General features: G+C 43.6%; 1 protein-coding gene across 4 annotated transcripts; it reads left to right on the top strand.

The window, feature by feature from the left end:
- The first annotated feature begins 19,209 nt into the window (after positions 1-19,209).
- On the top strand, positions 19,210-65,450 carry LOC147124812 (SWI/SNF-related matrix-associated actin-dependent regulator of chromatin subfamily E member 1-related-like). Of its 4 annotated transcripts, XR_015079067.1 has the most exons (11): positions 19,210-19,401; positions 29,601-29,680; positions 31,897-32,020; positions 34,280-34,486; positions 36,568-36,688; positions 36,934-36,971; positions 38,861-38,942; positions 42,025-42,240; positions 57,889-58,024; positions 61,355-61,483; positions 65,061-65,450. XR_015079067.1 is itself a non-coding variant. In XM_085993466.1 (10 exons), the coding sequence occupies exons 2-10, from the start codon at positions 29,658-29,660 to the stop codon at positions 61,365-61,367; spliced, it is 957 nt and encodes a 318-aa protein (XP_085849592.1). In that variant the 5' UTR covers positions 19,210-19,401; positions 29,601-29,657; the 3' UTR covers positions 61,368-65,450. The 4 variants fall into 4 exon arrangements, 2 of the variants coding, with proteins under 2 accessions (XP_085849592.1, XP_085849581.1); XR_015079071.1 differs by lacking the exons at positions 61,355-61,483; positions 65,061-65,450 and adding an exon at positions 51,057-51,213 and having other exon boundaries at positions 57,889-57,978; XM_085993466.1 differs by having other exon boundaries at positions 38,864-38,942; positions 61,355-65,450.
- The last annotated feature ends 6,639 nt before the right edge of the window (positions 65,451-72,089 follow it).

Raw genomic sequence — 72,089 nt, 5'->3', positions numbered from 1 at the left:
CAATGGCTATCGTGACTTCTCCGAATACATGGACAAAAACACCTCTTTTTATACACAAAGATCAAAACCTTTTATCACATGGTATGGTATTGAGACACAATTAATAACATTAAGAAAGAGATGAGTAAGGAATGTTTAAGGCCAACAAGAAGATGACTAAAGGGTCAGCAGAGCCTCGGTGTCTTAAGATAAGGCTAGTCAATAGATAATCGAAAGTCATGATGCAGGAATACCTTTAGATAAAGTTAATTAATTTTATACAATGGAGACGGTTTGTCTCTCACTTTGGTTCTGGACATTCATACGAATGTTTACAGTACATGTCCTTCGGTTATCATGCTTTTTGTTCTGCTAAGCTTATCTTGTTTATGGAACTGCCTAGCCTGCAAGCTACAAAGGAGTCACATCCTCTTCCTTAAACCGCTTCCTAATATGGTCTTGCTTGTTTCCCTTTGTGCTATACTGTGCGAAGTCATTTTGATCTGCTGAAAGTTCCAGACTCCATTTTTATTTAAGAGTGTATGTGTGCTTACTTTATACTAATATGTGTGGATATATATTTCTATGCTGATGCACTTCTACATTCCCCCATTTTGTCCTACCTAGGACAATATAGCCCACATTAATTCTTTCAGTCCCTTTTGTCGGTCCTTGTGCCAAATTTAAATTTTGTCCTAAGGGTACCGACTTCATTTCCGTTTTGACCATCCCCGGGATAATACCTGTATTGATGGCTGACCTTATCTAAGATCGTCTCTCCTCTCTTGTCTATCCTAATTGTTAAAATCGTATTTTGTCCAACCGTATCATCTCTTCACGAAAGGGATTGTCCTGATCTCCCTCCATAAGCGGAAAGCATCGCCAGCCCATAGCAACTTACTGGTTTGATTAAACACCTTGGTCCATTCTAGTAAAAACGTTCCCTGCTTGGTCAGACCAGGAATAGGTGGTTGCCACGTGACTGTTTGATTGCAAGAACTCTCTCCTATTCTCTGTCCAACCTTCCTCCCTACCTTGACCTCCTTTTTAAGGCATAACGACCCTTGTGGTCTGCCAACTCCTGAGGTGTTAATTAAGGAGAGGAAGGGGGTCGCTCGAGTATGGTTATAATTGGGTTGATACCATCCCTGGAAGGTGGTCAGATTATAACCTGCTGATCTCCACTGAATCATATCCATGGTTCTGTCTGTGTTGCCTGAACTATTTCGCCTTATGATCCATTCTGCTGTTTCGGAAATATTAAAGAGAATAGATCTTAGTGGGATTCCTCCTGTGGTGTGAATGGGTATATGGGCACAGACCCAGCAACTAGATCTACCACTATCCTTAGCATGCTCGTAAGCCATATACAGAAAAGTGTTAACATGTAATTCTCGTTTCTTTCGGGGTTCTTCAATATATCTCTGACAGCTTACGTATACCATCTCAATGAGCACATACAGCGTAAACAATAATTTCATCGTCTCAAGTCTTTTTTTTTAATAAATGTCCCCGTCTGCTGCTTTCTTGCAATGGGATGCGTGTATCCAGGTCGGTCTTTCCTTGATTTTAACAGCTGTGTTCGTTGTCAGGAGTACTTGGTATGGCCCTTCAAAGCGTGGCTGTAGTCCGTTCTTTCTTTTGAAGACCTTTACGTATACGTTATCTCCTGGTTCCAAGTTATGGCACCTTCCTTCCGCTGGTTCCGTTTGCGCCTCTTTTACCTGCTGGTGAAAGCTGGAAATACATCTAGTTAATGCAATACAATAGTTTAACATGTTCTCATCCATTTTATGGATGTCCATTTGCTTAACCGTAAGTGACGCTGAAAATGGCAGTCTTAGGGGTCATCCCATAACAATCTCATGTGGCGATAGTCCGGTTGTCCTGTTAGTTGCTGCTCGCATTATCATCAATGCTAGGGGTAATAGTTCGACCCATTTAAGTCCAGTTTCATTGCAAAGTTTAGAAAGTTTATTCTTCAGCATACCATTATATTTTTCTACCAGTCCCGCTGACTGTGGATGATAGCTGCAGTAGAAGTCCATTGTCACTTGAAAGTTGTGCAGGTATACCAAATCGTGGTACAATTTCTTTTAACAAACATTTTGCAACAGTAACTGCATCATTTTTTTTTTACATGGAAAGGCTTCAATCCATCGTGAAAACACATCTACAATAACTAATACATACTTAAATCCTAAACATACCGGTAATTCAATAAAATCCATCTGTAAATGTACAAAGGGTCCTGTTGGATTTGGGTGGGAGGCAGCCTGTACCTTTTCCGTTTTACCTGGGTTCATTGTTTGGCAGGTAATGCATTGTTCACTAATTTGTTTTGTAATTGTCACTGCCTGGTGAATACCAAGTTTGTGTGATATAGTCTGCCATCCCCCCTTTGCCTGCATGTGAACATGTGGACACATCAGGCAATCCATGGGAGTATTGACTTGGTAGCCACCATGCAGCCGTCATGGTAGACCCATACTCCTTCAGGTGTTTTAAAACAAGAATCATTCACCCAAGCTAACACTTCGTCCGGACTGGCCTGTAATTGATAGGCCAAAACGTCATCAATTGTGGGTGGGGGATTGTCTGGATCTTTATTTCTAAGAACATATGCAGACACTTGTGACCCTGTATCAGAAAGAGCAGCAGCCTTAGCTGCTCGATCCGCCTTATCATTGCCCAAAGAAGCCTGGTCTTGATTGCCTGTATCTGCTTTGCATTTAATAACAGCAATTTTTTTTTTAGGACACTGGAGAGCCTTTAAAAGGTTATCAATTTGTTCAGCATTTTTAACTGTAGATCCTGATGAAGTCAGGAATCCTCTAAGTTTCCAAATTTGACCATAATTATGAGTGACTCCAAATGCATACCGAGAGTCAATATAAGTATTCACTGATTTTCCTGTAGCTAAAATACATGCTCTTGTAACGGCAAACAGTTCTGCTTGTTGTGCTGAAAAGAAAGATGGTAGTCAGCATACTTGGATAATTGAATGATCATCGGAAATGGCATATGCACTTTTTTTGCGAGCCCTTTTCGTCTCTGAGGGCTGATCCATCCACATAAAATATAAAATCGCTATTGTCCAGAGGAGTTTCTACAATGTCTATACGAGGCTTAGTGATAAGCTGAGTCACTGATTCACAATGCCTCTTGGGTAGGTGATGCAATTAGCAGGTCGTCTACTTACTGTATGAGGGTTAACCCATCGGTTAAGACAATGTTCTGTAAATCATGTTTGAGGCACTGCGAAAAGAGAGTTGAGCTTTCTGTATAGCCTTGTGGCAGCCTGGTCCATGTGTATTGGATTCCTTTGAACGTGAAGGCAAACAGGAACTGGGAATCTTGGTGAATAGGAATGCTGAAGAAGGCTGAGCAGAGATCAATGACCGTATAATACCTTGAATTAGGAGGTATACTGGTCAGAATGGTAGCTGGGTTTGGGACCACCGGGTAGGCAGGGAGAACAGACTCGTTAACTGCTCTTAGGTCTTGAACCAACCCTGACTTATTCTCCACTCCTGTTGAACTGCAGCTTTTGATAGGCGTAGGACCATCTGTCCTAGATCAGAAGGTTTGAATTCATGTGCCACTGCTAGTGTACAGTGTGGCTTAGAGTCTTTTACCCTGAATAATTCCCATGCTGTTTGGGTCAACAAGATTGGTGACGCTATTCCTTCTTGCCCAATTAAAATTCTTCGGATTTTAAGTGAATATTTCTGATGCAGAAAGGGCTTGTAATTAATTGCCACTTCTAGATCTTCTCCCGTTTTGTCATAATAGGCTATACAGTGCAATTTATCATGCCAATTTCCCAAATTAAACTGCTTCTGGTATTCTGATACTTATCTTGTGACATACTGCAATGCTCCCACAGCCATCAGTAATTGTTTACTGAGGTTGTCATCATGATTAGTCCAACAATACAAAATAGGAGAATTGTGGACCTGCAATGGGTACATCCCGCATCTGTCAGTTGGAACATGTACCTTCAGTCCTTTTTCCATACATGATATCACTGCTTTCATTTTACACAACAAATCTCTTCCTAATAAGTTGATGGGAACGTCTTCAGATAATAAGAATGCATGCTGTTCATGAAAGTCTTTCATCTGTACATCCAATGGAGTGGGCCATACCATAGTCTGGGTTGTTCCTGAAAGTCCTACACACTTGACACTCTGATTGATACAAGGTGCTCCTACTGCATATTGTTTAGTCAAGACCGAATTAGTTGCTCCAGCGTCTACCAAAAAATGGAACTTGTGTTCCATTCATATTTAAATTTATAAATGGCTCTTCTTTAGAATTTAATGATACTGCAGGCAATTGTACCACAGCCTGTTGTTCCTGGGCAATGTCTGGGGTGGGCTCTAAGTAATGTCATGCTGAACAATTTGGATTTTGTCCAAACTCTTCATTTGGGCCACTTTGATTTCCCCAGGGATTGCTAGTTGTCCAATTAGTCTGTGGACGAGTGTAAACCTGGGCTTGGGTATTTCTATGTCCGGATAAATTTTGTGGACCCTGCCAACCCTGATTTGTTTAACTTTTTGTTGTTTATTCTGTTCCTGATTAATCTCATCCCTCTTTTTATTATGTTTACTAACTTCTATACTTCGTTCGCGTCGCCTCTCTGCTTCCTTTTTCCAATCTGAGAAGGCTGACCAATTCACTTCTTTTTTTTTCCTTTTCTCTGCGGGTCTCTAGTTACGAGGCAATTCTCTAGACATGTTATTCTGTCTAAATTAAAGGTTCCGTCTATAGGGAATGGGTATTTGTCACTCTTGGTCCAATTAGACCATTTAGGTAAATCATTTGTGGATGATCGGCCACAATTTTGAAAAATATGGAAAGCTGGGGTTCCCCTTTCGGGGACCTTGCTTTGTGCAGCTCCCATCCTAGTTAGTTCTCAATTTCCACTAGCTGCACTTGTTCTGGGTCACAAGTTTTACCCTCAACCCTCTTACGACCCCTACAGGATGACCAAAGTGCTGACAGCGATGAACAATAATATGCAATAACAACAATCAAGAAAATACTAAGGAATAACTTGAAGGTCCAAACAGATACACAAAAGAACTCAGACATGAAATAACGTAGGTACAGTTATGCAGGCTTTCTACAAAAGCTAAATTACAATCCGACAGTTTTCTCGATCTGCGTGGTACGCTCTACAGATCGAGGCCTTATTTTACAAGCTTTTGACAACTAATGACTGAGTATCACGATCCTAAGTGCCTTTATGCCTCTCCGCCCACTTCAGGGTCCTGACCTTCGCGTGGGGGATTTCCCCTCTTAACAACCGGTCTAAGGCTGCGCGTTTGAGACAGGCACTTCTTTGTCCTAGTCGATCAACTCAGTCACCAACAGTTTTCCTTTAAATCTTTACAAACTTTACATATGCATATAAGCGTTATTTTACAAAACAGTTGTGTTTTATTTCTGAATCCTTATTCCATACTTATCCTTACTCTAACTGCCTATCTATCCTTCGGGATTACTAGGTAGTCCCTTCACAGATTACGTCACTGTGCACTCTCTGCCTATCCTTCGAGCTAGTCTCTTCACAGGCCCTCTGGTACCCTTATTCCTTTCTTTCTGTGTCTATCCTTCAGGCTAATCCCTTCACAGTACACTCACATATATTCCGGAACTCAACCTGGTCGCGACCTTTCTGCTGTCTCCCTTTGTCCGACAGTTTTGAAACCTGAACCGGCAATCTCCTCCTCCTTTTAATGTCAAGATAAAAGAAGCAAAAGGTTACATAAGTTAACTCAAGTTCCAAACACACATGAGTCTTAACAGATCGCAGTGCTCCCGTCGGAAGTAACAGACTACACCAACTATGTATCTAAAGAGAAATCCTTTTCTGTGAGAAAACCTCACTTATGGCCATTCAGGATTTGTCGTTAGCAAAGTATGGTGTCCTCGTCCGTGACTTACCGAAAGGCAGCAAGCGATCTCGGTGGAACCTCCAAGAAACTGTCGAAGTTTTGACTGTTCAATAAGACTCTGTGAAACAAAGTGATCGTCAAAGGCAGACTTTATTTAACTACTTGCTAGCAAGGGGAGCTTCACGTAGGCAATGGCTATCGTGACTTCTCCGAATACATGGACAAAAACACCTCTTTTTATACACAAAGGTCAAAACCTTTTATCACATGGTATGGTATTGAGACACAATTAATAACATTAAGAAAGAGATGAGTAAGGAATGTTTAAGGTCAACAAGAAGATGACTAAAGGGTCAGCAGAGCCTCGGTGTCTTAAGATAAGGTTAGTCAATAGATAATCAAAAGTCATGATGCAGGAATACCTTTAGATAAAGTTAATTAATTTTATACAATGGAGACGGTTTGTCTCTCACTTTGGTTCTGGACATTCATACGAATGTTTACAGTACATGTCCTTCGGTTATCATGCTTTTTGTTCTGCTAAGCTTATCTTGTTTATGGAACTGTCTAGCCTGCAAGCTACAAAAGAGTCACATCCTCTTCCTTAAACCGCTTCCTAATATGGTCTTGCTTGTTTCCCTTTGTGCTATACTGCGCGAAGTCATTTTGATCTGCTGAAAGTTCCAGACTCCATTTTTATTTAAGAGTGTATGTGTGCTTACTTTATACTAATATGTGTGGATATATATTTCTATGCTGATGCACTTCTACACACCCCCTTTCTTAAGCACTGGTACGATGGGCGTTGCCCATCCTCTCATGCTGACTGGTTCTAGTACTCCGCTTTCAACTAGGGCTTCTAAGTCAGCCTCGACTTTTGGTCTGATGGCATAAGGTACGGGTCATGCCTTCATGAACTTGGGTTTGCTATCCTGCTTAATACGAAGCTTCACAGTAATATCTTTCATGCTACCCAGTTCTCCATTAAAGACTTCTGCATGTTTCTTTAAGATGGCGGTTAAGCCTGGATCATTGTGTGACATCATGTAGACTGATGACCAGTCTAATTTTATTCTCTCCATCCATGAACGTCCCAGCAGGGAGGGGTAGTCTCCTTTAACTACGTAGAGTGGTAACTTCCTAGTTTGTCCATTCAACTGAACTGTGACCTCAGTGATACCTCTCACGGTTACTCTTTCACTGGTATATGTCTTTAACGCTATGTTAGCTGGCTGAAGTGGAAGGTGCTTTAATGTCTTTTTGTAGACTGTCTCTGACATAAGAGATACTGCTGCCCCGGTATTGATCTGCATTCACACAGGCTGCCCCTCTAGCAAGGGTGAGACCCAGTAGCAATACGAATCTCCAGCTACAGTCAGCACGTTCAGTGATAGTTCCTCCTCTGAAGTGTCACTTGCCTCTGTTTTGTCCTGTTCTACAGAGCGGACATGCTTCTTTGTCTTTTGTCTGAATGTTTTTTTTCTTCCTTCCATCTTTGACGTTTTCTCTGTATCCTTTTTATTTCTGCATGCGCGCTGAATATGTCCCTTTTTACCACAGCTGTGGCAATCCATGTACACACACCAGCATGCAGACGCAAGATGCCTCGTTTTGCCACAACGGAAGCATGGCCCTTGGCTCTCTGTTCTTACTTTGTGCACTTTTTCTGTTGCACCCAACTGTTGAGCTTCCTAAGCTGCCAATTCCATGGAAATACTGATTTCAATAGCCTTTTGTAGAGTCAGATTACTCTCCGTTAATAGTCTCTTCTGTATGGCTTCAGTTCTCATACCATACACGAGCCTGTCTCTTATAGTATCATTTAGCACATCATTAAACTCACAGTGCTCTGATAGTCTTTTTAGTGCAGCTACAAACATGGTCACTGTTTCTCCTTCTTCCTGGTTACGTCTGTGGAACCTAAACCTCTCAGCTATGACTAGGGGTTTGGGTGAATAATGCCCTTTCAGTATCTCCACAATTCCGCTATATTGTTTAGTCCCTGGTTTATCTGGATGCACTAACATACGCAGAAGATTGAAAGTCTTTGGTCCCATCACACTTAACAATGTACGTACTACTTTGTTCCCTCCAATGTCATTTGCTTGTGTGAAGTATTCAAATTGTTCTGTGTATGAGCTCCATTGTTCGACATTCTCATCAAACGGTCCAATGTTACCGATAATTCCAGCCATTTTCCTTCTCTCAGGCTCCTAATTATCATTCACTAAGGATCCTTCCAATGTTGAACTCAACTAAAATCACTATCAGTTCTTTAGTGCTTCAATTCACAGATCGTTTCACAGTTGAATAAATGTCCTTCCCGATTTACTCACTGCTTTTCCTCCCTTCCTCAAGTCATTTGTACCTTATACGCCGTCTCATCTTCCCACCATTGTAAGCTCCTTTATCCTCGAACCAGCCTCACTTTAATTAACTGTCCACGACAAAAATAACAGTTTTAAACACGTAAAACCCGACTATCTTCCGCACAGCAGAGCCAAGTACGTTCAGACGTCCTCGTTGCCACTTTTGTTAAATCTCAAGAGTTTAATAACCTTGCTTGTATAACAATTTTAAAAAAGTACATAGGAGACAGAGTTCAGTTAACAGCCATCTTTCAAGAGAATCTTCTCAACCCAATGTACTCTATTTCCCATAGTGCATTGCACATCACAACTACGGTAAGCTATGTGGGATAATTCAAATACAACATTCAAAATACACAACAGTCTGGAGTCAATATTGAGGATTCCCAGGACCACTGCCTCCATACCACGGTGCCGCCACATCTGGTGGGTCTGTCCTACCGGTGGGACAGGACATACCCAGAGATGGTGATGGAGGAATCTGGGACATTCTGTGACTATAACTATGTTAGTTAACTTGTCTGTGTGCCAGCTCTCCCAATTTTGGCACAAATCCCCAGAGGAGGACTTTGCAGGATTGACTGGGCTGGGTGTGCTGTTGTTGTGTCCGAAGCCGGTGCCGTAGTGGCCCGTCTGGTTTTATTCTTATTATTGTTTTTCCCTTAGTGGTTGTGTATAACTGAGTGGCTTGTTAGGCCATTTCAGAGGGCAGTTAAGAGTCAACCACATTGCTGTGGGTCTCAGAATCACATATAGCCAGACCAGGTAAAGACAGCAGGTTTCCTTCCCTAAAGGACATTAGTGAGACTGTTTTCAGATTTATTTAATTAACCGAATTTAAATTCCCCAGCTGCCGTGTTGGTTTTGAACTCACATCTTTGGGTCATTAGTCCAAACCTCTGGATTACTCGTCCAGTAACATAACCACTATGCTACCGTTCCTGATGCATCAAAGGATAGCCATTCACTGCAGGTGAGTAACTGTGATTGACAGCTCAGTAGACCATGTAGGTATAGTGTATCTCATCAACCTAATGCAAACTCTGGATCGTAGGGGATATGAAGTCCGCTTACAGGTGACTTGTGTTGCTGAACCTAAGCGAATATCACGTGCAAAAATCCCAAAACTGTGGAAGTACATCACAGTGCACTTGAAGTTTGAGTACAAAACAGTTTAGCACATTCTAACATGTAAGTTGTAACTCACAGAAATGAATAGTGAACCCACAGTTTATTCATATTTAATGCAGAGTAATTTTTAGCCAGAGCAGCGGTGTTTACTTTGATCATTAAGAGACGTAAAAATCTCTTTTAATGGGAAGGTGTAGGAGTCTATACACTCCTAACAAAAACACTGTGAACTAAACTGGTAGTTAACAAACTTAGTTTAATGCACTGAAAGTATTACAAAACAAGAAACGCAGGAGAAACTCCAAACAGGTCTGTACACTAGCTCACTCCACGAGGACTAACTGGGAACGCCCTTCAACCTTGACGTCATGATGTCATCACATTTCCCGCCGTTGGGAACGTCACGTGACCCACGTGATGACGTCATCGTGTCAGATCGCGATTTTATCGATCCCGCACTGTTTAAACAGGGCAAACATTAAAAGGTAACAATAATGATTAAGGACAATTGTACAAGTTACTGTGAGAGTCTCTTTGGTGGCTTTGCCACATACGTGTTATGTTCATTAATAACTAGACATTCTTATTATGAACAGCTAGCTTCTAGCTAGTCATTTATTCAGTACACGTTCTCTAGGTACAGCATCTGTAGAGATTCAGCATGTGTACTTCTGTGTGCAGGCAGCCTTCTTGACTACTGCCTTCTGGGTAGCCTAGTGCATCGTGGGTAGTGTAGTCATAAACACATACAACTAAATATACAGCTCTATACAGCTCTACGGCTCCATCTAGTGTACCACTCTAGAATGACATGTTATTGATCATTACATCCCCATTTCTTTGAGGTTAAATAAAATCAACATCAATCAATATCAATCAACTTTCAAGAAAAACGATAAAGATGATATCAGTAACACTTTTGCTAGTGCTCTATAAACATAAACATTTTCACAACAGTCAACACATTTTCAAAGCTTTACATTATACTCAAAGATTAAGTCTTTCAGGCTTTTTTACTTCACATGTGGATCTTCTCAGCACGGGTAAGTCTGATGTGTTTGCATGAGATTGTTCTGGTGGTGAATGACAAGATTCAGTTGCGGCATTGTCATCGATTTGCTGTTGCATAGTTTCTTGTGTTTTTAGGAGGGAACGGCGGTTCCTCCTGAGAATCTGTCCTTCCTCAGTTCTAACAGTGTATGACCTTGGTCCTACTTCCTCAAGAACTGTAGCTTTCCTGTTCCATGCACCTGGATCCTCAATCCTGACAACATCATCCCTTGTCAATGGTTTCAGAGTTTTGGATGACTTGTCATAGTATGATTTCTGTTTCAGCTTTAACAGTTGAAGTCTCTGTCTTAGTTCCTTACTTTGCTTTTCTTTTGCACAGCAGGGTAGCATGGTGCTCAACTTGTGACCCATTAGTAGTACAGCAGGTGAAGAACCAGAGTCTAAAGGTGAGGCTCGGTAGCTCAGCAGGGCGAGATAAGGATCAGACTTGCTTTCTGTCACTTTCGTCAGTAGCTGCTTGAGAACTTGAACACCTTTCTCTGCCTTACCATTTGACTGAGCATACAAAGGACTGGATGTGATGTGCTGAAAGTCATAATGTGCTGCAAGCTGTTGCCACTCCTTACAGTTGAAGCACGGACCATTGTCGCTAACGGCAATCCTGGGAATTCCATGTCTGGCGAAGATGGATTTCACATGCATTATGACACTGCTTGCTGTGGTGCTTGAGAGCAGTGCCATCTCAGGATAGTTAGAATAGTAGTCAGTCACTATTAGATAGTCTTTACCATTCAAATGAAAGAGGTCCATACCAACCTTTTGCCATGGTGCTGTTGGTATGTCAGCTACTATCATTGGTTCCTTTGTTTGTTTGTTTTGGTGTTTCTGACATGTCTCACATTTGCCTATCATGTTCTCAATGTCCTTATTTATGCCAGGCCAATAAACAGTGTCTCTTGCTCTCCTTTTGTATTCTTCAATTCTGAGGTGTCCCTCATGAATCCTTTTGAGCATGTCTTGATGTAAAGCCTGTGGAATGACTATTCTGTTCTGTTTTAGTAATAGTCCACTTGCGACACTCAATTCTGACCTTATGTGAAAGTATTTTGGACAGGAACCTTTTGGCCAACCATGATGAATGTTCTCTATTAGTGTTTGTAACACTGTATCTTTTACTGTTTCTTCTGCTATTTGCTTTGATTTTGTGTCTGACACGGGCAGCGCAGCAGTGACCATACTCACATGAACATCCACGTCTTCTTCAGTAGAGCTCACATGACTCATTGTGGGTGCTCGGGATAGTGCATCTGCTAACACTATGTATTTGCCTGGTGTGTAGATCAGTTCAAAGTCATATCTTTGCAGCTTCATCATGAGTCGTTGAATCCTTGGAGACATCTCATTCAGATTTTTTTTTATGATGGCAACCAGTGGGCTGTGGTCTGTCTCAACTGTGAAGGTGGGAAGTCCATATATGTAGCCATGGAACTTTTCTAATCCAACTACCAAGCCTAGACATTCCTTTTCAATCTGGGCGTATCGACACTCAGTATCAGTCATAGACCTGGAGGCATAGGCAACAGGCTTCCAATCTTCACCCTCTGCTTTTAGCAAGACCGCGCCGAGGCCATCTTTTGATGCACCGTTGACACTTTGATTCTCTTTCTTGGGTCAAAGAAAGTGAGTACAGGTGTGGTTGTCAGCACTGTTTTGAGATTCATCCACTCTTGTTCATGTCTTTCTGTCCATGCGAACTCATTTGTTTTATGTAGCAAGTCTCGCAGACAGGTTGTCTTGGCTGACAAGTTAGGAATGAACTTTCCAATGAAGTTTATCATCCCCATGATGTGTAGAACTCCTTTTTTGTCAGTGGGTCGGGGCATATTGAGTATGGCGTTTACTTTTTCCATATCTGGCTCTATTCCTTTACCAGATAGATTATCTCCTAGGAAAGTGACTTCCTGGACGCCAAACTGACACTTGGCTTTGTTGAGCTTCAGTCCATTCCGGCGTATGCTCTGCAGCACTTTAGTCAGTCGCTCATTGTGTTCTTTCAGTGTGGAGCCCCAGATGATGATGTCATCAACATAGACCCGAACTCCTTCCAGACCTTCAATTATGTGTTCCATCGCTCTATGAAAGATTTCAGATGCAGATATTATCCAGAAAGGCATTCTGAGGAAACAATACCTGCCAAATGGTGTGTTGAAGGTACAGTATTTGGTGCTCTCTTCATCCAGTTTTAGTTGCCAAAATACTTGTGAGGCATCGAGCTTTGTAAAGTATCTGGCACCTGACATTTCACTGGTGATTTCTTCTCGCTTGGGAATCTGGTAGTGTTCACGTTTTATGTTTGCATTTAAGTCCTTTGGATCCATGCAGATTCTTAGATCATTGTTCTTTTTCTTTACACATACCATGGAGTTAACCCAGTCTGTTGGCTCTTTGACTTTCCTGATGACTCTTAGTGTGGTCATTCTGTCCAGTTCATTCTTGAGCCGGTCACACAGGGGTGCTGGAACTCTTCGTGGGGCATGTACCACTGGCTGAGCATCCTCCTTTAGCTGGATCTTGTATGTGAATGGTAGAACTCCAAATCCTTTGAACACATCCTGGAAATTATTTATTACAGAATCCATCGAGTCATCTGGTCTGTTTATGGCACAGTTTATACGGTAGACTCTCTTGACCAGTTCTAACTCCTCACAAGCTTTGTCACCTAGTAGTGAATCAAGTCCTTCAGCCACAACAGAAAACATGAGGTGATGCACTTTGTCTTTGACTGTCACTTTAAGTCTGCATACACCTAAGCTATCTATTTTCTGTCCATTATAGTCCTTCAGTAGTACTGACTTTTTCTGTATTTTGGGCTTTTCTTTCATATTTTTAATGTCACTCATGCTGATTAAGTTTGCTTTTGCCCCAGTGTCTAGTTTCAATGTAACTAATGCTCCATTTACCTGCAGTGGGATCATCCATTTGTCCTCTTTTACTGCATTAATTTTATGTTCAGCATTGTCCATATCTGAGGGCTGCACATTTTCTGTATCATTTTTGACATTGTCACATGACACCATTCCAACAAAAAATGTCTCACTTAAATCAGTGTCCTCAATCACATTAACTTGGACTTGTTGCCCTTTCTTTGTTTTTATTTTGAAAAGCATTGTTTGGCAAAGTGATTCTTTCCATTACATTTTGTGCACATTTTTCCAAACGCTGGGCATTGTCTTAACTAGTGTTTGTAACCACAGCGTTTACAATTAAAATTTCCTTCCTCCGATTGCTTTTCATTTCTCTTCTGCCCATGTTTCTTCCCCTTGTAGGACACAGCACCAACAGCAGCACTTACTACAATGGCATCATTATTGATTTCTCTTAAAGTCTTCGCGTGCTGTCGAGCTAGCTCACTGGCTTGGTATATTTTCACAGCATTTTCCAATGTTAGTTCGGTTTCTCTCAACAGACGTTCCCTGACCCTTTTGTCATGAATACCAAACACAGTTTGTCACGAATCATGGATGATTTCAGCTCAGAGAAATTACATGTCTGTGCTTTCAGTTTCAGATCAGTCAAAAAGCTATCAAAAGCCTCATTTTGCTGCTGTGTCCGAGAACAGAAAACATACCTCTCATAGGTTTCATTCGTTTTGTAAGAACAATGTGTATCAAATTTCTTTAGCACATCGTCTAATTTTTCTCTGTTCTCCTCTGGATTAAATACAAATGTATTAAATATCTCTTTCGCCTGTGGGCCTGCAACCATAAGCAGCAACGCTATTTTTCTTGCATCTGGCTTCATACCGAATCCGATGGCAGCAATGTAGAGTTCGAATTGTTGTTTGAAAGTCCGCCAATTGTAGTCGACCTTACCCGTGAGATTCGAAAACTCCGGTGGCCTCAAATTCTCCATGTCGCTTTTCACAATTTTCAGCAGATCTTCACCACTCCTGGTACCATGTTATGTTCATTAATAACTAGACATTCTTATTATGAACAGCTAGCTTCTAGCTAGTCATTTATTCAGTACACGTTCTCTAGGTACAGCATCTGTAGAGATTCAGCATGTGTACTTCTGTGTGCAGGCAGCCATCTTGACTACTGCCTTCTGGGTAGCCTAGTGCATCATGGGTAGTGTAGTCTTAAACACATACAACTAAATATACAGCTCTATACAGCTCTACGGCTCCATCTAGTGTACCACTCTAGAATGACATGTTATTGATCATTACAATACGCCCCCCCAGAATTGTCTTTAATGAGGAAAGTCAATCGCTGAGGAGGTCGGACAAGCCTGTTTGACCGACTCCTAAATTCCCGGAGAGGAAAACGCTGAGCAGGTGGCGAGCTGGCAGGTAGCACGGTGCGGTTAGGCGTAGCGGCAACCGGTCCCGGCGTGGAGGCTGCACCAGTTCGACCGGCTGTTCGAGGTCCAGGTGCGCAGGTTTGAGGCGATCAACGGAGATGTGATCAGGCTTGCCCCCGACGTCGATCACAAAACTCTTGTCCCCGGTCTGTAGAACCTGGAACGGACTTGCATAAGGAGGTGCGAGTGGGGTACGATGGCCGTCTTGTTGCACAAAGACGAACTTGGCCTTTGACAGCTCCCCAGGGATGTTGGAAGAATGCAAACCATGCTGCGAGGTCGGAACTGGGCGGAAACACTGAGCCACATCCCGATGGGCCTCTCGCTGACTGGCTGCAGACCACGGCCGCGTAGGGGACGGCAGGAACTCGCCTGGAAAACGAAGTGGCTGACCGTAAACCATTTCCGCGGCCGACGACTGTTGATCCTCTTTCGGCACTGTGCGCAGTCCTTGCATCACCCACGACAGTTTATCGACCCATGCTGCATCCAGAAGGCTGTCTCTGAGCGACGCCTTCAATGAATGGTGGAACCGCTCGTACAGGCCGTTCGCTTGTGGGTGATAAGCATTAGTGCGGTGTAGTTTAGTGCCCAATACTGAGGCTACCTCATTCCATAGTTCCGACGAAAATTGCGGCCCGCGATCCAACAAAATATCTGCAGGGGCACCAAACCGGGCTACCCATGATGAGATGAAGACTCGCGCGACATCCGCAGAGGTGGTGGACGTCAGGGGAACCGCCTGCGGCCACCTCGTGGTGTGATCCACCATTGTCAGAAGGTGCGTAAAACCACGGGACGGTGGAAGTGGGCCCACTAGGTCAACATGAATGTGGTCGAAACGCCGCTCCGGTACCTCGAAGGTGGCCAGAGGGGCCCTGACGGCCGTTGTGCCTTGGCCCATTGACAAACCACACAAGTGTTCGCCCAGTCACGGACGTCTTTGTGTATTCCTCTCCATATGAATTTGGAGACTAGCAGCTTCTGCGACGCCCGCACTCCAGGATGCGACAGCCCATGTATGGCGTCGAAAACGCCTCGGCGCCAGGTGGACGGCACGATCGGACGGGGTGCACCCAACGAAACGTTGCAGAGTAGAGTGGTACCTGCCGCATGGAACGGTACATCTCTCGGCTGGAGGCTGGCAGGGACAGAACGAAAGGCCTGAGTCTCCGGGTCGGCAGCCTGGTAGGCTGCCATTCTTGCAAAGTCAATGCCTAATTGAATGGCCTGGACAGCGGCGCGGGAGAGGCCATCAGCGATGACGTTGTCCTTGCCGGCCACGTGCCTGACGTCGGTGGTGAGCTCGGAGATGTAAGTGAGCTGCCGTTGTTGCCGAGCCGACCACGGTACAGCTGTCTTGGCCATCGCGAATGTCAAGGGTTTGTGGTCAACAAACGCAGTGAAGCAGCGCCCTTCGAGGAGGAATCGGAAGTGGCGGATGGCCAAAAACAAAGCTAACAGCTCCCTGTCGAAAGTACTGTACCGACGTTCGTGCCATTGCAGCTGGCGGCTAAAAAATGCCAGAGGCTGCCATGCACCGTCGACCCATTGCTCCTGGACGGCCCCCACAGCGTAATCCGACACGTCCGTCGTCAGGGCGATGATAGCTCCTGGCAGGGGATGTGCCAGCATCGTCGCGTTCGCGAGCGCGGTCTTCGTATCCTCGAAGGTGCGACCCATTTCTTGCGACCAAACCACGGGCTCCTTTCCCGTCTTGCCCCTGAGGGCCTCGTAGAGCGGCTGCATGAGCTGTGCAGCCCTGGGGATGAACCGGTGGTAAAAATTAACCATCCCCAGGAACTCCTGTAAGGCTTTCACAGATTGCGGCTTCGGGAACGCCGTGATGGCCTCCACCTTAGCTTGAAGCGGCGTTGCCCCTGCGGAAGTTATGCGGTGGCCCAGAAAATCGAGCTGCGCCAGGCCGAAACAACATTTGTCCGGGTTCACAATGAGGCTGTGCTGCTGAAGCCGTTGAAAAAGGACACAGAGATGCTTGAGGTGTTCATCCTTTGTGGTGCTAGCGATCAGAATGTCATCCAAGTAGACGAACAAAAAATCGAGGTCCCGCAGAACCGAGTCCATAAGGCGATGGAACGCCTGCGCCGCGTTTTTAAGCCCAAAGGGCATGCGGAGGAATTCAAAAAGTCCAAAAGGGGTGATGACCGCCATCTTTTTGACATCCTGGGGGTGCACTGGGACCTGATGGTACCCACGGACGAGATCGACCTTTGAGAATATTGACTTCCCCACCAAATGCGCAGAGAAATCTTGTATGTGGGGGATGGGGTAACGGTCGGGCGGCGTTATCTCATTGAGGCGACGATAGTCGCCACAGGGCCGCTATTCCCCGCCAGGCTTTGGGACGATGTGGAGCGGTGAAGACCAGGGACTACTGGACCGGTGAATAATCCCCAGCTTCTCCATCGCGGCGAATTCCGCCTTCGCCGCCGCGAGCTTGCTGGGCTCCAAACGCCGCGCCCTGGCGTAGACGGGAGAGCCAGTTGTCGAAATATGATGCTCCACCCGATGCTTGGCGGTCGAAGCTGAAACGGTGGGCTTTGTCAGCTCGGGGAAGTCCCCGAGAAGGCGGGAGAAGTCGTCGGGAGGTGGCCGCTCGCAGGAGACCGAGTGCGGTGCAGCCGTGCTGTGAGCACCTGAAATACCGTCGAGCGTGGCGGCGTGAACGAGCCGTCGATTTTTCACATCCACCAACAGGCCGTTGGCGCCTAAAAAGTCGGCGCCCAAGAGGGCCTGCGAAATTTGAGCGGTGACGAAATCCCAGGTAAAGCGCTGGCCACCGAAACAGAATTGCACCCGCAGTTTCCCGCAAGTGCGGATCGTACCCCCGTTGGCAGCTTGGAGGGGGGGACCCCGTCCGCCGGACCGAAGGTCGAGGACCGAGGCGGGAAGTATGCTGCACTGTGACCCCGTGTCACACAGAAAACGACGGCCTGAGATGGAGTCGGTTAAATACATGAGATTCCCGGAGTCGCCGATCGCCATTGTGGCCGTGGGGAATGCACCGGATCCGGTGTTCTTGACTCGCGGCGGTCTGTTCGACAGTCTGGGCACAAAACTACATGGTGGTCGGCAGCAGCGGGCCTTCGGGCCGAAACGAGTGTGGTAGTAACAGTAACCGTCTGTCGGAGGCGCCGGGGCCGGGGCCAGGCCCCTCGGGGCGGGGCGTTGCGCGATGGCGCAGTATTGTTGCCGGACCGTGTAAATTTTATCCGCCTCTTCGGCGAGTGCGATGCAGTCCCCGGTGTCCGATCTGGCGAGGGCTGCTTGGACGTGTTCGGGCAGCTACGTAAGGAACAGCTCGCGGAACAGGAAACATGGGGGTTCGGACCCCAGGAGCGTCAGCATGTGGCTCATTAGTTCCGAGGCTTTGGAGTCACCTAACCCTGGTAGTGTCAGTAAGCGGCGAGCGCACTCCGCCTTGGTAAGGCCAAATACCTGCAGCAGCCGAGTCTTGATGGCTACATACTTGTCAGCATTCGGGGGGTTCTCCAGACGGCTGATGATCCTCGACGCCGTCGAGCTATCGAGGGCGGAGACCACGTACAAATATCGGGTCTGGTCCTGCACAATGTTGCGGAGTTCAAACTGCGCCTCGGCCTGCACAAACCAGGAGGCCGCCTGTTGTTCCCAGAATTGGGGGAGCTTCAAGGCCACAGCGTTGGCATCCATCACTGGCCTGCGTTCCGTGTCCGCCGCGAAAAACGATTGCGAGGATTCTGGGTCACCAATGTAGGAGTCTATGCACTCCTAACAAAAACACTGTGAACTAAACTGGTAGTTAACAAACTTAGTTTAATGCACTGAAAGTATTACAAAACAAGAAACGCAGGAGAAACTCCAAACAGGTCTGTGCACCAGCTCACTCCACGAGGACTAACTGGGAACGCCCTTCAACCCTGACGTCATGACATCATCACGTTTCCCGCCATTGGGAACATCACGTGACCCACGTGATGACGTCATCGCGTCAGATCGCGATTTTATCGATCCCGCGCTGTTTAAACAGGGCAAACATTAAAAGGTAACAATAATGATTAAAGACAAATGTACAAGTTACTGTGAGAGTCTCTTTGGTGGCTTTGCCACAAAGGTTTATATAATTATTTGACTGGTGAAGGGGAAATTTCTTACTGCCCTTGGGCATTTAAATTGTGTTTTGTCCCTCACTAGAAAAATCAAGGAATGCATATGTAAACTTTGTCTGTGTGCTTGTGCAATCTGTTGCAGACATGCTGCTGCTGCTCACAGGGAAGGAATTGCGCCTATTGGCCTAAACCATTGCAGTACAGCCGAGGCAGGGGGAGCTGCTGCAGAGAGAGGTTCGGGTTGCTGGTACAGCCTCCTCCGGCCAGCAGGGGCGCTGCAGAGCGGCAGTGTCTGGCGCTGGAGTGACCTTAACTCCCACTTCCTGCCCGGGCACCCAGGACCCGGAAGTTAAACAGTGGATTTGGTGGCGACGCGTGTTGCCTCCGGATGGATCTAAACCGAGAATATTGTTAAAAAAAACAATCAACACGGCGGGCGGACCGAGCCTCAGCACCGGCCCCGCGAGAGGACAAGACCGGCCCCGCCGGAGGACAGCACCGGCCCCGCGAGAGGACAAGACCGGCCCCGTGAGTGACACCCCGACTGTGTCTACAACACTGGGATAGAGGGATAGGGTGTGAAACACAACATCTGGATATAGGGATAGTGTCTATCACAACATCTGGATATAGGGATAGTGTCTATCACAATACTGGGATATAGGGATAATGTCTGTATCACAGCACTGGGATATAGGGATAGTGTCTATCACAACATCTGGATATATGGATAATGTCTATCACAACACTGGGTTATAGGGATAGTGTCTGTATCACAGCACTGGGTTATAGGGATAGTGTCTGTATCATAACATAACATCTGGATATAGGGATAGTGTCTATCACAACATTGGGATATAGGGATAGTGTATCACAACATCTGGATATATGGATAGTGTATCACAACACTGGGATATAGGGATAGTGTCTATCACAGCACTGGGATATAGGGATAGTGTCTGTATCACAGCACTGGGATATAGGGATAGTGTCTGTATCACAGCACTGGGTTATAGGGATAGTGTCTGTATCACAACATGGATATAGGGACAGTGTCTATCACAACATCTGGATATATGGATAGTGTCTGTATCACAACACTGGGACATAGGGATAGTGTCTGTATCAACACTGGGATATAGGGATAGTGTCTGTATCACAGCACTGGGATATAGGGATAGTGTCTGTATCACAACACTGGGATATCGGGATAGTGTCTGTATCACAGCACTGGGATACAGGGATAGTGTCTATCACAACACGGATAGAAGGATAGTGTCTGTATCACAACATATGGATATAGGGATAGTGTTTGTATCACAACATATGGATATAGGGATAGTGTCTATCACAACATATGGATATAGGGATAATGTCTATCTCACCATCTGGATATAGGGATAGTGCCTTTCACAACACTGGGATATAGGGATTGTGTATCACACCATCTGGATATAGGGATACTGTCTGTAACACGATATAGGGATAGTGTCTGTATCTCAAACACTATCCCTATACCCATATGCTGTGATGCAGACACTATCCCAAAATCCATATGTTGATAACATATGGATATAGGGATAATGTTTATCAATATATGGATATCGGGATAGTGTCTATCACAACGCTGGGATATAGGGATAGTGTCTGTAACACAACATGGATACAGGGATAGTGTCTGTTGCACTCCATCTGCATATGGGGATCGTGTCTGCATCACAACATATGGATATAGGGATAGTGTCTGTCTCACAGCATATGGATATAGGGATAGTGTCTGTATCACAACATATGGATATAGGGATAGTATCTGTATCACAATATATGGATATAGGGATAGTGCCTGTATCACATCCTATGGATATTGGGATAGTGCCTATCACAACATATGATATAGGGATAGTGTTTGTCTCACAACATCTGGATATAGGGATAATGTCTGTATCACAACATCTGGATATAGGAATAGTGTCTGTCACAACACTGGGGTATAGGGATAGTGTCTGTATCACAGCACTGGGATAGAAGGATAGTGTCTATCAAAAGATGGACATAAGGATAGTGTCTGTATCACAACATATGGATATAGGGAGAGTGTCTGTAGCACTCCATCTGGATATGGGTTTCATGCCTGCATCACAACACTGGGATATAGGGATAATGTCTGTATCACAACATATGGATATAGGGATAGTATTTGTCTCACAACATGGATATAGGGATAGTGTCTGTATATCACAATATATGGATATAGGGATAGTGGGCTAAAAATTCGGTATCGCCGCGCCAGGTCTTTAGTGCCCGAAATTTTGCGCTCGCCCGGATTCCCGTAGCGCCCGCCTGAAATTCAGTTGCGCCGCCCCAAGACGGAGGCGGGCGCTATTGCAGGGTTTGGCCGCCTCGTTTGGGGCGATGAAAGTCAGTTTCAGGCGTCCAGCTGCCGCTGCGGCACCCGATGCGGTGCGGCAGGCTGGGGTACTGCAGGCCTCCTCCTTCTCTTAAGGAGGAGCTGCCTGCAGCCGTGAGATCGCCGCTGGATTCCCCCGGCAAATGAGCCCGGCACCACGGAGAAGTGCCGGGCTCGCGGGAGTCAGACACCAATGCCGAGGGGGGGTGGTGCAGGAGTCCGGGGAGGGAGGTGCGGCCAGGCGGCCGCCGGGAAAGCGGCCGGCCGCCCCTCCACCTTTATGCGCCGGCCTCTCGGAGCTGCAAGGCACCGTTTTTCAAACGTTGTTTGCGGCCGCTACGGGCGAGGCGGTCGCAACTGAATTTGGCCATCGGCACGGAATAGCATTGGAACCGGGGCGCTGCGCACACCGATGACGTCATCGGTGCCGGCGCAGCGCTACCGGCTAACGCCGATGTTAGGGACCAACTGAATTTCGGGCGCTAAAAAACTTCCGGCGCAAACCACTCTATAGCCAATAAGTGGGCGCAAACGCGACTGAATTTCTAGGCCCGTGTCTGTATCACAATATATGGATATAGGGATAGTGTCTATCTCACAACAATATGGATATAGGGATAGTGTCTGTATCACAACATCTGGATATAGGGATAGTTTCTGTCTCAACATATGGATATAGGTATAGTGTCTGTATATCACAATATATGGATATACGGATAGTGTCTGTATCACAACATATGGATATCGGGATATTGTATGTAACAACACTGGGCTATAGGGAATAGTGTCTGTTATACAACATCTGGATAAAGGGATAGTGTCTATCGCAACATATGGATATAGGGATAGTGTCTGTATCACAACATATGGATTGAGGGATAGTGTCTATCCCAAATGGATATAGGGAGAGCGTCTGTATCACAACATATGGATATAGGGATAACGTCTGTATCACTACAATATGGGTATAGGGATAGTGTCTGTATCACAGCATATGGATATAGGGATAAAATAGCAAAATACTGCGGATGCTGGAAATCTGAAATAACAACAGAAAATGCTGGAAATACTCAACAGGCCAGGCAGCATCCGTGGAGAAAGAAACAGAGTTAACGTTTCAGGTCTGGGACCCTTTCTGATGAAGAGTCACAGACCTGAAACGTTAACTCTGTTTCTCTCTCCACGGATGCTGCCTGGATATAGGGTTAGTGTCTATCACACCATCTGGATATAGGGATAGTGTCTGTATCACAGCACTGTGATATAGGGATAGTGTCTGTATCATAACACTGGGATACAGGGATAGTGTGTATCACAACACAACATCTGGATATAGGGATAGTGTCTGCAACACAACATCTGGATATAGGGATAATGTCTATCATAACACTGGGATATAGGGATAGTGTCTATCACAACACTGGGATAGAGGGATAGTGTCTGTAACACAACATATGAATATAGGGATAGTGTCTAACAACATCTGGATATAGGGATCGTGTCTGTATCACAACATATATAGATAGAGGGATAGTGTCTGTATCAGATCATATGGATATAGGGATAGTGTCTGCATCATCACAACATATATATAGATATAGGGATAGTGTCTATCAGAACTAGGGTTGCAAAATTCCGGGAATTTTGTGAAAGAGGAAACTTTCCATGGGAATTTTTGGGAATTTATGGGAATTTTGAGTTATTTTGCACACTGATTTTGTCTCTGACCCTTATTATCTTTGTCATCAAAATAGACATACTGTTCCATACAAATAAAAACAGGCTTTCAAACATTTATTTAGGTTATAATTTTGAACTTTATTGAACCCCCACAAAAAAGACCCATCTAAAATAAAATAAAAAGAGCGCCAGCTTATTTAGCCTGTAATTTGTCCTTATTTTGTCCCTTTGAGTCTTCTACTCATGAGTCTTCTGAGTCTTCTGCTCATCATTGCTCCTCCTGATTCTCTGACTCTGGCTCTGACGTGTCCATTTCCTCCTCTGTGTCACTGTCTAGCTTCTGTATCTGGCTCAATAAGTTGTAGGTTCGCCTGGATAGCCACCAGTCTCTCGATTCTCTTGTTAGTCAGCCTGTTGCGCACCTTTGTATGCATATTCCCAAAAAGTGACCAGTTTCGTTCAGAGGCCGCTGATGAAGGTGGGATTTGGAGTATCACCGATGCAATGGGTGACAGGGCCTCAGATGCACAAAGTCTCTTCCACCAGGTATGTGCACTGATATGCTTGCATGATTCCCATATCCTGTCCCCATTCCAAAGACCTTGCTTAGTAGAGAACTTTGCCAGACTTCCCAGAACTTTGCCCACGTCCAGACTGAGGTGGCGTGAGAGGGTAGAAATCACACTGTAAGCGCTGTTCATCTGTTCTCCAGAAAGTATTGGTCTCCCAACATGCTTTGGGTCCAGTATGTATGCTGCAGCATGAATCGGCTTGACACAAAATTCTTGACGCGTCTGTATGAATTGAAAAATTGCCTTCTCTACTTTGAGCAGAGGAGATGTGGGTAGGGCAATGCTGATTTGTTCTTTTAAATCGGCAAAAAGCCTGAGAACATCTGACAAGACAGCGTCATCTCCTTCAATCTGAGCAATTGCAGATGCTACTGGTGAGAGTAGTTTAAGGCTGCTAACCACTCTCTCCCAAAACACATCATCCAACGGTATTTTCTTGATGGTGGTTTCCATATCCCCAGACTGGGATATTGCCATTTCTTGCAGCGACTCCTTACCCTCCAGAAGGCTGTTGTACATTATGACAATGCCACCCCATCTAGTGTTGCTGGGCAGCTTCAGTGTGGTGTTCTTGTTCTTTATCGTTTGCTTGGAATTGTAGGTTGCTGCAACTACCTGTTTTCCCCTGACATACTTAACAACTTGCTTGGCTCTCTTGTACAGTGATTCCATGGTTCTCAAACCCATGACGTCCTTGAGGAGCAGGTTGAGCCCATGAGCTGCGCACCCAATAGACGTAATATGAGGGTAGGCCTCCTTCACTTGAGCCTAAGCAGCCTTCATATTCACAGCATTGTCAGTAACTACTGCAAAGACCTTTTGTGATCCAAGATCGTTGATGACCGCTTTCAGCTAATCAGCAATGTATGTGCCTGTGTGTATGTTGTCCTTCGTGCCTGTGCTCTTGAAGAACACTGGGAGAGGAGTGGAGACGATGTAGTTTATGATGCCCTCCCCTCGTACATTTGATCACCCATCTGAGATAACTGCAACACAGTCTGCCATCTCTATCGTTTCTTTGAGCTTTCCTTGGACTCTGTTATACTCAGCCTCCAGCAAATAAGTAGACAAAGCATGTCTGGTGGGAGGACAGTATGCAGGGCGAATGAGGGGTGAGCCTGTCGCATATACAGCTCGAGCTCGAGCAAGGCACTCATCTGCATTCTTTTGGCTATGGTTATGCATTGTATCAAAGAGCCTTCCAAGTGGGCCAGGAGTTGCTGATGATGAGGAGCCTGATGCTGAATGTGAACCATCATCTTGAATGGAAGCAGATTAACTCTGGGCTGACTGCTGTGAGCTTTGAGTGAAGTTGTTGCATTTGGATAAATGCTGCTGCGCCTTTGTGGCATTCTTTACATATGGCTTTGTATAGTGTTTGCACATGTACATAGTCTTTCCACCTTTAATGCCTGGGGTAAAATGCTTCTACACATCCGACGGTAAACGTGGCATTGTTCTCTGCAGAGAAATAAAGGGCATTCGTCTCTGTGTCGAACTGCGGTCGATCAGCACGATTGCAACAGGGTGAGTAAATTTTTCCTGAAGCTCCATGTGATGGAAGCATGACCTGTGCATGCACGACGCTACATCACCAATAGAGGGAGCTAATCGCTCATCCACTCATCCAACCAATCAGGACACATTTGTTCACAGTCACACACAAAACTTGTAATTATTAAAATAAGCCAAGTAAGAAGATAAACATATATTGATTAAGAAATTCCTTAATAATTAAGATTCCATCTCTGTTACTAATTTTAAGAGAGGACCTGTGGGGGGAAAAAAATGAAAAATACAAAAAAAAACAATATTCTGCTCGCATGTGCTTTTTTGGGCATAATTCCCAAGCTACACTTCCCGTGGAAAATTTCCGGAAATTTACCGGAAACTTTCCACCCCTTCACAACCCTAATCAGAACATATGGATATAGGGATAGTGCCTATCCCAAATGGATATAGGGATAGTGCCTGTAACCCACCATCTGGATATAGGGATAATGTCTATCACAACATTGGGATATAGGGATAGTGTCTGTATCCCACCATCTGGATATAAGGATAGTGTCTGTATCACAGCACTGTGATATAGGGATAGTGTCTGCAACACAACATCTGAATATAGGGATAGTGTTTGTATCACAACACTGGGATATAGGGATATGGTCTAACACAACATGGATATAGGGATAGTGTCTAACACAACATATGGATATAGGGATAGTGTCTGTATCACAACATATGGATATAGGGATAGTGTCTGTATCACAACATATGGATATAGGGATAGTGTCTGTAACACAACATATGGATATAGGGATGGTGTCTGTATCACAACATATGGATATAGGGATAGTGTCTGTAACACAACATATGGATATCGGGATAGTGTCTGTAACACAACATCTGGATAATGGGATAGTGCCTGTAACACAACATCTGGATAATGGGATAGTGCCTGTATCACAACATATGGATATAGGGATAGTGTCTGTATCACAACACTGGGATATCGGGATAGTGTCTGCATCACAACACTGGGATATAGGGATAGTGTCTGCAACACAACATCTGGATATAGGGATAGTGTCTGCATCACAACACTGGGCTATAGGGATAGTGTCTGTATCTCACCACCTGGATATAAGGATATAGCGTCTGTATCAGAACAGTGGGATAGAGGGATAGTGTCTGTATCACAACATCTGGATATAGGGATAGTGTCTGTATCACAACATATGGATATAGGGATAGTATCTGTCTCACAACACTGGGATATAGGGATAGTGTCTATCACAACATCTGCATATAGGGATAGTGTCTATCACAACATCTGGATATAGGGATAGTGTCTATCACAATACTGGGATATAGGGATAGTGCTTGTATTGCAGTATTCTGTATATTACTTAGCAACTTTTTACAAATATACTGTTGTATTAAACCTAGCTACATATGTACAGTGTATAATAGTATATACAACAAAGCAACAGCTACATTTTTATAATATAGTGACATAATTAGCCTAAAGCTAACTTAAATGTCAAAAATAAACTGGCAGCACAGTAACATTTTCATGGCTGAAAGGAGCTGACTATTATCATCGATTTTCAGTCGTTATAAATTGCACCATTAGTGAGCAATGGTCCTTGCATGCATTTTTGTGTGCACAAAAGGATCGCTCTCATCCCTCAAAATCACACTGATGTAAGCATGCAGTGAAAATGTGGATTCCACTTGTACTGATGTGAAATGCATCTTTCTTACTTACCCAAAGGCTCATCCCACTACATAGAATTACATAGGGCCAGAATTTGTTGTAGGTAATAACAACGTTCGCCGTTACTACCCTTTTGAAACTGACCGCGACTTCAGGATTTGGCGCATGCGTATCTCAACGTGGAAATCCTGAAGTTGCGGTCAGTCATTCACTGCTCAGACACTGGCTGCGCTCCAACCTACCCCCTTGCCCCATAGCCGGCAATCAGTGTAATCTGTGAAATTGATGAAAACTTGGGCTTTCCCGCGGTAATATCACTGTTTAATACCCCATTAAATGTTAGGCCTTGTTGGATTAGGTGTAACTGGGATTTAACAGTGTATTGACTGCTAAACAAACATTATGGTCCTGAAAAATGAATTTTAATTTGTGGAGTGTCAAGTTTCTCCATATTAATAAAAATAACTTTTTTAAAGTTTCTTAAAAATTGTAATACTTTTTTTTATAAAAGTAACACTTTTTTTAAAAAAAAGCTTGTTCATGATATTTCAGGTTCTACCTTATATCCCCATGTAAGAGTCCCAATCTTTGTTTGCTCTCTGTAACATTTAAAAAAAGTGGGGATAAAAGCAGCTTCTAATTTCCTGGTTCCCTGTCTCTGAGAATTCTGCAATGTGATTGGCTGCTTCGATCGCACTAGGGAATCCCCACTATACTGCGCTGCAGTCACCTGCGCGTTGATAAAGGCAAGCCTTTTGCCACAGAGATCGCGGTATCTCTGTGGGCATCTTTCTTCGGGACCAGCGGCGAACGCCCTTGCTTCGCCGCTGACTGCAAATTCTGGGCCATAGAATATCAGTCACGGGTTATACATGAGTTCAAGTCACTTAGGGATGAGGCTGGAGGGCGTGTGATGATTGTGAAACAGTGTGCGAGGCAGCAGTGAATGCCTTCAGACGAGAACGGAAAGAAAATAGTGAGGATCAAAAGTGAAAACGGTGCAGTGTAAAAATAGAAATATTTTTGTTTGCTCATCTTCCCTTCTCTGCAAAATAGTATCTAGATTCTTACCATCACCCGGTACAAGTATAGTGTACATAAGTAACTTAAGTACATTTTATTGGATACAATGGTACTAAACTTATTCAACACCAGTAAGAGTTTCGAAAGGTGAAAAGCAAATCAACAGTTACTACCTCCCTCCTTGCTGTGACTTCAACAGCTTTACTGTTTGCTAAAATACAGAAGTTACCAAAACCTTAACAAGCCAACGTACACATTTCTTTTTTGTTTCTTATTTGGACTCCTATCATTGCATATTTTAATATCCAATTTTATCGGAGTGCAGGATAAGAACTTTTTCATGCTGATGCTCGTGCACCGCCTCACTTTCATTAATGAAATTTGTAAATTTTTTTTTACGTTTTGTTGTGTTGCGATCAAAACAGGTATTTTTTGAGTTTGTCCTTCAGTTGCCATTTTACATTGCTTGTACTCACCTGCCATATCAACAGATGTGTTAATATTTTTGTAATAGTCAGCTGCTTTTATTCCGAAATAAACTGCAAACAACACTCTGGTTACTGTCTAGATTTTCACAATTTGAGCCAAGTATTCAAATTTAAGGATGATCCTTCCAAAGAGAAGCAATACAGTGCCACCTATGAGTAGTTATAAGGTTCACATGTAATCATACTTCAAATTAATATTGCTTGGTGCAATTAACATTCTTTACTCTTTTTAGTATTTTTGAACAGCAGAATTTCTTTATATCATTTGCTATCAACATATCTATCTATCTAAAGGTTTTTCCTGCCTCTCCCTGCTCCACTTTCTGCAGCCTGGAGACACAGCTGTGCAATGTTTGGGTGAGCTTGGATTCTTTCGCTCGAGTGGGGAGTTCCAGCTCTCTTTGATTAAACTGTGTGTGTGTGTGTGTGTGTGTGTGCGTTTTAGTTTGTGTGTGTGTGTGTGTGTGCGCGTGCGTTTTAGTGTGTGCGTTTTAGTTTGTGTGTGTGTGTTCTGGAGCTACATTGCCCATAATGCACTGTTACCTCCATCTTAGGCAGTCCCTCGGAACCTAGGATCACTTGCTTCCACATTGAAAATGAGTTCTCAGGTGCTTGGGTTGACGTGCGCTTCGCTTCCGCTTGCTCCTGGCGAAGAGACGCCAGGTGTTCCGCGCCTTCATAAATAACTGCCATGCAGAAAGGGATCCTGCTCCTGCTGTCGGAAATTCTTGCCCCGTTCACAAATTGTGCTTGTGTTTGTGGATCGGCATCCATTAGTTCTAATCTTGTTAACAACCCTGTGCAGTAATATTCCTTCTCTATTACTTTGGAGGAAGCTGACAAAGATAATCTGACATTATTAAAAGTCGAATCCTACAATATATTGTGAAATCAAATGTATTTTAGGTTGCTGCTAACAACACCTCTTTCAAAAAATTTCAATGAGGGCGGGTGGTTTTATTGGTTTAACACAACCCTAAGATCAGAGGGCTTAATCATCTCTAAATGCAAACTTTTCCCATAAAAACTGGTATAGACATCAAATGCTTTTTAATGGTTACTGTTGTACTCAAATTACCCATTTTTCTCAAATACTGCAGTATATTGCCATTCACCAATCAAAGGTTACCATGCTAAAATATTCAGTAATAATTTAAATAAGTACACTAAGATATATAAAGATCCACTTGTAGAAATTTTCCATACGCTTGAAAGGGACAACACAAACCTAATAGTTAGGACTTGTACACTTGATTTATTGAACGCTAACCTGGGAAAGACGAGGAAACTTTAACCTTCAGGTAATAATGCAACTTCTTTTAAAATTCTCCTTCCAGACATTTTACTGTAAACCCAGCTTTTCTGGAACTTGTTCACTCGGGTGTGTACCAGTGATGGACTGCGCACCAGACTCTGGGTATGTTCACTATTTAGCATGGAAATATCAGGGCAATTGCAAGTGTAATTACGTGTGAAATCTTAAAGCTTTGTTCATCAGTACTGTTTAATTGTTTTGATCCTGCATTTCACAGCTTTTACTGTACAATCACACAACTGCTTTGCCTTATTTAGTGACACTACATTAGACATATTTGCTAAATTAAGCATCTTCTCTTAAGTCCCTCCTTAAAATCTACCTCTGACCAAGCTTTTAGTCACCCCTCCTAATATCTATGCTTTTGTGTCAATCTTGTTTTCTGATTACGCTCATGTAAAGCGCCTTGAGCTGTTTAAATGAGCTATATAAATCCAAGTTGCTGTTGAAACATGCTGCCTGACCTGCTGAGTGTTTCCAACATTTTCTGCTATTTTGTAAATAGCCTGATTGAAAGTTACTTTATAATTTTTTTAAAATATAAAACCGCTGGCTATTGTCAGAATAGTCTGTCCATTAATCCATTGGTTATCGCTCGCTTGACCTCAAATTGTCCTCTAGAACCTCAAACTTGATAAATTAAGAAACTGCCATTTCTGAATTGCTGACCTCCCTTTGAAAATGAGTACTTTGGGAAGTGACTAATGGACCTTAGTCTTACAATCACAATACAAGAATGTGTTATTACACAAAAGCAAAATGCTGCGGATGCTGGAAATCTGGAATCAAAACAGGAAATGCTGGAAATACTCAGCAGGTCAGGCAGCATCTGTAGAAAGAGAAACAGAGTTAACGTTTTTGATGAAGGGTCATTGACCTGAAACGTTAACTCTGTTTCCCTCTCCACAGAATGCTGCCTGACCTGCTGATCAGTTCCAGCATTTTCTGTTTTTATTCCATTAATGCTTTATTATAGTCTTCATCAAACTTTAAGTGCTTCCCAAACATCAGACTTGGGATTTTTCTTAATGAGGAAACAATGAATCTCCAATTTGTGTCTTTGTAAGTATTAATTCACCCTGATCACGTTTCCAAAAAAAAGCGTCTGTGCATCAAATTTTCAATCCATTTAGAGAGATTCCCAGATTTTGGGAGCGATTATGGCAAGCGATATTAAACTGACTGCAAGTGTGATCTGTGGCTTCTCGCTGACACAGCCACCAGTGTCTGACATTTGGTGGGTATATTGGCTGAAAAGGGAAACGGTGCCATGATCGAGAATTGCAACTAGTCCATGTGCATGCTTCTGTTCGTGTGAAATTCCTCTGTCTGCTATTTTAATTTGGTTTATTTTAAATGGGTTAATGCCTCTGCTAATCTAGTAGGCAGAGGAATGTCATAGGAACGTATTAGGTGTTTGTTTGCTAATATCTCCAAGAGTGTTTACTAGGTCAATATTGCATACAACCAGGAGATTCTCTGTAAAGCTTGATAAATTTCCATTAAGCTGCTTTGGCTTACAAAATGAACATGCTGTAGTGTCTTTTGTACATCTTCCCATGAAAAATATGAAACATTTATCCTGAAGTGCTTAATCTGATGTTGCGAGGCTTGTATGTACAACTATTAAAGGAGTGGCATACTTTAATTTTAAACTAATGCCATCTTTTCTAAGCGAGTTTTCAACAAGAGCTGGAATTGCAGGTCGGATACTCCAGTGCCTAGTACAATAGTTTCTGTAGTGCACTTTGCTTGGGAAATGTGATCTGACTGTAAATGGGTGAAAATGTGTGGGTGTATATCCTTCAGCCCAGCAGCACTGCGAATGGTAACTCTAGCAGTCACAGAATGACTCCTTTTGCTTTTCCTGAAAGATTTTTCAAGAAACTTTGTTTCGCATATTGGTAGTAGGATTGCAGTGTTGGGGATTTTGCTACCAATAATGCTGTATTGAGGCATGGAACCTTAACAGCTTGCATTTACAGTGCCACCTCCTTAGCCATCTGTTCCCCTGGTGAGTCATTTTTGAGAGGACTGGTCACTTTTCTAGTTACTAACTTTCTCTTTGCTAAATTATGTGTTATGTGTATTTTATTTGTTTTCATTATTAACTTTGGTAAAGATAACGTGTTCCTGTATGCATTTAAAGACTGATTATACTTCAACTTGAGAGCCCCACAAGCAAAAACTGGCATTTATGAAGTGGAGCCTATTTAGGTTTGGCAATGCAGATTTCTTTTAATGTAACACTGAGTGTCTATTTTTAATATCCACTTGGAATATGAAAGCATAATAGTTCTGTTACATTGGTTTTATAGCTGCTCAACTGCTCCAGGATCCCCACATGGAGTGAAACAGGATGGAAGCGAGCCACCCAAAGGCCACGATACCTACAATGGATCGCAGAAAAATGAAAAGCGTGCTGAAAAGAAAAATGAAGAGGCAAGTAGTGCTGTCTGATGGACATGTTTACCTGGCAGTTATTCTGGTAGAACATCGTACAGCCTATGTTACTTCTCTTGTTTTTTGTTCCTCGTTCTGCTTCTATACATTTGCATTTCCAGCAGTGGTCCCTGGGTAGTGAACCTAGGTGTTTTCTTTAACCTCCTGAACATAGGGTCACACAGTGGCAGTGCTTCCACTCTCGCCCCAAACAAATGGGCTAACTCCGCTGATAGATTTAGCCTCATCAGGTGAGGATGGCATCCCACCAGGCTAGTGGGTAGGATTTGTTTAGCAAAGGGCCATACAACCCCAACAGTAGCTAAAACAGAGTTTTCCATAGTCAGTGTTACTCCTGACCTAAGACCAAGTGCACACTGTTGAGGTGTTTTTATCAATAATTGCTTTCCTGTTTCATTTGGGTCAAAAAATGGCCCCACCATTTTATCGCCAGCCTCACAGGCCAGAACTAGATTATGGTTTCTATTATGTAGATTCTTTAAGTACCCTGAGTTGTTATGTTCCTTGCTCAAATAAACTAGCCATTCTCAACACTTATTAGTTTCTAATGGTGAAGGGATTTAAGGTAAACGGGTGACTCAGCATCAAATAGGTGAATGAATTGTTCAGTACTACCATCTTGCAGAGAAGAAGCCAAGGGGCAGACGAGGGATCAATCCCCAATTCTATAGCTGTTTCCTGGCTATCTGTCAATTAAAGTCCTATTGATCCCATATGCAAGGCTGTCACATGGAACAATCCTCACACTTTTTTGCTAAGCAGAACGGTCTAGTTTTAAGAGCACCAACTGATGGCCTTTGGCAGATTGCTCCTGATAGTTGGTCTTCTGGTTGATGTGTCGGGCTTTGCACCCTCCTCAATTTGCATCACTTCAGTATGATTCCCAGGGGATAGAGAATTAATAAGAAAAATAGTTGACAACCTTAGTTTACTGCACATTGTGCCTGTGCTGGCAATCGAAAAATAATCTCTTTGCCCCATATTTTGCTATTTTCCCCATAGCCCTGTATCTTTCTCTGCCTCAAACTACTCTTCCCCTAAAAGTTGCAATAATCTCCGCCTTAACTACTCCCTGTCGCAAAGCATTCCATGCTCTGTGTAATGAGATTTTATCTTATAAATTCTCCCTTATCTGCCGATTATATTCATTCTTTGATTGATGTATACACTTTTACACACCATTCTACCCATCCATCCCTACAGAGGTAATAGCTTGCATTAAGTGGTTGGTTAGTTCCAGGCCCAAATGAGCTGGCGCAATGGCCCAGATCCTGGGGCTTTATAAGACACCCGAGTCATAACAGTGTTATATGTGTTCTCAACACATGGATCCCTGTAAACCATCAAGCTGGGCTTTCCTCTTACGGTGTGTGCAGTAAAGTGAAAACTTAAAATCTGGTATGAAATGTTGCGGGGAGAACCTAACAGTCCAAATACAGTTCATCAGACTATTACCTGGAGTTTTCATTCAAGTTAGGATGACCTTTTTAAAATAAAACTATTATACCGTCTGTTGAGGAGACTCAGCGGAACACTGAATTGGCACGCAGAACTGTCAACTCAGTTTAACTCTGACAGACTGATGGAATGAGCGTCTCCTCTGTCTGACTGTTGTAAGAGTCCTAATAAATGGAGTTCAGGTAGTCCGAATGCTGTGGGTCCACAACATTAATCTGTTCAAAGTTGAACATGAGGTTGTTAGATTCACTCAGAATAGCCATCAGGATGGGAAATGTCATTCTTGTTCCTTGGGGTGTTCTGAGAATGGAGTTTAAAAATTGTTATTGGGACAGAGTATATTGGGCAGTTGGCCATTCTTTACATGATTTTTGAACTCTTGATGCTGTCACTAAGTGGAAAAAATGGATAAGCACAAATGTTGATCATTGTCTCTCTTTTTAAAGTAGGTATGTTTTTTAGATTTTTTGAATGATTGGTTGAGATAGCATTAAACGTGTGCTTGTTCCCTTGGCATGGGTAGAAACCAAAGCACCTAATCAATTCAGTTGTACAGATACTTGTAATGAATGCCAGTTGATACTATACTTTTATCAAAATTCAACTTGCAAGTACACTCTTGACAAAATGATTAATGTCGACATCTGGCATCTTTTATTGAAACTTAAAACTGTTATTTGTAGGACTTCCTGTTTAAAATACAAAACCCCAATCAAGCAAGCATTTCACACCACATTTTATGCTGGCAATTCAAACATGTTTTTTCATTCTTGTCAGCAGCGTGTGACCAAGAAGAGAGGTTGGCCAAAAGGCAAAAAACGTAAAAAGAACATGCCCAATGGTCCCAAAGCCCCACTGACAGGCTATATGCGATTCCTGAATGAACGGCGTGAGCAGTTACGGGCACAGCAACCAGATTTACCTTTTCCAGAAATCACCAAGACATTGGGCAATGAATGGAGCAAACTCCCGCCTGAAGATAAACAGGTTTGTCGGATTTAGTGTCGTATCTGATTATGGCAAAGTTAATAAGGGACAGCCAGCGTGGAATTTTTAAAGGCAAATCGTGTCTGACTAACCTGAGTGAGTTCTTTGATGAAGTAACAGAGAGGGTTGATGAAGGTAGTACGGTAGATGTTGTATATATGGACTTTCAAAAGACATTTGATAAAGTACCTCATAACAGACTTATTTGGAAAATGGAAGCACATGGCATTAAAGGGACAGTGGTAACTTGGGTACATAATTGGCTAAGGGATTGGAAGCAGAGAGTAGTGGTGAACTGATGTTTTTCTGACTGGGGAGAAGAACTAGATCCAAAGCAATTTTCCTTTTGGTTGTGGGTTCTGTCTGAAGTTGCAACTTTTGTTATTTTTCAATCCCTTTGTCTTAACAACAGTGGTTTCCTAATTTTTTTGTAGAAAGTGCCATGGTTGTTGAACTAAAGCTTTAAAAAAAATGATTTCACGGGATGTGCACATTGCTGGCAAGGCCAGCATTTATTGCCCATCCACAGTTGTCCTTGAGAAAGTAGTGGTGGGCCTTCTGCTTGAACCACTGCAGGAATCAGTTACTCTCAAGCTCTTCTAACAGTTTGGATCTGTTGTCTCAGATGGACAAACATCATCTGACGACAAGGTGTCTGGATTCATCACTATGGTGATGACACCCAGCTCTACCTCACCACTACTTCGCTCAACCTCTCCTCTGCCTCTGTGTTGTCACACTGCTTGTCTGACATCCAGTCCTAAATAAGCAGCAATTTCCTCCAATTAAATATTGGGAAGACCAAATCCTTTGTCTTTGATCCCCAACACAAACTCCATTCTCTCGCCGCCAATTCCATCCCCCTCCCTGGCCACTGTCTCGGGCTGAACCAGACTATTCGTAACCTCAGCGTCCTATTTAACCCTGAGCTGAGTTTCCGACCCCATAAATGTCTCCATCTGAAAGACCGCCTACTTCCACCTCCGTAACATCGCCTTTCTCCACCCCTACCTCAGCTCATCTGCTGCTGAAAACCTCATCCATGCTTTTGTTGCCTCCAGAGTTGACTATTCCAGTGATCTCCTGGCCGGCCTCTCATTTTCCATCATCCATAAACTTGAGCTCATCCAAAACTCAGCTGCCCATATCCGAACTCGCACCAAGTCTCGTTCACCCATCACCCTTGTGCTTGTTGACCTACATTGGCTCATGGTGCACCTACGCTACGATTTTAAAGTTTTCATCCTTGTGTTGAAATCCCTCCATGGCCTTACCCTTCCCTATCTCTGTAACCTCCTCCAGCCTTACAACCCTCTGTGAAATATGCGCTCCTCCAACTCTGGCATCTTGTGCATTCCCCATCACTGATGGCTGTGCCTACAGCCGTCTAGGCCTAAGCTCTGGAATTCCCTCCCTAAACCTCTTCACCTCTCTCTTTTAAGAAGTTCCTTAAAACCCACCTCTTTGACCAAGGTTTTAGTCACCTGTCCTAATAGCTCCTTCTTTAGCTCAGTGTCTGATTACAGTCTTGTAAAGCGCTTTGGGACTTTTTACTACATTAAAGATGCTACATAAATGCAAGTTGTTTTTTGTTGAAGTAATTCCATGTCTAAGCAATGTGCTGCTAGATGTGCAGTGGATTATATAAGAACTTTTTTTTGTTGTGGCTATCTGTATTACTTTCACAAGTGTGTGAATTTCCATTTCATACACCTATTTCTCGCTCTCATCCTAGTTTCCCTCTTCCTGTTGGGCAAGAGGTATTTTTGTTACAACTCCTGACTATTTCATGCTTTTCCTGTTGTATTGAGCTTGCATTCACTTTGGTCTGTACCACAAATTATTTGGAGCTGACTTATTTTTCTTGGGAGTTTTATTCTCAACCTGTGCAGCCACTGGTCCTCCAAACCAGTGAGCTGTTTTATAATAAAAACAAAATGCTAGAGATACTCAGCAGGTCAGGCAGTATTAGTGAGATGTTTTCTCTTACATGTGAACTAAAAACAGCAGGTCCCGGTTACGGAATCAGTGGACGCTTGACCCCCTGCATATATTTTTACGGATGTCTTTTCATTTTTAAGTGCTACCTTGATGAAGCCGAACGGGCGAAACAACAGTACATAAAAGAACTGCAGGAGTATCAGCGAACTGAAGCGTACAAAATGAGTGCAATTGCCGTCCAGGAAAAGAAGTTGAGGAAAGGTAGCCCTGCTCTTTTTGTCATCAATACAATGTACTAACTACAAAATATTTGATTCGTTTAAGAACTGGATTGTTCGTAGCAAACTAAAAATAGATGTTTACTGATGCGTATCTTTTCATTGTATGTCAGATTGCAAAGAAAAAAACCGAAGGTACAGTAAGACACTGGTGGAAATTTTATGGATCAATGTTTTTCCATGATTGTGTTTTTCTCAATTAACTAGCATTCTATGGCTTTCTTTTAGAAACCACTCATTCAATGTCAAATGGCAGGCATGCTGAGGTAAGAGCTTTTAGAATGTGTTTCTGCATTATTTAAACATACTTTCATCATAGTAGTGTACTTTTTTTGCTTAAGGTACCTAAACAAAACTTGAGTGATCTTGGGGCATCTTCACCGCCCTCCCTCAACGCCCCCCCCCCCCAGCCCTCACCCCCACCCACCCCCCCCCCCCCCCGGCCAAACCGATTGTCTGCACTGAAATCTACATTCAATATTGCCAAGTTGTGTCCAAGCTAAGTTGCAGCTTAGGTAGGCAATTACAACAGCTAGCGCCATGAAATGTGCAGTAATTGACAGTGCACTACAGGAAACTTGTCCAGGAAGGAAGGGTCCAAACAAAAAAAATCTAGAGCCCTGAATTTGCGGTCGGTTGAAGGCCTTTGACACTGACAACAACTTCGGAATTTGGCGCATGAAATCCCAAAGTTTCGGTCTGTCAGTGATGGCTCTGAAACTGGATACGCTGTGCGCCCCCCACAGAGCTGGCAATCAGTGAAATCTCGTAAATCATTGAAACTGATGAAAACTTCTGCAGTAATTACGCTGTTAAATTTACCATTAAAAGCTAGACCAAAGGGATTAGGTGTAACCAGGGTTTTAACTGCGTATTGACTACGAAACAAAGGGCCTGGAAAACTCATTTTAATTTTGTGCAGTGTGAAATTTGTCTATTTTAATAAAAAATTAATTTTTTTAAGAAACTTGTCAAAATAATGTAAAAACATTTTTAAGTTTGTGCATCTTTATTTCAGGTTTGTCTTTTCCCCATGTGAGAACCCCAATCTTTCTTTTGCTCTCTTTAACTATTTTAGAATTTTATGTGCTTACCCACTTCCTTGTTGTCTGTGAAAATTCTGCCTTTTGATTGTCTATACCACTTTTCAGTCTTTCTATACTTCTGGTCTAACCACATCAATTAAATCGGTCTTTGCACAAGGGGATCCCCATTAACGTCCGTTGAATTGAATTCCGTGTTGGAAAACCCGAAGTTCTCGACACACGGATTACGGGATCCCTGTGCGGAGCGTACTTCGGGGCCAGCAGCGAATGCCTTCGCTTCGCTGCTGGCCGCAAATTCCAGGCCGAGGTTTCTCCGCTAATATGCAGAGTTGTAACCTTTTCTAGGTTGTGAGTCCTTACAGAGAACACATAGTTTACTTCATCATCATTGCTCTATGTCCTACAGCTGTAGCATGTGCTTAGTGCTTGGTACTGCTGAAGACAGCATTTTTTAAATTTGTTCCTGAGATGTGGGCGTCACTGGCAAGGCCAGCATTTATTGTCCATCCCTAATTGCCCTTGAGAAGGTGGCGGTGAGCCACCTTCTTGAACCGCTGCAGTCCATGTGGTGAAGGTACTCCCACAGTGCTGTTAGGGAGGGAGTTCCAGGATTTTGACCCAGCAATGATGAAGGATCGGCGATATATTTCTAAGTCAGGATAGTGTGTGACTTGGAGGGGAACTTGGAGGTGCTGGTGTTCCCATGCACCTGCTGCCCTTGACCTTCTAGGTGGTAGAGGTCGTGGGTTTGGGAGGTGCTGCCAAAGAAGCCTTGGTGAGTTGCTGCAGTGCATCTTGTAGATGGTACACACTGCAGTCACGGTGCGCTGGTGGTGGAGGGAGTGAATGTTTAAGGTGGTGGATTTAATTGATGTGGTTAGACCAGAAGTATAGAAAGACTGAAAAGTGGTATAGGTTTCTGTTTAAAGTCAGTCTTGCGTGGCAGTCTGAACCGGCTATAGTAATGTACAAAGCAGTTCCAAAAGAATTGGATTACACAGCTAGCTTTCAAACTGAGAAACAAGACCTGATGCATTTAAATACGTTCATGATTTTTTTTTTTTAAAGAACCTCTTCTTTGAGTTAATTTGCCTGCTTTCTTCCCTCAGAAGAATGACAATGAACAGCAAGGAAGAATGTCTATGTTTAATATTCCAATATTTACAGAAGAGTTTCTTGATCATAACAAAGGTAAGAAATCTTCACTGTCAATTAACAATTTTTTAGCTTGCCCATATGTGTTCAAATACTTGAAGTAAAAAAAACACTAAGTTGCATTTATATAGTGCCATTGACATCAAAAGGTATCATGAAGTGTAAGGAAAATAGACACTGAGCCAAAGGAGGTGGTAGTTAAATCGGTGGATTTTAAGGGTTGTCTTAAAGAAGCAGAAAGTGGAGAGTTGGAGGTGTTTAAGGATTGAATTGTGCAGACTGGGATCTCAGTGGCTGAAGGCATGGCCGCGGATGGTGGGGCGAAAGGGGAGGAATGTTCGAGGCCAGATTCAGAGGAACAGAGAATATGAGGAGGCACAGATGTAGGGATAGAGGAGGTTAGAGAGGTAGGGAGCAGTGAGACAATGGAAGAATTTAAACACAAGGGTGTAAATCTTAAATTTGAGCTATTAGGGGACCAAGAGCCAATGTAAGTCAGCTAGGACAGGTGTGATGGGCGAGTGTTACTTGTTGTGGGATAGGATATGGGCAGCAAAGTTTTGGACAAACTGAATGGTATGGAAGCTGGAGGAAGCCAGCCAAGAAAACCATGGAGTAATTGAGTCTGGAGGTGAAAAAAGATGTAAATGAGGGTTTCAGTGACAGGTGGGCTGAGATAGGGACAGAGGCGGGTGATATGGAGGTGGAAATAGGCAGTCTTTGTGATGGAGAGAATATATTGGTTGTGAGCTCAACTTGGGGTTAAACAAGGCACTGAGGTTGTGAACAGCCTGGTTCAGCCTGAGACCGTGGCCAGGGAGGGGGATGGAGTGAATGGCGAGGGTGCAGCATTTGTGGTGGGCACTGAAGAAGATTGCTTTGGTCTTCCCAATGTTTAGCTGAAGGAAGTTCTGGCTCATCTGAGGCTGAATGTCAGGCAAACGATCAGACAGCATCAAGGCAATGGAGGGCCATGCAGCATTCGTGGATGACTGGATAATCTAGCAATTTGGCAAATGAGTTGCATGAGGACCTTTTTATAGGGCCTCTAGAAATCCACCCAACTATAACTGGATTACCTGAATGTCACATTTTAAAATAAAATATTGATTTTACCTGCTTTCAACAGAACAGAAATGGAATTTGCCAGTTTTTATTGGGTTGATCACCATGTTGGCTTGACTAAGTCAGTACCACTCTTGCCTCAGTACTAGGGAGTGCTACACTCCTTCAAATGAGATATTTAACTGAGGTCCTGTCTGCCTATTCCACTGGTTCAGGTGGGTGTTGTCAATCCCATGGCACTATTTGAAGAAGAGCAGGGAGTTCTCCTGATCTATGTTCTTCCCTCCGCAAACTTCACCAAAAACAGATTAACTAATCATTCATTTCATAGTTGTTTTGGGATCTTACAATGGACAATGGCGGACGTGTTTGCCTACATTAGAACCGTCATTGTACTTCAAAGTAATTCATTGTGTGCGAAGGGCTTTGAGATGTTTCTGAGACATAAGGTGCTATATAAATGCAGGTCTTTTTTTATAATATCCTTGGGAACCATATAAAACAGTATAATGAAGGACATGTATAATAGAGATCCTTATTTGTGAGGGAATCCTAAAAAGCATGATATGCCTGGGCACCTTGATATATTGGAAGGTTCTTGTTCCATAATATGTTAAAGTGGAGCTACAATAAATTAAAATCTGACATGTAATGTTTACCAAAGTCCAGGTTGTTCACGTAATGTATTGTACAAGTCATTTTATAATCACTTTGTAAGTGTGCCCTCAGCTGTTGAAAATGCATCCGTGTGAAATGTGTTCTTTACAGATTTTTGGTTGCGGCAATTTAAATGTATTTATGAAACGGTACGATCCAAATCCTGTACGCCATGAAAATTAATTCAAAGATCTTGGTATTCAGAGACAGATGGGTCAGATGATTCTGGAAAGTTGTCAATAATTAAACATTACCATTGTACTGGAAGGTATAGTTTATGACGATCATTTGCATAAACTATAAAGGAAGAAACTGTTGTGCGTAAGAAAGAGGATGCAAAACAAAAGGGATTGATGCACACCTATCTTTAACATAGAGTGTTTATGGTAAGTGAAAACAACCTGCTTAATAAGCTGATCAAAATTAGATGAACTTTGGCACTATATAATTAATTAAAAAATATATATAAACAAGAAGGGAATCTTAACTGAAACAAAAATAGTAAATGCTGGGTATGCATACATTTTATCTATAATCTGTTGTCAGAACTGAAAACTGAAGCATAAGCTAGCCTTTTAGTACAGTTGTAGGGTAAACGGGGGGTGCGCAGGTGGGTGGGGGCAGCAACAACGGATAGATAGTCCAGTGACAGAAAGTTACTGGATTGAATGACCTGCAAACTGATTGAATGATTAAAAACAAAACTGATAGGTGATATAAAAGTTCTCGGTGAGGAAGTTCTGGCTCATGAAATAAAAAAAAGTGCAACTCGCTCAGCGGTTAAAAAGACATTGAGGCAGACACAAGAAAACAGTGCAAATTGGAGAAAGAAAGATTGGGGTGAAAAGGTTCAGTTGCAGGAGGTCTGAAATGAAAGCAAAATGCTGAAACCACCCAGTACATTTGCTGGCCCCAAGAAGAGGAGTGTGGAAAGCAAGGCAACACCCTAGTACAGAATCCCTCAACCCTGCTGGAACTGTGTTCTGATGAAAGGTCTCCACCTGCCACCCCTCCCCAGAAGCTGACAGACCTAAGCTGCATCACCAATAGCTCCATCACAAGAAAATAAGGGATGTAGCTGCGGTCTGACGTCACTAAAGTCAGTGTTCAGACTGCAATATTCCCAGCAGAGAGATGGTTATACAGTTCCTGAAGCTTGTGTTGAGCCTGGTTAGAAAAGTATAGGAGGCCAAAGACTGAGAGGTCAGAGTGGGAGTGGGAGGGGGTAAATAAAGCGATGAGCCACAGGGGATCCGGTTCACACTTGCAGACAGAATGGAGGTGTTTGGCAAAGTGTATTTGTCCCAGTCCGTGTTTGGTCTCCCTGATATAGAGGAGACCACACTGAGGGGCAAATGCAATACACTAGAATTTGTTGAATTATTTTGTTTTACAGCTCGAGAAGCAGAGTTGAGAAAATTACGAAAGAGTAATATTGAATATGAAGAGCAGAACGCAGTCTTGCAGAAGCACATTGATAACATGAGAAGTGCTAAAGAAAAACTGGAGGAGGAGCTGGCTGAGGAACAGAGCCAGAATGCAACTCTACACAAGCATCTCGAGAATTTACGGCAGTTGTTAACAACTAGCTTCACTAATGTCCCCCTGCCAGGTCAGAATGTCGAATATGTTAATGCGGTCAAGAAAACCATCCAACCACCACACATTTGCAGCATGTATAGAAAATATCAGGTAGCTGGGGTTTCAGTAGCCTCAATACAGGAAACTTTGTGTTATCCGGAGGCTAACTGTCCGGAATGCTCGAGCCACCGGCAAAAATCAGGAGCTGTTTCATTAGGTTTTTTTTCTTTTCGTTGCTTTTTTCTCAACAGTCAAGCTCTGCAAGGTCTCGCTGAAGCTGTTGCTAAGCTACAGAGACGCTATAGAGACGCTTGGACTGTTTAGAAGCTGTTGCTAAGCAACAGGGTTTGTTGCCAGATACGGAGCTCAAAATCTCCGTATGTTTCAACATTAGCGCTGGTTTGTCCGGCAGTTTTGAGGGAACGGCAACAGCTCGGTCCCGTCGGTGCCGGATAGCACAAAGTTTCCTGTAGTTGCATAGGCTGTTTTTGTATGACAAAAGCCAGGTAGACAGATGCCTAATTCAAGGACTGACATCCAGTATTTTTTTTTTTAATTAAGAAAGGCCAAAATCATTGTCCAGAACCTCACTAAAGTGGATAATTGTAGGAAAGAGGATGAAGTAAATCAAAATTTACTCAGGAGAGAATTTTTTTTAAAGCATATGCAAATTTAGGACTTGATTGTGTTTGGGGGAATCTAGGTATTTTAAGAAAATGTGTCTATTGCATTAATGTTAAAATACTAAGTTTTTTGCTATAGAAAATCTTTGTGAGATTAGCAGTTTCTCCTTGTGGTAGAACACAATCTTCCAGCATTACAATTTACCTCACCTGGTCCCTATAGTTTTTTTGTACAAAAGTTTTCTGCTTGTCTTAGACTTTTAATGTGGCATTTTCCATCCCTGGATATAGCCATTCATTTTACATTCATTTCTGTTGTAATCTGGTTCTAACACTTGATCCTAATCTAGTCATAATGCTTCTCTTAGCTTTTTGGTATTTTACTGCTTAAATCAGTAAGGGAGCATCTGGCAAATAGTGATCAGTGAATTTGATGTTAAGTTTGAGAGGGAGAGTCACAAACCAAGGTTTTAAATTCAAGGAAGTCAAACTTCAAAGGGATCAGCAATGAATTGGCCACAGTAAACTGGGCTGAACTGTTAATGGGTAAACCTACAGACAGATATTGTAAGTATTCAAAAAGGTATTTGGTATGATACAAAACCAATACATAACCTTAAAAGGCAACGGTTCCACTTGTGTAGTTAAGCAACCATTATCAACAAACAAGGTAAGAGAATGTTCCAAATTTTCCTGGGGACTTTACTGCATATGGGCAGAATGTCGCAGAAGAGGAAATTATGGAGTAGGTTACTTATGCCACTCCATATTTTCCTGGGACTATTGCATAAATCTGACAAGAAAGGAGCATCGTGTACATCTGTTGTTACCCTGAAAGAAACAAGAACAACTTGCGTTTATATAGGGTCTTTAACATAATAAAACCTCCCAAGGCACTTCACAGGAGCATAATCAGACAAAAATTAACATGAGCTAAAGAAGGAGACATTAGGACAGGTGCCCAAAAGCTTAGTCAAAGAGGTAGGTTTTAAACAGTGACTTAAAGGAGAAGAGGTGGAGAGGCTTAGGGGGAGAAATTCGGTATTGCCCCGTTTGGCGCGCGATTATCGGCCGGGCGCAGAGTTTAGCGCCTGGTGCTAATTATCGCCTCCGACTGCAAACTTGGCTTCTATTGCCCCTGGAGATGATTGGAGCGCTAAATCAGGCGTTACACACCTCTCTTAAGGTGCTAAGGCCGAGAGGCGAGGCGCCACCTCAGAGCGCTGGCGAAACTCATGTGATGTCAGTCAGCAATGGAACACAGACACTCTGGCGCCGGCCAGTTCTTAAAGGGGAGGGTCGATCTTGCTCTCCATCCACACCCTGCTCATTGCAGCCTTGAATCTTGGCTTGGAGAGACCTGTACATCAAATCTGCTGGAAAGAACAATGGAGAGGCCCAGGGAAAGAGCTCAGAGTGCAGCTCCCATAGACTCTTCTAAATTGATGCAAGGAAGGTCAAATCAAAATGAACCTGCAAAGTGCTGCTCACTACCCAAAACTCCTTCACACAGCATTGAATCTCTCCAGAAGTCTCTCGCTCTCAGAATACGTGGTGCAAAAATGTCGCCGACAAAAAAAGGCAGGAAGTGGTCGCCTTTAAATAGCGCTCCCCCCAATCCCTTCCCGACTGCAAAACGCTCCCCTCAACCTGTCGTTGCTAGCGGCGGGCGGTAAGGCAGGGGGCGCCACTCAATATCCGGTCCAGGGCGTTGCATGCGCGACTGACGTCATGATCTGTGGGCGCAGGAGATCGCAACGGGAGTGTTTAGCGCCGCCGCAAAATGTCTGGTCAATTTCGCGAGCAGTGCAAACATCGACGCGCCCGGGCGCCCTCAACAGGAGGCGCAAAGCAACTGAATTTTTTCCCCCCAAAGAGTTTTGGGGAGGGAAGTCCAGAGCATAGGGCCTAGATGGCTGAAGGCATGGCCGCCAATGGTGAGGTGAAGGGAGTGCGTGAGGCACAAGAGGCCAGAGTTGGAGGAACGCAGAGTTTTCGGAGGGTTATAGGGCTGGTGGAGGTTACGGTGAAATGGAGGGGAGAGGCCATGGAGGGATTTGAATACGACGGTGAGAATTTTAAAATCGAGGTGTTGGTGAACGGGGAACCAATGTAGGTTAGCGAGCACCGGAGTGATGGGTGACCAGGACTTGGCGCAAGTTAAAATAAGGGTGACAGAGTTTTGGATGAGCTGAAATTTACGGAGGATGGAAGATGGGAGGCCGGCCAGGAGAGCTGAGTCTGGAGAGAACAAAAGCATGGATGAGGATTTCAGCAGCAGGTGGGCTGAGGCAGGGGTGGAGATGGGTGCTATTACAGAGGTGCAAGTAGGCGGTTTTTGTGATGGAGAGGATATGGGGTGCTTATCCAATCATAATGTTTCTCTCAGTTTCTGGTCAAATAGATTGCGAACAGTCTGGTTCAGCCTGAACCAGTGACCAGGGAAGGGAATGGAATCGGTGGCTAGGAAACTGAGTTTGTAGTAGGGGGTCGAAGTCAATGGCCTCGATTTTCAGTGTGCCGTGAGGCGGGCTTTTAGGTGGGCGGGGGACAAAAATCCCGAATTCGGGGGTCCCAACACCATCCCACCCAAAACCCGCCTCCACATAAGTTTCAGAGGAGGCGGGTACCCGCCCCGCACTGGGACCCGCCGACCCGAGGCAGGAAGGGATTAGTGCCAATTAACTGCCTGTTAACAGGTAGTTAACAGGCAGTTTTTAGCCTAATCCCTATTTTGAGGTGTGCCGTGTGGGATTCCCGATGGCTCCAAACTACGCCAGGTTAGAGCAGGCGGGTCGTCGGGTTGAAGGACTTGGAGGGGTCGCGATGTCAGTGTTCAGGTGAGTGATGGGTGCATGAGTGCAAAGGTAAGTGTGTTTGGTGTGTCTAAAGTGTGTAAAGAAGTTTAAATTACCTGTACTTTAACAGCCTTTCTTCCTCTCGGTTTTGGGAGTCCATCACTCAGCCGACACTGAAAGCAAAATGGCTGCGAGCTATCAAAAGTGACAGCCTTCAGCTTTCATTGCCGGTGAGAGTTCTAACTGAGTCTGTGTAGAAGGACTCAGGTTAGAAGTCAGCCTGTCAGTGTTTGACAGCTTCAAACAGCTGTGAAACACTGATATTTCATCTGTCAAGACCTCTTGACGGATGAAATTTCAGTCTGTGACGTCGCCTGTTGCCGGGTGGCCCTTAATTGGCCTGCTGAGCCCGCTGGGCGGGTTCAACAAGGTCAATCAAGGGAAAATCGCGTGGATTGGCTGGACGTCGATGTAGGCGGGACTAAACCCCGAAACTTGTAGTCCCGCCTCCTTCCCGACAGCTTAATGAAAATCGACCCCAATGACTTTGGTCTTCCCATTGGAGGAAATTTTGGCTTAACCGAGACTGGATGCAGTCTGACACCACAGAGGCAGGGAATGTGGTGGTGAGGTAGAGCTGGGTATCATCAGTGTACACGAAAACCGTGAGAAGTTAATTATCATAGCATCATCCACATTAAAATCAATGGCAATGATTTTTTTCTTGCTTTTGTCAGTTTTCATGCCACTGCCACTTAGACTTAAAAGTAATGGCACTGGAGACCTGGTCGTGGTGTGATTTATGGACATGTATTTGAGGAAGCATATTTGAGGAAATGGGGAGTTTTATTTCCCAGGTTTTGGGAGTCTTTGCAGAGCTCAGTACAGGCCACATATACATTCTTGTCTATTGACCAAATTAGCTTGTAATGAGAAACGATCTAAGCAATTCAGATCAATCCCATAATCGATACAAAGCAGGCAACTTGGAAAGTAGCCTGATCCTTTGTGAGATAGATTCATGTCTCCTAAATCCAAGAAAAATCCTGATCACAGTCCGCCACTTATATGCTGTCGGCCACTTGAAACACTACTTTTAAGGAGACCGTAGTCATTTGTTATATGACCCAACGCACAGATGGGGTTACCTGAAATTAAAGGTCCGCACAAATAAATAATTGTTCTAATTATTTCAGATTTTTTTAAACTATAATTTTCATCTCTAATGTCAAGAAAGCAGCACACAAACATATATAATTTCTAAATGAAGACAGATACAAAGTACCTTAGCAATAAAATTTAATTATTCATCTCTTTAAAATGTTATCCACAGATAAATTTAAGTGGTGCATTTCTAATTACTGCAGCTGAAGATGTGAGGCAAAAATGAAATTAGCAGTAATTACTTGCCTTTTGATTAGTGGTAAATTATCTTTCCCTCGAACAGAGCTTGTACAGCAAGCAGCTGTAATTAAGACTGCTTGACCACCCTTTAATCATAGAATCATACAAAGTTACAGCGCGGAAGGAGGCCATTTTGGCCCATCGTGTCCGCGTCGGCCAACAAAGAGCTGTCCAGCCTAATCCCACTTCCCAGCTCTGGTCCGTAGCCCTGCAGGTTAGAGCATCCCAAGTGCACATCCAAGTACATTTTAAATGTGGTTAGGGTTTCTTCCTCTAACACCCTTTCAGGCAGTGAGTTTCAGACCCCCACAACCCTCTGGGTGAAGAAATTTCCCCTCAAATCCCCTCTAAACCTTCCACCAATTACCTTAAATCTGTGCCCACTGGTTTTTGACCCCTCTGCTGAGGGAAATAGGTCCTCTGTATCCACTTTATCTATGTTCCTCATAATTTTATACACCTCAGTAAGGTCTCCCCTCAGCCTCCTCTGTTCCAAGGAAAACAGACCCAGCCTATCCAGTCTGTCCTCATAGCTAAGATTCTCTACTCCCGGCAGCATCCTTGTTAATCCCCTCTGTACCTTCTCTAGTGCAATCACATCTTTCCTGTAATGTGGTGACCAGAACTGCACGTTCTGAGGCCTAACTAGTGTTTTATACAGTTGAAGCATAACCCCCCCTGCTCTTGTATTCTGTGCCACGGCTAATAAAGGCAAGCATTCCGTATGCCTTCTTAACCACCTTATCTACTTGGCCTGCTACCTTCAGGGATCTGTGGACATGCACTCCAAGGTCACTTTGTTCCTCTACATTACTCAGCGTCCTACCATTTAATGTGTATTCCCTTTCCTTGTTAGCCCTCCCCAAATGCATTACCTCACACTTCTCCGGATTGAATTCCATTTGCCACTGTCCTGCCCACCTGACCAATTTATTGATATCTTCCATGCAGTCTACAGCTTCCTTCTTCAGTATCAACCACACAGTCGATTTTAGTATCATCTGCAAACTTCTTAATCATACCCCCTATATTCAAGTCAAGATCATTGATATATACCACAAAAAGCAAGTGACCTAGTACTGAGCCCTGCGGAACCCCACTGGAAACAGCCTTCACAAAAATACCCATCAACTATTACCCTCTGCTTCCTGTCTCTGAGCCAGTTTTGAATCCAACTTGATATTTTGCCTTGGATCACATGGGCTTTTAACTTCATGACCAGTCTGCCATGTGGAACCTTATCAAAAGCCTTGCTAAAGTGCATATACGCTACATCAAACACACTACCCTCATCTACTCTCCTTGTTACCTCCTCAAAAAAAATCAGTCAAGTTTGTCAGATACGACCTTCCCTTAACAAATCTGTGCTGACTATCCTTGATTAATCCGTGTCTTTCTAAATGAAGATTTAACCTGTCCTTCAGAATTCTTTCCAATAATTTTCCCACCACCGAGGTTAGGGTGACTGGCCTGTAATTATTCAGTCTATCCTTTTCTCCCTTTTTAAACAAGGGTACCACATTAGCAGTCCTCTGGCACCACACCTGAAGCCAGAGAGGATTGAAAAATGATAGTCGGGGCCTCTGCTATTTCCTCTTTTGCTTCGCTTAACAGCCTGGGATACATTTCATCTGGACCTGGGGATTTATCCACTTTTAAAGTTACTAAACCCCTTAATACTTCCTCTCTCACTATATTTATTTCATCTAATATATCACACTCCTACCCCCCCCATAGCAATGTCTGCTTCGCCCCCTCCTTTGTGAAAACAGATGCAAAGTATTAAGAACCCGACCGACGTCTCCCGCCTCCACACACAGATTACCCTCATGATCGCTAATAGGCCCTACCCTTTCTTTAGTTATCCTCTTACTCTTAATATATTTATAAAACATCTTTGGGTTTTCCTTGAGTTTAGTTGCCAAGAACTTTTCATGCTCTCTCTTTGCTTTCCTAATATCCTTTTGAATTGCACCCCTGCACTTTCTGTACTCCTCTAAAGATTCTGGAGTATTTAGCCCTCGGTATCTGTCATACGCCTCCCTATTTTTCATTATCCTACCCTGTATGTCTCTAGACATCCAGGGGGTTATAGATTTGTTAGTCCCACCTTTTTTCTTTAAGGGCACATATTTGGTCTGAACCCTCCGGACCTCCTCCTTGAATGCCTCCCACTGCTCTGACACTGATTTACTTTCAGGTAGCTGTTTCCAGTTCACTGGCTAAATTCCCTCTGAGCTTACCAAAATTTGCTTTTTCCCAATTTAGAATTTTTATTCCTGGTCTATCCTTGCCCTTTTCCATAACTACCTTAAATCTAACAGAATTATGGTCACTAGCACCAAAATGCTCCCCCACTGATACGCCTTCTACCTGCCCAGCTTCGTTCCCTAAATAAGTCCAGAACCGCCCCCTCCCTTGTTGGGCTTGCTACATACTGGCTAAAAACGTTCTCCTGGATGCATTTTAGGAATTTCGCACCTTCTATACCCTTCACACTAATTTTATCCCAGTTAATATTGGGGTAGTTGAAATCCCCTACTATTACTGCCCTATAGTTTTTGTACTTCAGAAATTTGTCTACATATTGGTCTGTAGTACACTCCCAGCAGTGTGATCGCCCCTTTTTTGTTTTTCAATTCTACCCATATGGCCTCATTTGATGATCCCTCCAACATATCATCCCTCCTCACAGCTGTAATCGTTTCTTTAATCAATACCGCGACCCCCCCCCTCCCTTTTTACCTCCCTCTCTATCCCGTCTGAAAATCCTGTAACCAGGAATGTTGAGCTGCCATACCTGCCCCTCTTTCAGCCACGTCTCTGTAATAATAGCTATAATATCATAGTCCCAAGTATCTACCTGTGCCCTCAGCTCATCTGCCTTGTTCGCTATACTCCTTGCATTGAAGTATATACCATTTAGTACAGGCAAACCTCCTTGTTGACTACTATCTAGCCCTTGATTCCTCTGTCCTTCCAATTTATTTTCTACGTTTTTGTTTTCTAATTCCAGTTTTTCTTTCCTCCCTATTGACTCTATACTTAGGTTCCCATCCCCCTGCCAAGCTAGTTTAAACCCTCCCCAGCAGCACTAGCAAACCCACCCGTGAGTATATTGGTCCTATTTCCGTTGAGGTGCAACCCGTCTGGCTTGTAGAGGTCCCACCTCCCCGAGAAACGGTTCCAATTCCTCAGGAATCTAAAGCCCTCCCTCCTACACCATCTCTCCAGCCACGCATTCATTTGCTCTATCTTCGTATTTCTGTACTCACTAACACATGGCACTGGTAGTATTCCGGAGATTACTACCTTTGAGGTCCTGCTTTTAACCTCTTTCCTAGCTCCTTAAACTCTGCCTGCAGGACCTCATGCCTCCTCCTACCTATGTCATTGGTACCGATATGGATCACGACCTCTGGCTATTCACCCTCCCCCCTCCAAATGCCCTGCATCTTTTTGTTGTCAATCACAACTCTGAAATGCATCCCTAGATTAACCTTTTATGTACAAAATTCCCCGCCCCCCAAAAAAAAAATGTTTGCCCGCAGTGGCAAATTTTTTGTAATGAAAAGATGTTAAATGTCAGTTTAATTAACCGAAGTGTCAGAAATCCAGCCCAGTTTCTCCCATCAATTTCAGCTGAGTTTGCATCTGGATAATAGAACAAGTAATAATGTAGGCAAGATTTTTTTAAATTCGTTTTTCCCCTTTTGAACCACTGTCGTTTGCTCTTGCTGTATTTTAAAACCAGCTCGAGTTTTTAAAAATTGCCTACTTTAGTCTCATTTTATTTTGCGTTTTGGAAAAAAAAATTTTTTGTAGCATTGCTGTTGGGTTCAAAGATAAATCGCGCCATTTGCGGTGGGCTTAGTACATTGTTCGCTTCCTATTCGCTGCTATGCTTGCTGCGGCGCATTCTAATTAGAGAGGCAGGAAACTATGAAGTAAGTGATTGATGGTGCGATAGGCTCAGTAGATCAATGTGTTTACTGTCTATGTCACCCATCTCTCCGTTGCAGGAAAATCTAGGCCACAGTATCAAGCTGAAAGAAAAGACTTGCATAAATTCAAGGAAAAGTGGAACTCCAGCGGACTGGGAGAGCTATAAAAAGCAACAACTGATACAAAGAAAATAACAAGTGCAAAAAGGGAATATGAAAAAAAAACTTCCAAGGGGTATTGAAGCTCACAGCAAAAGCTTTTATATAACTATATATTAAGAGAGTGGTGAAGGGGAATATGGGCCCATTAAAGACAGATGGAGGTGAGACTATAAAAGGCAATAAGGAAATGGCAGACTTGTTAAATGAGTACCTTGTATCCATATTCACAGTGGAGAAAGGGGACAAAATACTAGCAGTATAAGGGAACCTAAATGTAAGTCAAGGAGAAACTTAGTGGATTTAATATAAGTTAAAGAAATGGTATTGAAAATAATGGGACTTAAGATATACAAATCTCCAGGACCTAAGATGGTTTCCACCCTAGAATATTGAAAAAGAAAGTGAGGAAATTGCAGATGCATTCATTATAATTTTCCAAATTTCTAGATTCAGGAATTGTGCCTTGGATTTGAAAATTGAAAATGTATCTACATTATTTAAGGAGGGACAGGGAAATCAGGTAATTACAAGTCCGTCAGTTTAACATCAGTTGTGGGGAAGTTACTGGAATCTATCATCAGTGACAGAGTGATTGAGCACTTGGACAAGTATCATAATCATAATCAACTTTATTGTCATTGTTAGTGCACAAGTGCAGTACAACGAAATGTAGGCTTGCAGCTCCCGAGAGTGTACATTTAGATTAAGACAATCAAACCAATCAAAGAGTCAGCGTGGACTTCCGATGGGTAGATCATGTCCAACTAATCTGGTTAAAACTTTTGAGGCAGTTACTCACAAAGAAAATAACAAGTGGACTTTGGACATTGTCTCTATGGACTTCCAGAGGCATTTGGTAAAGTTCCGTACAAGTGATTATTAGTAGAAATAAAAGTGCACGGAATTGGAGGTAACCTAACTTGAGTTGGTAATTGGTTGGGAGGCAGGAGTCGGAGAGTAGAGATAAAGGGGTGGTTCTCTGATTGGTGGGATGTGACAAATGATGTTCCCCGGGGATCTGCACTGGGGCCTTAGCTTTCACCATATATATTGGATGAAGGAATTGCGAGTTGTCTATCCAAGTTTGTAGATGACACTATGTTAGAAGGCGCAGGAAGTTGTGTAGATGGGAGCAGGACGTTACAACGGGACATAGACAGACTAACTGAACTCCATCAGCCACAGTTTTGCCCAATGTGGGGAAGTGAGAGGTCATCCACTTTGGTTGTGAGAAAGATAAATTGGAATTATTTATTAATGGTGAGAGGCTAGGAGCTATGGAGAAACATAGGGATTTATGTGTCCATGTACACAAATCACTAAAAGCTAGTGGATAGGTATAAAAGTAATCAAAAAGGCTAATGGAATGTTGGCCTTTATCTCCAGGGAGTTGGAATTCAAAAGTGAGGAAGTGAAACTTCAGTTGTAGAGAGCCTTGGCCAGATCCCTGAACAGTGCTTGTCTTTGGTCACCGAACCTCAGAAGAGATATGTTGGCCTTGGAGGGGGTACAGCGCAGATTCACCAGGAAGACACGAGGGCTTAAATGATTAAATTATGAGGACGTTTCATAAACTTGTTTTGTATTCCCTGAAGTTAGAAGGTTGAGGGGTTGATGTAATTGAGGTCTTTCAAATTATTAGATAGGGTAGATACAGAGTACCTATTCACTCTGGTGGAATAATCTAGAACAAAGGGGAATGTAAACTGAACTGGACCAGAAATATTGTTCCTAACTAAAGTTATGTGATGGCTTGCTGCTGACCAAATCCATGGAGTTTCGCCTCTTCCTTTATGAAGGCTTCAGAATGACTCCCAGGCTTCCAAATGTAAACCTACATCAGACAGATCCTGGCTACAGAGCTGTCAAATCGTCCACCCCTCCTCTCCTCTCCTTACAAATCTTGACTCAGGACAAAGGGATTTAAAATGCTTTCTGCTAACACAATACATCTTCCAGTTGTAAAAAGGTTCAAAGATATCTCTCGTCTTGTGCCTGAATTGAATGGCTTTAACCCCTTTCTGGAAAATAGGTTAATCTATGCCAAAACACTCTAGATGGCCTGTGAGATGGGTCCCCATCTGAAAACTATAGCAGCACTAAACAGCTGCATATAAAGCCCATCCTGATTGATACTACTTCTGTGCCCTGTCTTGATGTATGTATCAGCCAGATTGGGTCATTTTCTGCAGGTAAGCTTAATTTTAACTGTATATACCTTGATCAGCTAGATAACAGTCATTGAACATCATCCATCAAAAACAAAATGGTCAATTTTCATCCCAAATAATTTTCAGAGAATGCATTATATGTCAAACATTTACCAGATGCTGCTATCATAATCCTTGAAGTATTGCACCTTCTACTGAATGTGACCAAAAACCTTAATTTTCACTCCTACTGAATATTTTGCTGTATTAACAGACCTCACAATAATGAACACTAGCATGTTAATAATGAGGATTAATTGACAACAAGGAAAGTCTGGGAAATACATAGACTGGTCAAGAGAAATAGTTCTTCAGAAAAGAACTGTGGATAAAGCCAGTTGCAAATAAACACGATTTTTCAAGAGCCATAAGTTGTGTTTAGGTATAGGTGAAAAACGGGATGAGGTCCTAAAAGCTGAATATAGGGAGTTAGGAAGTACATTAAAAATTAGGACCTCAAAGGTAGTAATCTCAGGATTGCTACCAGTGCCACGTGCTAGTCAGAGTAGAAATAGAAGGATATTTCAGCTAAATACGTGGCTAGAGGAATGGTGCGAGGGGGACGGATTCAAATTCCTGGGACATTGGAACCGGTTCTGGGGGAGGTGGGACCAGTTCAAACCGAACAGTTTGCACCTGGGCAGGGCTGGGACTGATGTCCTAGGGGGAGTGTTTGCTAGTGCTCTGGGGGAGGGTTTAAACTAAAATGGCAGGGGTTTGGGAACCTGAGCAGGAGGACAGAGGAAAGGGAAACAAGAATAAAAGCAAAAGATAGGAAGGAGAAAAACAAAAGTGGCAGTCAGAGAAATCAATGGTTTAAATCAAACATGGCCACAGTAAATAATAATTCTAATAGGTCTAAGAGCGTTAAAAAAAGCAAGCCTGAAGGACTTGTGTCTTAACGCGAGGAGCATTCGTAATAAGGTGGATGAATTAACTGCGCAAATAGAGGTAAACGAATATGATTTGATTGGGATTACGGAAACATGGCTCCAGGGTGGCCAAGGTTGGGAACTCAACATCCAGGGGTATTCAATATTCAGGAAAGATAGGCAAAAAGGAAAGGGAGATGGGGTAGCATTGCTGGTTAAAGAAGGGATTAACACAATTGTAAGGAAGGATATTAGATCTGATGATGTGGAATCTGTATGGGTAGAACTGAGAAATACCAAGGGGCAGAAAACGTTAGTGGAATGGTATATAGACCTCCAAACAGTAATGCGGAGGTTGGGGATGGCATTAAAAGGGAAATTAGAGAAGCGTGCAATAAGGGCACAGCAGTCATCATGGGTGACTTTAATCTACATATAGATTGGGCTAATCAAATTAGTAACAATACTGTGGAGGAGGGATTCCTGGAGTGTTTACGGGATGGTTTCCTGGACCAATATGTCGAGGAACCAACCAGAGATCAGGCCATCTTAGACTGGGTATTATGTAAAGAGAAAGGAGTAATTAGCAATCTTGTTGTACAAGGCCCCTTGGGTCGGAGCGATCATAATATGATCGAATTCTTCATTAAGATGGAGAATTAAGTAGTTGACTCAGAGACTAGGGTCCTGAATTTAAATAAAGGAAACTACGATGGTCTGAGGCGTGAGTTGGGTAGGATTGATTGGGGAATGTCACTTAAAGGGTTGACGGTGGATAGGCAATGGCAAACATTCAAAGACCACATGGATGAACTACAGAATTTGTTCATCCCTGTTTGGCATAAAAATAAAACAAAAAAGGTGACTCAACCATGGCTAACAAGGGAAATTAGGGATAGCATAAGATCCAAGGGGAGGACATATAAATTGGTCAGAAAAAGCAGTAAACCTGAGGATTGGGAGCAGTTTAAGATTCAACAAAGGAGGACAAAGGGATTAATTAAGAAGGGGAAAATTGAATATGAGAGTAAGCTTGCAGGGAACATAAAAACTGACTGTAAAAGCTTTTAATAGATATGTGAAGAGAAAAAGATTGGTGAAGTGAAGCGTAGGTCCCTTGCAGTCAGAATCAGGGGAATTTATAATGGGGAACAAAGAAATGGCAGACCAATTAAATACATACTTTGGTTCTGTATTCACAAAGGAGGACACAAATAACCTCCCAGAGATGTCGGGGAACATAGGGCTAGATTTTCAGTTGCTTGCGCCAGCAGTTAGCGCCTTAAGAGAAGTGATTTTCGGGCACTATTCGTGTAGCGCCCGGGCACAGCGCAGTTTGCGCCCCGCCCCAAATTAAGTTGCCCGTTAGCGCCGGCGCAAAGTTTAGCGGCCGCCCGGATGCGCACGCAGAAAATGACGTCACATCCTCGTGCAACGCCCTTTGGCCGCCCCGAATCCAAACTTCAGTCCGACCGCCCCATTCTGCGGCTGGCGTCCAGAGCGTTTGTAAAATGGAACGCAACACACCCTGGGGAGCGCAAATTAAAGGGCACTCCTCCTGCACTATAAACGGCAGTCTGCATGTGTTGTGTGGAAGGATCCAGTGTGTTGTTGTGAACGGTGTATTTATGTTTCCAACCACCACCACCACCTCCTCCTCCTCCTCCGAAAAAAACACATGCACCCTTCCCCTTTAAGAGCTCACTGGCACCAGAGTGTCTGCCGTCCGCTGCGCCCGAGCTCGGGCGCTGTGCTCTGCACCGCCGGCTTAGCGCCTAAAGATAGTAGTGGAACGCCTCTTTTAGCGCTCCACCAACCTCTTAGGGCGAAGCCACTGAATTTCCGGCAACGGGGCGCTACTTTGGGGCGGGCGCTAACTTCGGGCGGGCGCTAAGGTTAGCGCCCCAAAACTGTCTATACTGAAAATCTAGCCCATAGGGTCTGATGAAAGGGAGGAACTGAAAGAAATCAGTATTTGTAGGGAAGTGGTGTTAGGGAAATTGATGGGATTGAAGGCCGATAAATCCCCAGGGCCTGATAATCTACATCCTAGGGTACTTAAGGAAGTGGCCCTAGAAATAGTAGATGCACTGCTTTTCATCTTCCAACATTCGATGGAATCTGGAACAGTACCCATGGATTGGAGGGTAGCTAATGTTACCCCACTATTCAAAAAAGGTGGTAGAGAGAAAACGGGGAATTACAGACCGGTAAGCCTGACATCGGTAGTGGGGAAAATGCTAGAGTCCATTGTAAAAGATGTAATAGCAGAGCACTTGGAAAACAGTGACAGGATCGGACAAAGTCAACATGGATTTACAAAAGGTAAATCGTGCTTGACTAATTACTGGAATTTTTTGAGGATGCAACTGGTAAAATAGATAAGGGAGAACCAGTGGATGTGGTTTATTTGGACTTTCAGAAGGCTTTTGATAAGGTCCCACATAAGAGATTAGCATGTAAAGTTAAGGCACATGGGATTGGGGGCAAGGTATTGACTTGGATAGAGAACTCGTTGGCAGACAGAAAGCAAAGAGTTGGAATAAACGGGTCTTTTTCCGAGTGGCAGGCAGTGACTAGTGGGGTACCGCAGAGATCGGTCCTTCGGCCCCAGCTATTCACAATATATATTAATGATCTAGACAAGGGAACTAGATGTAATATCTCCAAATTTGCAGACGACACAAAGCTGGGTGGGCGTGTGTGCTGTGAGGAGGATGCCGAGAAACTCCAGGATGATTTGGACAGGTTGGGTGACTGGGCAAAAGCATGGCAGATGCAATATAACGTGGATAAATGTGTGGTTATCCACTTTGGTGGCAAAAACAGGAAGGCAGATTATTATCTGAATGGCAATAGATTGGGAGAAGGGGAAGTGCAACGGGACCTGGGTGTCCTTGTGCACCAGTCGCTGAAGGTAAGCATGCAGGTGCAGCAGGCGGTTAAGGCAAATGGTATGTTGGCCTTCGTAGCGAGAGGTTTTAGTACAGGAACAAGGATGGCTTGCTGCAGTTGTACAGGGCCTTGGTGAGACTACATCTTGAGTATTGTGTGCAGTTTTGGTCGCCTTATCTGAGGAAGGATGTTCTTGCCATGGAAGGAGTTCAGCGAAGATTCGCCAGGCTGATACCTGGGATGCCAGGAATGACTTATGAGGAGAGATTGGGTCGATTGGGCTTGTACTCGCTGGTGTTCAGAAGAATGAGAGGGGATCTCATTGAAACTTATAAAATTCTGACAGGACTGGACAGACTAGATGCAGGAAGGATGTTCCCGATTGTCGGGGAGTCCAGAACCAGGGGTCACATTCTAAGGATAAGGGGTAGGCCATTTAGGACAGAAATGAGGAGGAATTTCTTCACCCAGAGAGTGGTGAACCTGTGGAATTCTCTACCACAGAAGGCAGTAGAGGCCAATTCATTAAATATATTCAAGAAGGAGTTGGATATATTTCTTAAGGCTAAAGGGATCAAGGGGTATGGGGAGAAAGCAGGGACCGGGTACTGAAATTGGATGATCAGCCATGATCGCATTGAATGGCGGAGCAGGCTTGAGGGGCCGAATGGCCTACTCCTGCTATCTTCTATGTTTCTATGAATGTTTATTGTTTTTCTATTGCAACACAGTCCAAAATGACTTGGTTTTGTGTTTTTCCTCAATCCTTAGGTAGTGGAGAAAGCGTGACATTAGACACAGTTGACTCCTATATGACCAAACTCCACAGTGTCATAGACGAAGACCCTCAGCAGAATGAGAAGCTTGTGAGAAAGGTGCAAGAAATAGTAAGCAGTCTAGCCAACAGGTAAATATTTCTAGGCATGGACAGCAAAACATTAATCAAGTTAGTTGCTGTCCAGATTAATTCAATTTACACAAAATTGCCACGTGTGCTGGAGTTAATAAGCTTTTATATTTTTTCTGCAGAGCTCTTTTTATGCACTGTTAATATGATTCCATATCTTTCTGCTAACCCATTTTGTAACATCAAGAATTAGAAAATTACAAAATAATTTTATTGTACCTGTTTTTTGATCAGAAACAATTTGGCATATTTCTAAAACTGCAAATTACCCTCTTTATTCAGAGAGTTCATAACCGTACCTCTCCAGCAGTGTGGCCCGAGGGAAGAATCAATTCTCAACTTTGTGGAACTATTCTAGATGTCACTCACAGAAAGGAGCATATTGTGTGTTGGATATTAATCTGAGATCAGTATGAATTTGAAGTTGAATAATTACTGCATTCTTGTGGGGAATATTGTGAAGGCTATCTAAAATGGCATCGGTGTTAGAAGTAAGATACGGTGCTTGTGCAATTACTGTTTATGCTACACTCAAATTCACATTAACTGGAGTGAAATATTTTCTAAAGTAATGAAGTGCCTGATGGAATGATAACTATTGGTGCATTATGGAAAGACAGTGGCCTAGAAATTCAGTATAGCCACGTTTGGGGCGCTACAGCCGGGCGGCCGCTAAAGTTTGCGCCCGGCGCAACTTCGCGCCACCTTCGCCGATATTCAGTGGCATCGCCCCAAGAGGTTGCTGCTGCGCTAAAACAGGCGATGCACGACTATCATTAGGCGCTAAGCCGGCGGCCCGGGGCGAAACCCCCGAGGGCGGGCGCAGCGCAGGTGCGGCGAGCTGCTGATTGACGGCAGACACTCTGGCGCCGGTGAGCTCATAAAGGGGGAGGGTGGATTTGTTTTTTTGAAAGGCCGAGACTGGTGTATTTGTGTTTTTTGAAAGGCCGAGACTGGTCGATTTGTGTTTTTTCGGGGGGCTTCTCTCCATTAGTTTGTAATGTGGGAAGGGCAGAGGTTTCAAAGAAATAAATGTTCTTAAATCGCACTGTCCATGCTTTCTTTTGGAAGTCCTGGTTGCCGTGCTCGGCTGAGGGCTTGTGGAGCGGCTACATTCTTCTTGTGCCAAGCCATTCCCTGAGAGGGGGCCTGGAACCGACGTTCAATAAGCCGCCAACGGGCGGCCCTTGCACTTTCTGCCTCCCTCCTGTGCTGGTCCTCCTCCTCCTCCTCCTCCTCCTCCTCTGGTGGTCCTCCAATGTCTGGTGGCAGTGGCTGAGTCCTGCGGATAGCCAGGTTGTGCAGCATGCAGCACACGACCACGAAATGGGAGACTCGCTCAGGCGAATACTGTAGGGCTCCTCCGGAATGATCCAGACAGCGGAACCGTTGCTTCAGGACGCCGATTGTTTGCTCAATGATGTTCCTGGTTGCTTGATGGCTGTCATTGTATCCCTCTTCAGCAGGGGTGCTGGGCGCATGGAGCGGGGTCATCAGCCATGTGCACAAAGGATAGCCTTTGTCCCCGAGAAGCCATCCTCGTGGGTGAGGCTGGGCCTGGAACATGTCTGCCACAGAAGTCTGGCGCAGGATGAAGGCATCGTGGCTGCTGCCTGGAAAGCGGGCATTGACAGCTAGGATGAGCTGCCTGTGGTCACACACCAACTGCACGTTGAGCGAATGGTAGCCCTTCCGGTTGCGGTAATCCTCGGCATTCTCCAGAGGTGCCCGCAAAGCCACATGCGTGCAGTCAATGGCGCCCTGCACCATGGGGAAGCCCGCTAATGCTGCAAAGCCCATTGCACGCTGTTGCTGCTTGACAAGGGCCATGGAGAAGGAGATGAACTGACGTCTCCTTCTAAAAAGGGCATTGGTCACCTGGCGGATGCAGCAATGCACGGCAAACTGGGAGATGTTGGCAATGTCCCCAGTAGCGGATTGGAAGGAGCCGGTGGCATAGAAGTTGAGAGACACCGTCACCTTCACTGCCACCGACAGAGACGTCCTGCTCCTCAGATGTGGCTGCAGATCTCCGCGAAGCAGGTGGCAGATCTCAGTGACCACCGCCCTTCGGAATCGCAGCCTCCGAACACACTGCTCGTCAGACATGTTCAGATATGAGAACTGCTGGCGGTATACCCTGGGTGGGTAAGGCCTCCTTTGCCGACGCCTGTTGCCCCCTCTCCGACAGGCCATGTCTGCCACTCTCTCACGGCGTCTGTGAGCCCTTTGAATGCAATGGAGAAGGCCAACGTTTGCACCCATTGCAGCCCCCATTATGTGTTTCCAATCAATGATATGGCTCTGAAGTTAAAGACAAGTGGAAAGCTGTGGCCTGAAGCCACAAGTACCTGTGCGAGTGTTGAGCCAAACCAGAAAGCTCTCTACCTTTGTCTCTCTGCAAAGATCCGTCTCTCACAAAGAAGGAGTGTTGCAAAATGGCTGCCTTTTCTACTGCAGGAGGAGTGCCCTTTAATTTGCGCGCCCCGCAGCGACTGAGAACCGTTCCCCTCTACCAGTCGCTAGGGGCGCCAGGCGCACAATAGGCCGGCGCCACTGAATTTCCGGTTTGGGGCGAACAAAGGGCGTTACACGATGAAATGACGTCAGGATCTGCGCGCGCAGCTGAGCGCGCGCAAAGGCTTTGCGCCGCCGCTAAATCTTTACTGAAGTTGGGGAGAGGCGCAGATCACGCCCGGCCGCTAGCTGCCTAGCGCCCCACATCATCTCCTCCTAAGGCGCTAGCGGCTGGCGCAAACAACTGAATTTCTAGGCCAGTGTCTTAAATATAGAAGGTATACCTGATGGCAGAATAACATGGATAGGAAGATGGTGTTGGATTATATGATGTGATAGTGGTTCTTTGTAGCAATTCACTGTACCATGAAGTTATTTAATGTGGTCCCTAACTCTCTGGATGATGGGGATGATGCATTTCAGTTGACCTGGGAAGAATCCGATGTTTTCAATTCCATTTTCACTTACAGTTTTGATGCGCTGTTCCAAAAGAGGTATGAAAACATTTTTTTTTTAGGTGTAACTTTAAAAAAGTAATACAGTTGAGGGAGGCCATTTGGCTCATCTTTCATCAGAGAAACCTTTGATTAGCTCCTAACATCTAGCTGTGCTTCTTGAATGGCTTCACTTCCTACGTGACAAGGACAATGCCAAACATGGTAGGATAACTGCTGTATCTAACACACATCAGACCACCAGATTTTTCTGAGATTACTAGGAATTAAGAATGTCTTGATCTAAATAGGTTTAATTTTTGATTTATTTATAGACATATGTTAATGAACTGCCTCAAGTTGTATTTTCTTGTTTTAGTGATGGACCTTAAAACACCATGAACTTCATCGGAGAAGATGGTTTACAGATGTCCATGTTGGCTGAAATCCCAGGCTACATTATCTTTTTAGAACTATATCAAGAGATTGCTGTTGCTCCATGAAGAAGGTGCAGTTATTCTTTAGGGCTAGGGCCTAATTATACAGACCTATACTAGCCTACACATCGTTCAAGATCAAAGCAAGGGGATTTGAATGGAATAACAGACTACACACTAAATGCTTTTAAGAAGAAAGCTAAAGTTTAATTAAAGGAAACACATAGGATTATTGGTTGAAGTTATAGTGACTAGGCTACTGAAAGCAATTTATTGTTACGTTTACAACTTTTTTGTCAACTATGGCATCATGCAGGTTGTGACCTCCGAGTTGATTTTGTAGTTTTTATTAACTTTTATAATTAGTATGTCTTTGTGCTTGCACATTCTATAGATTTAGAAACTGCATTGTAAAGTTGACTGCTCCATTTTGTTATGGTTGTTATGTTTGTATTAACATTTTGTAGATGAACCTGAAATTCTGTTAGATAAGGAAGAGAGAGTGCCAGGTTTGAAAGCAGTCATTAGTTGTGTGAAGGGAGGGGATTTAGGCAGTGCCATTTCCACGTCGATATAATCAAGTTTGTAACCGATAAATATAAGCTAATCTTTTACTTCTTGAAACCAGCTTAAGAAAAAAATTCTAATAAGGTGAAATCCATCACAAATTCATTTGTTTTTAAATTTAAAAGGTTTACCAGTTCATTTTGTTCCAAGTTTCAACCCTAAGAAGATTAAATTATTGTTGAGAATACATTTTTCTTTAGTAAAATAGAGTTAATTGTCTTACAAGCCTTCTGGGTGTATAACAGTTGCTTGTATGTGTGGGATCTATATAGGAAAAACTGATATTTTGGATTATTTTGCAAAGTGATATACATATAAAGTATGAAGGTGAACCTAGAGCAGTTTTCCAACTTGATCAGAACTCTGACATGTGTTACTATCTTGGGACCAATCCTTTCAAGTATTCTGTTAAACTGAGATACTTATTTTATTGAAGTCAATAGTGCAGTTCAGTGATAAGTTCCTAGGCAGCAGGGTCCTGCAAATAATGCTGTTCTACCATGTATTCATGCATAACACTAGGTGGACTTTTATTTCAATGACTGTTACAGGGAAGTAATATTCCTTAAAAGGTATTAGAAGGCTGTGATAAAAACTCAAATCAGTTTATTTTTCTGTCTGAATCTTAAGATTGCAGCCATTAAATATTGCCAGATAGCTGTTGTTAAAAATAACTTGTACAACAGGGTTCGGGAATGTTGGCTCAAAAGATGAACCCTGCAGCAGGTTGCTGAGCACAGCTGGGTCATCTCTCGGATGGGTACTTTGCAAGATGGATGACAGATCACTGTGTAATCAAATAATGCTGTTTTGTATGCCCTAGAGTCCTGGTACAGAGAAACCAAAGCTACTCCTGTACCTGTTAACTCATGCTGAAGTATGGCTCCACGGGCGTTGAACAACCATTTAGAACCTTGTATAATTCTTCATATGTTGGCCGAAGCAGAGAGCCACCAGGTTATTTAAATGTGGGGCATCCCATCCAAGCTTAATTCTGTTTTCTCCAGACATGTATGCATGTACACATTCCAGCAGATGTCACTGGATAGACTTCAAGAGTAGAACCCTGGATTTTTGTTTTTGCCCCTTTACCCACCTCAAGGACACTGAAGCCAGTTATAATGCTCTTGCTTTCTGTACTGAGATCAGCTAACTCAGCAAAGACCAGGGATCAGACGTATAAACTTCCTACTGCTGTGGTAGGGAGCCTATAGGAGAGGGAGGGAAACTGCAGTGACGGTTGAGTTGTGTTTCTCCTCATTGTCCAGCTAATAGAGGTCTGGGAGCAAGTCACCCACCTTCAGAACCTCAATCAATGGCCTTTGCACATCAAAAATAGAGATTCATTCTTTGCGGCGGGGGGGGGGGGGATAAATAACACTTAAAAGGATGTTCTCAAGTGCTGTAAGAATTACTACTCTTTGTGTAACTACCACCACAGTCAGGAACTTGTGGAGTAGTATCACAGATTCGCTTTCAGATGTGTTTTTTTCAAATCAACAAGTAGCTGCAAATTGGGCAATTTATTATGAATTATTCAAAAAATCTTTGCATTCATGGAACAAAATATTTTAAACACTTGGAAGTGGAGGCTGGACTGGCCCAATGGCTTCATTATTTTGTTTTAAAGTGACGCATGAAAAACAGCAAGAGGTATCACCATTATATTATTTGGGGATATTAAGTATTAAAACTCAGTGAAAAAAGTAGATCAAGACCTCTTGTATGAAGAGAGTACACAGGAAAAATAGTGAAATATTCAAAGTATTCTCCATGTATCCTTGTGCAATGTGTTAATATTTACTTTCTGTTGAGCAGTATGTTTTACCACCACAGAGAATGTTTGCAGTTTGGATTCATTTCTTCTCCTGCTGCAAGGTTTTGCCACTTGGATTATCCATTACTGCCATCAGATGTTTAAATTAAAATCATACAAATTACAGCAGGGCAGGAGATGATTCAGCCCATTGCGCCTCTATCAGTGCTTGCTATCTAGCTCTAATCCCTTTTCCTGGACCCTTTTATTTTCTTCAATTTTAACCACACCTCAAGTAATATTGCCTGCCTCAATAGCCACTTTTTGTAAAGCATTCATTTTTCCTGAGTTTCACAAGCAGCAAAAACAATCTTTCACTATTAGCTGTGTCAAAACCTTTCATAATTTTGAAAACCTCTGTTGGGTCCCTCCATAACCCTTGTTTGTGGAGTAAGGGGGAGCCACAATTTTTCAATCATAACTAATCTAATTCCTGATGTAATGTGAGTTTTGCTGCACCCTTTCTATGTCTAATGTCCTTTCAATAATGAGGTGCCCCCAGCTGTATGCAGTATTCCAACTGCTGACCTCATTAATGTCAACATCGCTTGCAAACTTTTATATTAAATTCCCCACGACTCACTCAGAACCCAGAAACCCATTTGCCTGTTTTATGGATTTTCATATCTACTAAAGATCTGTGCGCTCATAGATCGTTCTGTCAAGTGACACGAGGCAAATTTTCCTCTTTAGTGCTTTGGCGTAAAATGAAGAAAATAATAGGATGGGCAGGGTAGTAGCCCATAGTGGAGCCCATACGACATTTTTGTCCATTGTAGATGGAAAATCAGACAAGCTCTATCGCAGGTTTGTGATCCAACAAACCTGATTTTCCTCTCTGTGCTCTGCCCAGATAATGCTTCATGCCCAATTGCTGAAAAGGAAAACATGCCCCGTACTGCTTGGTGTATATGTTCTTTCCTTACTCTTATATTCCAAAATATATTACTCACATTTTTCTGCATTGAACTGCAGCTGCTGCCCGTCTGCCCAATCCACTACGCTATCTATCTCTTGCTGTAGTATCTGGCTTTCTTCCTGACAGTTTGCCATGCCCCTAGTTTGGTATTGTTGGCAATCTTCAACATCATTCTTGTGCTTATTTCCAAATCATTTAGATGCATGCAGCTTCAGACCTTATGATAGGTTAAAAGAGGGATAGTTCAAACATAGTGGTGAAAACCTTTTGATGTATCAAGATTACATAATGGGAGCAGAGAGAATGCTGCAAGGTGATTTGTTATTGTTACATTATTTTTTTACAGGTTTATTCACTGCTGTATATGCTGTATTATGTACATGACAAGAGGAAGACTTGGCTACATAGCAAGCAAAGTTTGATTGTGACAACAGTGTAATCTTTGGGATCAGTTGTATAATCTCAAAGATTCATTATGTTCTGTTTTGTATTCAGTAAGAACACCATTCAGTCTTGTGATTGATGTACTGTCCGAGGATTGTAGTGCATTTGATTAATTCCAGTTAAGTGAATTTCTTTTACTTCATCAAGTTTACTGGTGTTCATATTAACAAACTGTTTTATCAGCAATGTTTGTCATTAATTTTCTAATGTAGTTCAGTATGTTGGTAAAATGTAGCAGTTGGTTATACAACATGCAATAAACATCTGATACTGTTTGTCTCATTATGCCAGGCTTGATAGTAGGAATGATTTTCACTCTATAGTCCAATTGTATATTTTTTTTTAAACGCTTTTGATAAGCCTAGCACAATAGCTATTGAAAAACACAAACCTAGATGTCTACTAAGGTTAATACATGAAGATTACCAAATAGAATGTCTACCTTTCCCAAATTTTGTTTGGTTTGATTTACTGAGGCAAAGTTAATCCAGTTTTCCTAGTTGGTTGTAAGAGCCTCTCTCGCTCAGTGTTGTGTTTGGTATTCTTTAGGATTTTTTATTTCTTTATGCTTTTTTTGTTCTGATTGTCATCAAAGAAAATTGCTGTACTTATCAATCTTGTACGATTTCCCAAGTCTTTTAAACAGTTGTGAATTTCAAAAGATTTAGTTTTACAGGAAACTTTCGATTAACCGGCCCCTAAATAACCGAAACGCTCTATCCACTGGCAAAATTCAGGAGTTGGTTCAGGTAACTTTTTTTACTTTTAGTTACTTTTTTTAATTGATTTGTTGCTGTGCAAGGGTGTAGCTGAAGCTGTTGCTAAGCTACAGAGACGCTTGCAACTTGTGCCGATTGTTTTGAAGCTAGCAACAGGGTTTGTTGCTTTATACAGAGCTCTGAGCTCCGTATCTTTTACTATAGCGTTCGGTTATCTGGAATTGTTGATGAACCGGCAACACGTCTGTGCCGGATACCAAAAAGTTTCCTGTAGTTGCATATGAGCATGATTGTCTCTTGTGAACAACATTAATCATTGCCCCGCCCCCACCCCTCCATTTAGCCATTAGGGCCAAAAAGCATTTTAAATTATTTAACAACGGAAAATGATTTTTCACTTGGAAAATTTATTTCTCTTTTTTTCACATGGATTTAAGTTTTTCAAAACTGTGCTTATCTAGTGGCATGTAGCGGCGGCACACAGACCAGGAAAATTCCTGGTTTGATCTCCAGCCTGCTGAGTTAGCTTATTTCAGCTGGGATTGCTAAAATTGTCCTTGCTATAGGGAGAGGGAAAATCAGCCAAGGTTTTTCCTTCTGATCATTATCTAGTGATCTGTGCTGGAAAGGGGGGGGGGGCGCAGATTTGGGCTGGGCTATGATGGCCCCACAAACAAAAAGCCTTTTAACACTTAACACACGTGAAGAATGGCCACTTCGGCAAGGTGCCAGTGAGTTACCGTCACCTCTGGAACCTCACCTAGGAAGGAATCCGTGTCTACGGATAGAGCAAAAATACAAATAACTAATTAGAATAAAATATTCTGAAGTAAAACCTCTATCCATCAAAGGATACCAGGACCTTGTGAATACATTGGCCCTGTTCTTTACAAATTGTTTCATAAGAACATAAGAAATAGGAGCAGGAGTAGGCCATTTGGCCCTTTGAGCCTGCTCCGCCATTCAATAAGATCATGGCTGATCTTCTACCTCATCTCCACTTTCCTGCACTATCCCCATATCCCTTAATTACCTTAATATTCAAAAATCTATCCATCTCTGTCTTGAATATACTCAATGACTGAGCCTCCACAGCCCTTTGGGGTAGGGAATTCCAAAGATTCACCACCCTCTGAGTGAAGACATTTCTCCTCATCTCAGTCCTAAATGGCCGACCCCTTATTCTAAGACTGTGACCCCCCGCCCCCCCCCCCCCCCCCCCGGTTCTGGACTCCCCAGCCAGGGGGAAACATCCTCCCTGCATCTACCCTGTCAATCCCTGTAAGAATTTTGTATGTTTCAATGAGATCACCTCTCATTCTTCTAAACTCTAGAGAATATAGGCCCAGTCTACTCAATCTGTCCTCATAAGGCAATCCCCCCATCCCAGGAATCAGTCTGGTGAACCTTCGTTGCACTCCGTCTATGGCAAGTATATCCTTCCTTAGGTAAGGAGACCAAAACTGTACACATTACTCCAGGTGTGGTCTCACCAGGGCGCTATATAATTGCAGTAAGATGTCTTTACTCTTATACTCAAATCCTCTTGTAATAAAGGCCGACATACCATTTGCTTTCCTAATTGCTTGCTGTACCTGCATGTTAACTTTCAGTGATTTGTGTACAAGGACACCCAGGTCCCTCTGAATACCAAAATTTCCCAATCTCTCACCATTTAAAAAATGCTCTGCTTTTCTATTTTTCCTACCAAAGTGGATAACTTCACATTTCTCCACATTATATTCCATTTGCCATGTTCTTGCCCACTCACTTAGCCTGGCTATATCCCCTTGAAGCCCCCTTGCATCCTCCTCACACCTTATATTCCCACCCAGCTCTGAGTCATCAGCAAACTTGGATATATTACAGAAAATGCTGGAAATACTCAGCAGGTCAGGCAGCATCTGTAGAGAGAGAAACAGAGTTAACGTTTCAGGTCGATGACAAAGGGTCATCGACCTGAAACGTTAACTCTGTTTCTCTCTCTACAGATGCTGCCTGACCTGCTGATTATTTCCAGCATTTTCTGTTTTTATTTCAGATTTCCAGCATCTGCAGTATTTTGCTTTTGGATACATTACATTTGGTCCCCTCATCCAAATCATTGATGTAGATTGTGAATAGCTGAGGCCCAAGCACTGATCCTTGTGGTACCCCACTAGTTACAACCTGCCAACCCGAAAATGACCCATTTATTCCTACTCTCTGTTTTCTGTCCGTTAACCAATCCTCAATCCATGCTAGTATATTACCCGCAATCCCATGAGCCCTAATTTTGTTTTAATAACCTCTTGTGTGGCATCTTATCGAATGTCTTCTGAAAATCCAAATACACCACATCCACTGGTTCCCCCTTATCTATTCTGCTAGTTACAGCCTCAAAAAACTCCAACAGATTTGTCAAACACGATTTCCCTTTCATAAATCCATGTTGACTCTGCCCAACCCTATTATTATTTTCTAAGTGCCCTGTTACCACGTCCTTAATAATAGATTCTAGCAATTTCCCTACTACTGATGTCAGGCTAACTGGTCTATAGTTCCCCATTTTCTCTCTCCCTCCTTTAATAGTGGGGTTACATTTTCTACCTTCCAATCCGCAGGAACCGTTCTAGAATCTATGGAATTTTGACAATTGACAACCAATGCTTCCACTATCTCTATAGCCAACTCTTTCAAAACCCTAGAATGTAGGCCATCAGGTCCAGGGGATTTATTGGCTTTCAGTCCCATTAATTTCTTCAATACTTTTTTACTAATACTAATATCTTTCAATTCCTCATTCTCGCTAGACTCTTGGTTGTCCACTATTTCCGGGAAGTTTTTTGCGTCACCTTCAGTGAAGGCAGACACAAAGTATTTGTTTAATTTCTTTGCCATTTCCTTATTCCCCATTATAATTTCTCCTGTCTCAATCTGTAAGGGAGCCACATTTACTTTTGCTAATCTTTTACTTTTTACATACCTATAGAAGCTTTTACAGTCTTTTTATGTCTCTCACTAGTTTACTCTCATTCTATTTTCCCTTTCTTTATCAATTTATTGGTCCTCCTTTGCTGCATTCTAAAATCCTCCTAATCCTCAGGCTTACTATTTTTGGCAACATTATAAGCATCTACCTTTGATGTAATACTATCTTTAACTTTTCTTGTTAGCCACGGTTGGACCACTTTTCCTGTGGGGGTTTTTGTGCCTTAAAGGAATGTATATTTGTTGTAAATTATATATTAATTATTTAAGTGCTAGCCATTGCTCGCCCACTGTCATACCTTTTAATGTAGTTTCCCAATCTACCTTAGCCAACTCGGCCCTCATACCTACGTAGTTTACTTTGTTTAGATTTAAGACCCTAGTTTCGGATTTAACTAAGTCACTTTCAAACTCAGTATAAAATTCTATCATATTCTGGTCACTCTTCCCTAAAGGCCCCTTTACTACAAGGTTATTAATTAACCCTTTCTCATTGCACAATACTAGATCTAAAATAGCCTGTTCCCTCGTTGGTTCCTCAACAAACTGATCTAGAAAACTATCTTGCATACATTCCATGAATTCGTCCTCTACACTATTACTGCAAATTTGGTTTGCCCAATCTATATGTAGATTAAAGTCCCCCATGATTACTTTTACCCTTGTTACATGCACCTCTAATTTCCTGATTTGTAACCTGCCCTACATTACAACTACAGGAAACTTTGTGCTATCCGGCACCGACGGGACCGAGCTGTTGCCGTCCCATCAAAACTGCCGGACAAACCAGCGCTAATGTTGAAACATACGGAGATTTTGAGCTCCGTATCTGGCAACAAACCCTGTTGCTTAGCAACAGCTTCTAAACAGTCGGCCGTACCTTGCAAGCATCTCTGTAGCTTAGCAACAGCTTCAGCGAGACCTTGCAGAGCCTGACTGGTGGAAGAAAAAAAAGCAACGAAAAGAAAAAAAACCTAACGAAGCTGCTCCTGATTTTTGCCGGTGGCTCGAGCATTCCGGACAGTTAACCTCCGGATAAACCAAAGTTTCCTGTATCTCGTCAACTCATTCTGTAATTTGGCCACCTTGCATTGAGTTTCTGAATGCAGGTTATTTATGTAATTTAGAAACAGTTGAAGCCCCGGTACTGAGCCCTGAGGCACCATACTCGGTATTCCCTGCACCACCCCTCCCCCCACTCTAACATAACTCATCTGATGAGTACTTATTATTTCCTTCCCAGTGTCTACTCCGAATCCACACAGCTTTGACTTTGACTTTAATTAATAGTATTTTTTGTGGAACTTTGTCAAAAAGCCTTTTGGAAGTTAAGGTACACCGGCCTAGAAATTCAGTTGCATTCGCCAGCCGTTAACGCCATAAGAGGGGTAGATTTCCAGCGCTAGGCACTTAGCGCCCGGGCGCAGGCCGGTCTGTGCCAACGCCCAACTTCAGTTTACATTTAGCGCCGGCGCAAAGTGTTTGCGCCCGCTCAGCTGCGCGCGCAGCTTATGACGTAATTTCATCGTGCAACGCTGTTTGTGCGCCCCAAACCGGAAATTCAGTGGCGCCCGCCCAATGTGGGCGTGGCGCTGTTAAGAACTGTGAAGTGGAACGCAGCAGAGGCCCTGCAGGCCTCGGGGAGCGCTAATTAAAGGGCACTTACACTGAACTATAAAGGCCAGCCATTTTGCTGCAATGACTTTAGTGCTTTGGATTTCTGGACAGAGACCAAGGAACAGACCTTACTGATTTGGGACAACATAGGAGAGGTATTTTTGGCTTCTGGCCGGAGCTTGGAAATTTGACTCTTTGTGATTTCACTGTTTGCAAGTTTATTATGGGGGCTGCATGGGGTTCCAACCCTCAGTTCCAGCATTATGTGCGAAGGGCTCGCAGACGCTGTGTGAGAGGGGCAGCCATGCCTAGACGCAGAGGGGCCATCAGGCGTCGGCAACGTAGGCCTTACCCACTCAGGGAATACCGGCAGCAGGTGTCCTATCTCACCATGACTGCCGCGCATTGTGTTAAGAGGCTGCGCTTCAGAAGGGAGGTGGTTGCAGAGATCTGCCAGCTGCTTCACAGAGATCTGCGTCCACAGCTGATGTGCAGGACGTCTCTGTCGGTGGAAGTGAAGGTCACGGTGGCTCTGAACTTTTATGCAAGCGGCTCCTTCCAAGCCGCTGCTGGGGACATAGCGAACATCTCCCAGTTCGCCGTGCATCGCTGCATCCGGCAGGTCACCGATGCCCTTTTCGCAAGGAGACACCAATTCATCTCCTTCCCCATGACCCTAGAGAGGCAGGAGCAGCGTGCAGTCGGATTTGCCAGGATCGCCGACTTCCCCATGGTGCAGGGCGCCATTGACTGCACGCATGTGGCTATGCGGGCACCTATCGACAATGCCGAGGATTACCGCAACCGGAAGGGCTACCATTCCCTCAATGTACAGCTGGTGTGTGACCACAGGCAGCGCATCCTAGCTGTCAATGCCTGCTTTCCAGGAAGCAGCCACGATGCATTTATCCTGCGCCAGACTACTGTGGCTGACATGTTCGAGGCACAGCCTCCACCAAGGGGATGGCTTATTGGGGACAAGGGCTACCCTTTGTGCACATGGCTCATGACCCCGCTCCGCGCGCCCAGGACCCCTGCGGAGGAGGCATACAACGAAAGCCATCAAGCCACAAGGAACATTATAGAGCAAACGATTGGCGTCCTGAAGCAACGGTTCCGCTGCCTGGATCGATCCGGCGGCTCTCTACAGTATTCGCCGGATAGAGTCTCCCAGTTCGTCGTCGTTTGCTGCATGCTGCACAACCTGGCTATCCGCAGGACTCGGGCACTGCCACCTCACGTTGGGCCACCACCTCAGGAGGACCATGAGGAGGAGGAGGAGTACCAGCCCAGAAGGGAGCCACAAGGTCCAAGGGCCGTCCGCCGGCGGCTTATTGAACGACACTTCTAGGCCCCCTGTCAGGGAATGGCTTGTGGCAATGAACGCACCTGAATGCAGCCGCTCCGCAAGCCCTCAGCCGGTTAACGCAACAACCACTTGAAACATGACACCTGGACAAGCTGAATAAATAAAAAGCTTTATTTAACAAACTCAGGGCCCTTCCCACATGAAACAGAAAAACAGACAAGACCCCCAAAAAACAGTGAAAAACATATCTCACTCCCACAACCTGGGGAGGAATAACAAAACTTGTCAATCCAATTGGCCTTCATCTTCGGCCTTT

This window comes from Somniosus microcephalus, chromosome 1 (assembly GCF_052327205.1).
Source record: "Somniosus microcephalus isolate GS21.2 chromosome 1, FLI_Smic_1.0, whole genome shotgun sequence".
NCBI classification, from domain to species: Eukaryota; Metazoa; Chordata; class Chondrichthyes; order Squaliformes; family Somniosidae; genus Somniosus; species Somniosus microcephalus.
This window is presented reverse-complemented; position numbering and strand designations above follow the sequence as displayed.

Bases quoted from the DNA above. Each gene is read 5' to 3' on its own strand.
- LOC147124812 (XM_085993455.1), top strand. From the start codon at position 29,658: ATGGACTGCGCACCAGACTCTGG. The intron at 34,487-36,567 runs GTTTGTCGGATT...TTCATTTTTAAG, and splicing joins TCCCGCCTGAAGATAAACAG to TGCTACCTTGATGAAGCCGA. The intron at 36,689-36,933 runs GTAGCCCTGCTC...GCTTTCTTTTAG, and splicing joins GGAAAAGAAGTTGAGGAAAG to AAACCACTCATTCAATGTCA.